At 36.5% G+C, this 72,089-nt stretch overlaps 2 long non-coding RNA genes across 2 annotated transcripts; one reads left to right on the forward strand and one right to left on the reverse strand.

Annotated features, from left to right (window-relative positions):
• The first annotated feature begins 18,938 nt into the window (after positions 1-18,938).
• LOC118176120 lies at positions 18,939-37,868 on the forward strand. Its single transcript, XR_004755276.1, has 3 exons — positions 18,939-19,079; positions 36,541-36,549; positions 37,858-37,868. It is a non-coding gene; the product is annotated as an uncharacterized LOC118176120 (long non-coding RNA).
• LOC118176113 lies at positions 27,656-40,015 on the reverse strand. Its single transcript, XR_004755275.1, has 4 exons — positions 39,437-40,015; positions 36,728-36,858; positions 34,999-35,037; positions 27,656-27,798 (listed from the first exon to the last, which is right to left on the reverse strand). It is a non-coding gene; the product is annotated as an uncharacterized LOC118176113 (long non-coding RNA).
• Between the last annotated feature and the right edge of the window lie 32,074 nt (positions 40,016-72,089).

A 72,089-nucleotide genomic window follows, 5' to 3' on the forward strand; every position in this document is an offset into this window, starting at 1 on the left:
ACTCACTATCCCCATTGAAAGTACTCCTGATGTTATTAATAAGGATGTTCTTCCATTACATAGGTAGAGGCAGGGAAAGAAATAAATTTTGCTGTTGTCCTGCAGTGGTCACCCTCCCTAGATATTGTCTGGACTGACCCTGGATACACCTCACATAACATTCCAACAAGGCATGGGAGCACATTCAGTTGCACACTGAAACAACCTCGTATATAGGAATTGTGATTATATTCATCATGTCCCTACCATCACTATTAGTTGTCCCTCACAGCGTATTCTGCAGCCCTCTCCCCACCAACACACCCCATCCCTGCTTTACCATGAGATGTGCAGAAGGCAATCTTTAAAGAAATGCACACACATCTTCCTGGAGAGCTGCACAGGCAATGGGAGGTACAGGGAAAGGAAGGAAGAACACAGCCAGAAAACCTCTGAAAATACACAAGCACTGACTGGGACTACACTTTGTACAGTAAATTTATCATGAAGGACAGGTGAATGTCCTTCCCTTTGCTTATCCCAAAACACTGTCATGCTGAGGGAAGTGGACTGTTCAGCCATTTCAGTACTGGGGCCTCACATGCACCAAAAGGGAAATTTAGATGCTGAAACCTTATCAACTAAATTCAGGACTTCAGGAGAGTTATGAAAAGTTGGTAATGCTAAGAATCCAAATTTGGAATTCAAATACATATATTCTTCCCAAATTCTACCTAAGGCACAGGAGAGAATGATGGTAGTCAAGCAAAATGTAGAACTGGTGACAGTTTTTCCTCATTTGTGTTAAGGAAGGATCTGCAATGTTTAATTTTCCTTATAAACCGTTGATTTCCCTAAGTTTAAATATCTTGTCCTCTTGGGGAGTATTCTTCCAAGTGGAAATCACTTAGAACAGATCTCTCTGAAGTCCCTCTGGCAATATGAGTCACAGCTATCTTCTGTAAATTTGGCACAATTGATCCTAGAGATAATGGCCAGAGCAGGCCAATGTTATGGAGCTTTTCTCCAAGCTCAGCTGCACTTGTGCAGTGATAACAGGAAAGAGGGGAGGGAAAAGTGAACTGAAGAATTCAGTGGGTTATTATCATGATAAACTTCTGCAGGAAAAAAAATAAAAAAAAAAAATCTCCTGCCTCTTAGGTCTTCAGGTATTTCTATCCCCAAGTTAGATGAGCTATATAATTCAAAAATATGGCAGTACATACAGTTAATTCTCAAAACTGGTGAGAATTATAAGTGTAAAGAGCACAGAACTGTAGTCATAAAATCCAAGTAAAATGAAGCGTTTCCTAGATCTAGTAACTTATCTAAATATAATTCATTCAGTATAGTTCATCAACTTTAACTATATCTACTTATTCACATTATGAAGGTCAAATACAAGAATGGATTTGAACTCCAGGCACTCATATTTCTCTCTACCAATCCCATATATCAATGCCTCATATAGTGAACAGAAATAAACACTTCACTAACTTGATAGTCTGTGAAAGAGACAGGTTGGAAAAGGTGCAGATAATTAGTGACACACCATATAGGAGAGACAAAGGAAAAGGTCAAGAAATAACACAATAAGAAAGACTCACACATCCATTTAACACAAGAGTTCTCTCTAGGTTATCATGGTTGCATTGTTTTATTAGTATTATGAAGTGGAGAAATATTATGACTTGCAAAAGCAAAGCATAGGGGTTTTCACTGTCTTTCTTTTCACTGTCTGCGATTTCATTTCAAAGGCTTAAATCTAGAAGGGGAAGGTTTTTTGTTTGTTTTTGCTTGTTTGTTTTTTATATTCTTCAAACATCAGTAATCTCAGCATAGCATCAACATACAGTGGAACAGAGGTCTGATATTTTAGGTGAGCCCTGGAGGATGATCTTCATCACTTTTTTTGTAATGGCAATTTTGGTAGAATAGTTGACAGAACAGTATTTTTAATGGTACTACAGGATTCTGAAATTATGCTCAGCAGGCTGGGTGATCCTGCAGAGGGATCCTGCAGAGAATCCTGAAAAATGTGCAATAAAGCATGTTACTTTAATTCCTGCATTAGGGACAGACAGTCTTTTCAGATAAACTAAGAACCATTTCACACTTTCTCCCAGCTAAATGTACAAGGTCATCCTAAGTTTGTTTTCTAGATTTAGAAAAATTTATCTTGCAGGCCATCAGTAAATTTAACAGACACAATTCAAGCTCTCGCATAATGTGCTTGCAGTCCAAAAAATAGCTGAGGAAAAGGCTCATTCAGTAAGTTCTAACCTTGATCTTGATGTTTTTGTATAAACTTAAGTCAGGCATATGGATAAGTGTCTGGACTACAATATCATTATTAATAAAGTTAGCAAGTATTGAAATAAAGGGTTCAGTACTACTGTTATTAGGGATGGTTATTGATTATGTTATTTTGTGCACTGTTTATTAAAACTCTTAGAAATACATTTTTTGAAATGTCAAAATAGGAAACACTGAGTTTTTCAATTTCCTGATTAAAATTTTATTGCTTTCTTATAACCATATTACTTGGCATAGCAGACCCATAAGCCCTTGGAAATAAGCATGTAAAGCCCTTGGAAATAAGCATGTAAATAAGCATAAGAGTCAGTATGTTATTTTTTTACTACTGATGTAATAATATTTATCCTTGTAAGCTATTCATAAATTGGATTTGAAATGTTTGTAAAAGAAAATAATAGGGGAGATGACTATCAATTATTAGATATTTCATCATCTAGTTCAGTTGTTTGTGAAATTAGGCTGTCCTTTTCATGATTTTGCCAAGTTAATAGATGATATTTTAATTCTGGTGGTGCTGCAATATAAAGTACATAAAAGGAAAACTTTAAATTAGCAAAATAATTTCTTTGAATTAGCAAAATAATTGATTTGTGGAAAATCTCTTTTTAGTATAGTTTACAAATATGTATGCTGGATGTTTTAGGGCCAGAAATGACACACTGCAGGGTGCTTTTGCTTTGTTTTCTTTTTTAAAGAAGAGCTGTTCCCCTCTGCATGACAATTCTAACAACTGGAATTTCTTTTTGTTCTTGCCAAGGTAAGGAAGTTGTGAAGATAGTGCTACTGCTGCCATTTTCTTTATAATCATGAATGTTTAAACCACTTAACAAATGTGCTGCATAACAAACATTGTTATGCTTGTGTCTAATTTTTGCAGAGCAGTTATACACTATTCTTCACCATAGTATCACTGAAACTAATCTCAGTAAAATATGGGAAATTCTGCACAATATACTAAGAAGATGGATTTTTTTATGCAAATGTTTTTTTTTTTCAATTTTTTTTTTTTTTAATAATAATATAGAGTAATAATGGAATGGTATCATTACAGAAGATCTTTACAGAATGCTCCTGAGGAGTACAGGAGGCGCTGTGTCACAAAGTGCACCAGAGCTAATGCTATTTATATACTCTTGTTATTTCTGCAGTCTTTTAAAAAGTGACTAATGAGCTCTGATACAGTGGGGTTTTACAATTTCCACAGCACAAAGCAGTGCACTGCACACTTTGGTGTCTCTCTTCATAGGCCTTCGAATGCATTGCCAGCACAATGGCAGCCTGTAGAAGGAAATCAGTGACTTATGCCTAACACTTGCCAGGAGCTTTCTGACAAAACTGTTTCTGTGAATGCATCTTAGGGATGATGAACTTTCACCAAGGAATAAATACAGTGCTTAATTCCTGAGTGGCAACTGAAGATTTATGGCCTCCAGTGAGTCAAGGCTGGGACAATCAATTGAAATACTTTTTATATTCTAGGTTTGCTTATGTGACTATGACTTTTTTAGAATTTGAGCTATATTCAAGATTTCAAAATCTACAGGCTTACAGTCACAAATATCAAAGCACTGCACATGGGTGAACAATTTGAAATGTCTATTTTAAGGCAACACTATTAAATATTGATGGGGATTCTGATTTGTTTTCCTGTGTCTGTAAACACCAGTGGCTGAGGAGGAATATCACCTCATTTTAAGAAGAAACATGTAATATCTGCATCTTCATTTAGACTGCCTTTATAGTCAGTGGGAGGAGAACAGTCACTGCTGTAATTCCATAAATTTCATCCTAAAACAGGTAACAAAAGACAGATGAATTGTATGCAAAATATGCCTAACTCTCTCCACTGACCATTCAAGAATCTAGGTGAACAATCCATAACGTCATTGTGAACATTTAGAGAAAGATGAATTAAATCTCCATTTTATGTGTCAAATTTTACAAGAAAAATAAATCGTCTTTTTCATGAAAAGTATGGTTGACCCATTCTCTTATGCATGAACTACATAAGCTGTATGCGCAAACCTACATTTTTTTAGTATTTATTTTTATAACTTGGGTCTAAATAAATTTTTATAACTTGGGTCTAAAACCTCTTATTTAATAGAAAGTTTTAATATTCAGTTTTTATTCTATCCAGTTCTGTACTTGTTGGAAGCTTGGAACATCTCACAAATGTCAAGAAATATGTGAATTACTTCAAAGGGAACACATTCCATGCATTCAGAGAATGCTTCATTTCTATGACAACAAAAATGAAAACCAAACAAGGGCATTCCAGATACTCATCAAATTCTACTCGCAGCTGAGTTCAGATGAGTTAAGCTAAGTTTTTAGCTTAATTTTGTGATTCTCATCAGAGATTACACTGAGACTACTTCCTGTTCCAGGAAGTTCTAATGTTGCCAGATCTCCTCCAGTCTAGCCTAGCTGGTGTACCATCTCACAGCAAAACAGTTTCAGAGCAAGCCATAACTGCAGCTGAAAAGAACAGAGAAGGCTGTCCATATAAATATGGAAGAAGTGCCTCAGCTTAGCACAGTTATGAGCATAGCCCCTTATTCATGTTGTTAGAGAGGGAAACCAACTGTCTATACTTACTAAAAGTGAATAACAAAAAACAGAGAAGCATGAGATCATTCATAGAAAAGAATTAGGATTCAGTTAAGTGCGATTAAAAATAGGGATATAACATAAAAAATGAGGTGGGATATATTAGTAAGTGATTAATAAAACAAAATAGGTCTCAGTATAAATATGTAGAATAACAAACTTCATAGTCTGCAGCTGTTAGAGAAAATAGACCAGGACAAAATGACATTACGACCAGATGAAAATTCTTGTCTCTGTAGTTACTTCCCTGCACAAATAATGTCAAAGTTTTCACTTGTAGCCTTCCATTAATTTCCTGGAAGACCTGTCTTTGAAGACTATGCTTTTGGAAATGACATAGCATGTAACTGTAGTATTTTGCTGACACCAAGATGTCAGTCTTGGAAATAACACTTTTTCAAGGTTTTGCTTCCAGAGTGAGACAGTAACAAAACACTCCTCGAGATTTCAAGAGTTAATATACGTGGGTTAAGAGAATGTTTAGCACATAGGAAGTGACATTAAATGATCTTAATACTATTCTCACTTAGTGCAGTTTTAGCAGAGTAACAACTTACAAATAAGTCTTGTACATATACATCATTAATTCAGAGTTCAAGAACTACATGAAATAAGTTTTGTGACCTCGATCCAATTGCCAGAAGCCAAGTGTCTACATCAATAAAACCATGGCCTAATTAGCACACTATCAGACAATATCAGCAGAGTTGCCAAGTACTGAATGGGCAAAGAGATGGACCTATTCTCTCTCTCTTCAGAGACATATCTCTGAACCAGGCGTATTACTAGGATAAGAAATTTTTACAGCTGTTTCTCATGCTGAACCTAGTTTTTGGACTAAGCAGAAGAATGAAGTCTTCAGGGATATATATCAAACCTTTTTTTCTGGGAAATGAGATCTTTACAAATAATTAACCATATCACTTACTGAGTCCAATTTTAAATGGGGTTATTATCACAATAAGCAAAATAGCATATTTTTGCTTCAAAATTCCCACATCACTTTCAGAAGGAAAGATCTGCTTCTTGCATATTCATTTTGTTTTTATTAATACAATTCTAAATTATCCTCTGTCTTTCAAATTTTATTCAATTTATATGTAGACTATGCCAACATAAATACAGTAGATTATGGCACTTAATGACACCTTTGGCCACACTGTTTGCTTATGAAATTATAAACATTTCCTGGTCCAAATTAGCAATAGCAGAAACTTTTTCAAGCACAAACTTAATACTGAATAATTAAAAAAAAAAGAAAAAAAAATGCATTAGGATGTAACATCTTATCCATAAATGCACTTATTATTTGCTCCTTTAGAGCACGCTGAAAAAGGGTGCTTAAAAGGAATTATCACATCTCAAGTACTCAGAATTGTTTGGACCATAGGATTCTGTGAGCAGGCAGGCATATTGTTTCTAATTTACCAAACAGTAACAGCAGAGCAATACATGAGGGCCCTCAACAGTACTAAGCATGAATAGCCTCACCTGAATCCTCCTTCCACACCAGTAAACCTAGGAACAATATTTAAGCTCAGCTCAGGGCCCTCAGTTTCTCACTGAGCAATGCTAGAGTGCAGGTGTCCAGCTCAAGTCACAGCTGTGACCAGGCCTGGTCACTGAGCTCCTTGACCTGCACACTGGCTCCCTACCTTGACCTTGGCCCTGCCTTGTTACTTTGCATCCTTCTGTCCATCACTCGACCCAGTCCTAAAACTGACCCGCAGACTGACTTACTACCTTGACCTCAGACCTGCATCATCACCATGATACTGCCTTCTTATCTGGACTTTGGCTGGATCTTGCCACCAACCCTGGGTTTGCTCAGGTACTGTGGGATTGGCCCTGGTTTGTGAAATCTTTGCTCTGTGAGCCTGGAGACCCCCCCTATTGCATCTTGAACCTATGGGACCCAGGGAGCCTTTGGCCTTTGTTATGTCCTGACATTAGGACTGAACCTGTATAATTAGATAGCTGGTGCTGAAATCCTGACAACCACTCCATGCATTGGAGAGTGGTGAGAGGTGGGGATAGGGAATCATGCTATTTCTTCTGTACAGGTGACAGTAACATGTGACTACCCAATACACACTTCCTTTAAAAATATTTACAATGTCACAGCCCCTATTTTCTACTTCTGATCCTGTACTTGGCTTGTTTTTACTTCTGTTTTTTAAACAGTGATACCAGAGACCCACTTACTACAATCTCTTTCCTTTCCTGTTTCAGTGTCAGAAATTGGGTATATGTATGCCTAATAAACAAGAATGAATGAGTGTATAGCTACTTCCCTGTGTTCATGAAAGCAATCCATGACCCAGCAAAAGTGCCGAATTGTTGAATAGAAGCAGAATATGTTCTTATTGACAGTAGCAAATTGCACTCATTTATAACTTGTTCATTAGGACTGATCTATTTTTTTACATAGTGCACAGGAGTCCCTTATGTATCCAGTTGTTCTACAGGCAATATCTCCTGCAATCCATGTACCCCAAATAATTTTATTTAAGGATATAAGAGATCATAGCAATATTCATCACCCCTTTGTAGACAACTAGAGCAATGCCTTAATTCTACCTGAAACTCTAACAACTCTCACCCACTCTGAAAAATATTTATAAAAATCAGTACATTTACTCTGTTTGATATAACAGGCAGAGAGGTACTAAAGGCTACAGATGTTGGCTGTGGCAGGGAGCAGATAAAGGAGAAGCCCAGTGGTTAAAATGTTCCCTTGCAGAGGTTATGTCTCTTGGGCAAAGATTCTGGCTTTGGCACATGACAGTATGGATGCATGGACAAGGTAGGTTGGCAAGAAAATGGTTTGATGATCAGGCTCAGAGGGGAGGGGTTAATAAGTTATTATTCTATCTAGATGCCAGTAAGAAGTCTATCCTGGAATCCATCTTGTTTTATACCTGTATCAATGATCTGGAGGAGGTGACAGTGTGAACTCTAATCAGCTTTGCAAACAACATCAAATTAAGGGGTGTCCATCAACATGCTCAAGGGCAGAACTTCTATGCAGAGAATCCATGCAGGATGGAGGAATGGGTCAACAGGAACCCCATGAAATTCACTGCAGAAAAATGGGAAGACTTGGCCCTGGAAAGGAGCACTCTTGGCAACGGTGCAGCCTAGTAACTGGCTGACTGGGGAGTAGCTATGTTAGAAAGGCTCTGGGGCTGGCAGAAAGCTGAGCATGAGGCAGCAATCCACCATGGCAGCAGAGATGGCCAGCAGCATCCTGGACCATATGAACAGAGTCAGAGATGGTAGATTGATGTATTCATCACTCATTAGCTCATATCTAGAAACTGTATCCACTTTGGACCACCCAGTATAACAAAAGCATCTATAAACTGGAACAAGTTTTTAGGGGAAGGAGTACTAAGCTAGTAAAGGCTGGAGTGCTTCCAAGGAGAGGCTCAGGAAGCAGGGTTTGTTCAGCTTGGAGAAGAAACCTGTGAGGACAGGGGAACAAAAACAACTTGTATAAATTGAAACAAGTGGCCTCAGACTGTCTAAATGAAACATTTTACACACAGGGAAGTGAAGCATGGGAGCAGGTTGCCCAGTGAGTTTATACAGGTGCCATCCTGGAGGTTTCGAAGATCTGCCTGGAGAAAGCTGCGAGCACTCTGGTCTGCCCCAGAGCTGGGCCTTGTTTGGGATGGAGGTTGGACTATAGACCTCCCAAGGGTACCTTTCAACCTGAATGGCTCTGTGATGCTATGATTCTAAGGTGGGGGTGACTGTATCATTCACTTCAGAAGTGCACTACAAGCAATCCCAAGAAAGGGAGAAGCAAACCATACAGATTAACAACTTCTTGACTTTCTACCTGCTAATCATGTCTCCTTCTAAGATGGAAAGCTTCTGGTATGAGGAAATAAAAGTGATGCAGAGACATGAGCTACTCTTAGCTGCTAATTCTGCTAAGTAAAATTATGCATTTCAGTAGTTCTGCAGGATTTCTGTTAGTTGCTCTGTTCCACCCAAAATCAAACGGAAACATCTTACGTCCACAGAGCAAAAAGTATGTTTGTAACACTGTAACACTAATAGCCCAAAGCAAAACAAAATCCATGTTAATAAAATACTAAAATTGTTATCTGAGTAAATGTTTCTATTATCTACCCCATTTTTCTGGGGTTGTGCTCATACTTCCAAGGTTCCATTTTGTCCCAAGATGTCAGTTTTCAGTCTTCTTCAAGAAGACTGAAGGTGTTTATGGTTAGTTATCAGTATTCTGAGGTCTTCACTGGAGGAGTATGGTGGTATGGTGATTCTTCCTCCCTCTGTGATGGAGTCCCCCTGGCTTTCTGTTCATGCACTTTCCCATCCCAGCCTGCTGCCCTCCCCACAGTCCCTCCTCCCTGGTGCCCTCAGGGCTGTTTGCCCCACAGGGACAGCCTGGGGGTGTCAGCCCCTTCCCCCCCGGGGCACCCACAGAGCTGAAGCTCAGCCAGGCTGGGCGATGGGCACTGGGCCATGGGGTGCCGGGGAAACTCAGCTCAGGCCCGCTTAGGCCCAGGGCAGCATGGTCACCCCTGGGTCCTGGCACAGCCTTGAACTTGCCCCCAGCAGCCGCAATACCATAGGAAATGGGTTCACATCTGCTCTATGCAGAAAACAGTATGAGGTACAGGCCTTGATATTGTATGTATCTGATAATAAATAAGGTAGCTGAAAACTACTTAAAACTTGAGTATTAAAATGAATACCTTCATGTCTACAGATGTGATTTCTTGAGTTATGTTCACCTGTCAGTCATATGAAGAACAGACTTTGGTCTAGTGCGGGTGAAAGACTGAGGAGAGAATAAATACACTGTCAGGTGAATTTGCTAATAATTGTGTGTTTTAATTATATGGAAACATAAATCAGAGATATTGTTTGAAGTATCATGGGGAATAATGAAAATGGTTAGGTCTTTATGAGTCAGATTTCAGAACCTTTTCTCTGAAGCAGAGATGAATAAGGTGGAGAATATTATTGAGAGGTTTTTGGGACATAGATTATATATGAACTGAGGTTGTGAATGTACTCACCTGAAAATTGTTCAGTCGTATGTACCAGGGAGGTGTAAAGGTGACAATATTTCTATCTGTAGACCATGGATCTTTCTTATTATATAGTGACCGCAATGCTGACCTGACGGAATTCTTTCTTCTGCTGGAGGCTATTAAAACTCCATGATAGATTAGTCATAAACTTTAAGAGAGCAGAGGTGGAGATCATGCCCATGCTGATAAATTAAGTGTGGGTTTGTGATCTAGACTGTTTCCTCAGTGGATGATTGAGCACAGAATCAAAGAAGATATTAAAGTTAGTGTTTTACCTCCGAGACACACTGCTCCTTCGTGTTTTCCCAATATTCTATTCATCAGTTGCTATTTTGCAAAATTCAGGCATGGGTGAACATTTTGAAATTTGTTGCATTAATTAAATTTCAACTTCTGAAGTATTAACTAACCAAGCACCTTTTGTGAGTCACTGATTCTTATCTGAAGGCTAATTTGATTTTCAGCATCAGATTTTTATCTAATTACAGTTCTTTGGCAATGCATAAGAAGGAAACCTGAAGAACAAAATATACAAAAAAAAAAATAATAATAAAATAAATCATTTAAAATTAATTCCTGATAGGTTTTAGTGCAACATTTTTATTTTTATTTTTAATAATGTGATAGGAATCTTGTCAAAGGCAGACCAATGAAGCATTTCCTTTCATTGCTATGGTTTATGAAAATGGCTCTATTAACAGATGAACTCTTTCCAGGAAAAGTAGCATTAAAACAACCTAATTCTGAAGAGAAATATAGTTGATATGTGTGAGCACGACACAGACTGAAATGTTTTCAGAGGAACCGCTATAATGTGTTAAATAAAGTTGATCTGAGAGTATATTCACAGTAATTTTGAATTAATTTGAATAAACAAAATTTAGACATTTTTTTCTTAAAAAAATAAATCAGGGCCACCTATATTAATTAGTATACCATTATATTTTGAGACCTTTTAAAATGTGTATCTTTGACCTATAGACAAGAATTACTTCACTATAGATAGTACCACCCTTGGGCATATATTTGAGCACATTAAATCCAAAATCATTTGTTCAAGTTTTCCCGTATATTTCCTCATGCTGGGTCCCAGCCTTCCTTCCTTCCTTCCTGTCCCCGTGGGGCAAACAGCCCTGAGGGCACCAGGGAGGAGGGACTGTGGGGAGGGCAGCAGGCTGGGATGGGAAAGTGCATGAACAGAAAGCCAGGGGGACTCCATCACAGAGGGAGGAAGAATCACCATACCACCATACTCCTCCAGTGAAGACCTCAGAAGCTTGAATCAGGACCAAGGTATCATTCATAGACCGTTGTTGCCACTAACCTTTCTTTATCAACACTTCAAGTACACTTGTGCAGCTTCAGCAGAGAAATAGCTCTTTCTGGTTCAAAACAAAGATTTGGGGGTAAGGGTTCTGTTTCAAAATTTGCCACAGTTTTCAAGCTGAATTTCAGTAGGTTACTCCTTCATTCTATTTCAATTTTCCTATATGAAAACAGGAGGAGAAAACAGATTTGCCACTTTCTGAATTCCTTTAAAATGTATAAATGCTGAATCTCTAAAAATTAGGTATTACTTACTACTGGTTTAACCCAGCAGGCAGCTAAGCACCACAGCCATTTGCTCACTCCACCCCCTCCCCACAGTGGGATGGGGGTGAGAATCAGAAAGAAAAAAAATAAAAATCTTGTGGCTTGAAATAAAGAGAGTTGGATAGAATAGAAACACAAGGGAAAATAATAAGTATACATAAAAAATATTATATAAAAAATAATATAATTTAAATAATATGTACAAAACAACAGATGCACAATTAAATTGCTCACCATCTGACAAATGATGTCCAGCCAGTCCCCACGCAACAGTACTCTTCTGACCAACCCAGCTTTTATTGTTCAGCATGACATCACATGGTATGGGACATCCCTTTGGCCCATTTGGGTCAGTTGTCCTGGCTGTGTCCCCTCCCATTCTCCTGCTTCACTCCCATTCTCCTGCTCACTGACAGGGCAACATGAGAAGCTGAGAAGTGCTTGGCTCAGTGTAAGCACTGTTCTGCAACAACTAAAACATCAATGTGTTATCAGCATTATTTTTCTCTTAAATCCAAAACATGGTACATACCAGCCACTAGGAAGAAAATTAACTCTATCTCAGCTGAAACTAGGACAGTTTGCCATTCATTTATTGCAAGGAATGTTATTTAATTTGCATATAAATCTATCTCCATAATAGCAGAATTTATTTTCACTCACCTGAGGGTTTGAAATGAGATGCAGTAGAACCAAATTAATTTAATCATTTTACCAAACGGGCTGCCTTCCTTTCTCAGGAAAAAAAAAAAAAAAAAAAAAAAAAAAAAGCATTATTAAACTTCAAATATAAAGAACACTTGAATTCTGCTTGAATAAACATCAGATATTTGAAACGTTTCCATGTATGATGAAGCTCATCAGCTAAATGTCATGGGTTTGAGCATTAAATATACATTAACAGATATACACTTAATGTGTATATATACATTTAATATAAGCCAAATCCAATTGTCTGTTCTCATAATCAAAGTTCTCTAACATAATGTAGTGCCTAAAGCCTTGGTTTTATGTGCTTAAGAAAGAATTGGAATATGATCTGAGGAGATAAGTCATGATAAGTCCATACTTGAGAGTATACAAGAAGGAGGTTCTAAAGGCAGGAAATAGGCGTATAATTAATAATTAATCAAAATGATAACATGAAGGGAAAAGAAACATACCTTGATTAATCAACTTCTCATCTCAGCCAGTTGCTAAAAATATGAGAAACAACAGACCACATGCAAAACTAATGTGATTTTGCAGTTAAAGGAAGGACTCTGACATACTTTTCACTACATACTTTGCTCACTTGTTATTTTTACTCAATGAGTAGTTTATGTGCAGTTTAACTAACTATACAAAAAAGAAATCTAACTAGCTACCTGGTTAATTATAGTATTTAGGGAGAAAGACTTATAGAAGATTATCCTCTAGCCTATAACTCCATATTACTAGTATTTAATTCCTATTTTATTTGAGTAGAAAGCTTTATAATCAAATTGAAACTGCTGAAAGAAAAATAAAAATAATATATATATATATAATATATATATATATATAATATATATATATATATAGTGGCCTCTTAGCCACAGTGAAAAAAAAAATCACTTTACATGCATGAAAAAAAGATATTGCAACTTCAATCTTTATTTTTTCCATGTGGTGTGAAATGAAAAATAAAACATTTATTATTTCAGAAACAAGCATTTACATTTTAAAGGCATCAAATTTGAACATATTAGTAATTTCAAAGATCTCTTTCATTTGAAAATTCAGTTGTAAAAGCTGTCAAAATCAACTAATCTCATAAATGCTTTGAATATTTCTGTTAAAAGATAAACACAAATAGAAACACATTTCACCATAACTACTATTATCTCTATTCTTCCTCTTCTCAAAACCCATCCTTGATGAGTGAAGTCTTCATTCAACTTTTGTATAGTTTCTGAAATTAATCTCTAATGTTTCAGTATCCATTAACAGGGCAGGCTGGAGAAGCCTGTAGTTTTGGTGATACCTGCTCCCCTCCTACTAATCTTGCTACATCTTGCTGAAATGAGTGCATTGCAGATTAAGTTCTTATTAGTTAGATACAAAAAGGGAATTAAATATTCCTTAAAGAACCTTGGTTATGTTGGGTCTTGCCTTTTTTTTTTTTTTTTTTTTTTTTTTTTTTGTACTTTTGCTTAACTATTGCTTGGAGTGATCCACACAAACAGCTTTGGTGTAGAAAATAAAAGCTTGAGATCCCCACTTCAAAGTTTAGATAAAACATTTGTTATAGAGATGCCCTGTTTTGTGATTTTTACCTGGACCTATTTATCTTTCTTATTTTACCACTCTTTCCAAAGCAGAAGTTTCAACAGGAATTACAAAAAACTTCAATTCTTTATGAAAGAAAATGTGTCCTTTCATCTGTATTAGACAAATACAATTTTGTAGATGATAAATAGCAAGTTAAGGTATTTTTACAGTGGAATACTTGCTAGTTCTGAATTAATTTAAGCTATTTTTCTTACCAAATTATTTAATTTCATTTCAAGAAGGTTGCAAAGTAATTTTCAGGAGCTGTAGCTAAGCTTCAAATTTTTTGTCAGTGAATCAATAGAGTAGTAGTTGAATAATTTTGAATGTGTTGCCTTTACTTTTCAAAGCTTGTACTACCACAGCATGTATTTCCTGCTAAAATAATAATAAAAACACTTAATTTACAATTTTCAGATAACTTAAGTTGTAAGTTGTGTTTCAAATATCAAAATGAAATATCATTCCACTCTGTAATGCAATATCTGCACGATCATCAGTCATCAAGTGGTGAGAAATTACATTGTGTATCTCTTGTTTTGTATCATCATCACCATCATCTTCATCATCATTATACCATTCCTTTTCTGTCCTATTAAACTGCATTTATCCCAACCCACAAGTTTAAATATTTATTTATTTATTTATTTATTTATTTTTCTGATTCTCCCCCACATCCCATTGAGGAGGAGTGAGCTGTGTGGTGTTTAGCTGCCTGTCAGGTTAAACCACAACATTCTCCTATATTCTCCTATGAATGAGTATATATACATGCAAAACCCTATATTTAAATAGATTTTTATGTATATAAAACAGTTTTCCACTCATTTGTCAACTCAGATTAGAGGTTATAAACCTTCTTAAAAAGATTTTTTTTTTTTTTCATAAATAAATTCACTTATGTGGTCTAAGATTAACATTTTGTATTACTTCTAGATGGTTTAATTATAAACAAAACTAAGGATATAGAAACAACATTCTCAAGGGGTTGTCATTGTAATTCCCTAATAACATTGCTCTGTAAATTTCCAACTGATAAATTACATTAATACTTCAAAAGAAGCATTGATTAGAGAAAGAGTACATCAGTTCCTTTTTGGTGATGTGATGAATCTCTCTATGTGAGCCAAAGCCATACCAGTGCAACATATTATCAACACAGTGAAATTTTCTTGCAGCAGGCCATTTGTGTTCCATATCGGTTGTAAAACAGGTTTCTAGTATCCCAGTCTTGAAGGCAAATCATACTCAGTTTTTAAATGCATTTTGAATGAGCAATCTTTTCTAAAAAAAAAAAAAAAAAAAAAAGGATAAAGTTCATACCACCATTACCACCCGTACAGTATAGCAGTAATAGCAGCATAGTTGGTTCTTAGCAGTAAAATTGTCTCGAGTCACTCAAATGGCATAAAAGCTGCCACACAAGATGATCTGTATAGTCAATAAAGTTATTTTATAAATTGTAAAACTGTAATATATAAATAGCCTTTGTCTCAATCACTGTTTTAGGTAACTCCCCTTCTGCTGCCATGCTTCTAAATACAGTGTTTATTCCTATGTATTCTTTCCTCTGAAATATAAGGGACACATAAAAGAAAAATAAGTTATGGTATCTCCAGAAAAAGGAATGGCAGATATAATGTCCTGTTCCAGTACATGGGGAGACAGCATGTGTAAAACTGTACAAAATGACTGTAGTGTGTAACAGACATTTGCAAATGTTTTCAACATACAGTTAAAGCATCTGACTAATGCTAAAGTCTGTTACAGTCTCAATATATGACACTGGCATGTGTAAGTAGAATTATTTTTTCCATTCAGTAGAAACCTATCCAACCACAAACTGTGAAAATATACAAGTTGTGTGCACACATCAGGTCATACTTTATTACATGCATAAGAGCATGTAAACGTGCTACTATTCTTTTGCAAAATCACGATACATAAGACTATTGTTCAGCCTGGAGAAGAGAAGGCTCCAGGAAGACCTTATAGTGACCTTCCAGTACACAAAGGGGGCCTGCAGGAAAGCTGGTGAGGGACTCTTTGTCAGGGAGTGCAGTGATAGGACAAGGGGTGATGGCTTTAAACTGAAAGAGGGTAAATTTAGATTAGATATACGGAAAACATTCTTTACTCTTGAGGGTGTTTAGGCACTGGGAGAGGTTGCCCTGAGACATTGGGGATGCCCCATCACCAGAGGTATTCAAGGCCAGGTTGGATGGGGCTCTGAGCAACCTGGTCTAGTGGGACCTGTCCTTTGGGTTCCAAACAGAGGAACTTTAATGTCCCTTCCAGCCCAAACCATTCTATGATTCTACAGTTTTAGCAGTTTTTCATTGATCCTTTGGGCCTATTAAAGTCATGGTTTACATCCCCAACAGCATTATTTACTTGACAATGTTTAATTACTTGGTAAGTAATGTGGCCAATTTCTGACCTGTACAAAATCAATCAAAAGAGCAAGGATACTACTGCTCCTATGGACCTAAATTGAATTAAACATATATAAATACACATTACAAATATATATATAGATTCTGTCAATTTACCCAGTGTCATGGTTTTACCGTGCTAGGCAGTTGAACACCACAACCGCTCTCTCACTCCCCCTCCTCAGATGAGGAGGGGAAGAAGTAAAGGAAAGAACAACTCACGGGTTGAGATAAGGATAATTTAATTAAAGAGGAAATATAGATATATATATTATTATTAATTAAACATTTCAACTAAAGGGAAAAAAAGGGAAAGAGGAAGAGGGAGGGGGAAAGGGAATAACAAAACAAAACAAGTAAAGGCTGTGTGGAAGTGCAGAGGAAAGAAATTACTCTCTACTTCCCACAAATGAGCGATGCTTGACCACGTCCTTGAAGCAGAGCCTCAACGCACATAGCTGGTGTTCAGGAGGAGGACAGATGTTTTCGCAACGAGAGCCCACCCCTCCCCTCTTCTTCCTTTTTCCACCTTTTATTGCTGAGTGTGACATCATATGGTATGGAATATCCCTTTGGTTGGTTTAGGTCAGCTGCCCTGGTGATGTTTCTTTCTCACTTTTTGCCCATCCCCTAGGAGGGTTAGAGAGAGTCCTGATGCTGTGCCAGCACTTCTCAGCAGCAGACACAACACCGGTGTGATACCACTACTGTTCTAGCTACAAGTGCAGAGCGCAGTACTGTATGGGGTGCTGCAGGGAAAGTTAACATCCCAGCCAGACCCAGTACACCCAGTCATATTATATTTCATTACACTATAGATGGTATGTGAATTGCTTAGGACATGAAACAGGAGACTGTAGCCTCTCGCAGTAACAATCATGCCACTCCTTGATACAGTAATAGCTGGAGAACTTCCTTTTCCCTCCAAGCTGCAGTTGCTTTCTTTGTTTATGATGTGCAGAACTCAGTGTAGCTATGATTCCTTATTCTATCAAAGGTCCTAACATAGAATATCCCGAGTTGGAAGGGAACCACAAGGTCGTCAAGTCCAACTCTCGGGTCCCCAGAGGACCACCCAAAAAGTAAAATGTATTTCTTAAAGCATTTTCCGAATGCTTCTTGAACTCTGGCAGGCTCAGCACAGTGACCACTTCCCTGGGGAACCTGTTCCAGTGCTTGACCACCCTTTTAGTGAAGAACCTTTTCCTAGCATCCAATCTGAAGCTTCCCTGTCATAACTTCATGCCACTCCTTCTGGTCCTATTTCTGGTCACTAGAAAAAAGAGATCAGCGCTTTCCCCCCCACTCCCCTTGTGAGGAAGCTGCATGACACCATGAGGCCTTCCCTTGGTCTCCTTTGCTCTGGGCTGAACAAAGCGAGGGACCTCAGCTGCTCCTCATACATCTTTCTCTCTGGAAATTTCACCATTTTCTTTCACCCTTGGACTCTTTGTATGTCCTTTTTATACAATGGTGCCCAAAACTGCACATAGTACTCAAGGTAAGGCCACACCAGTGGAGACTATAGTGTGACAATGACCTCCTTCAGCCAGGTAGCAATCTTGTACTTGATGCACTTTGGGGTATAGTTGGCCCTTCTGCCTACCAGGGCACGCTGCTGACTCTTTTTTAACTTCCTGTTGACCAAAACCCCCAGATCCCTTTCTGTGGGGCTGCTCTCCAGCTTCTTGTCCTACAGTCTCTACCTATGTACAAGCAGGGTTGCCAAATCCCAGGTGCAGAATCCAGCACTTGCTCTTGTTAAACTTCATTTTTTGGTGACTGCCCAGCTTTCTAATTTGTCTTTTATTTCCTCAAAGCACCTCTACCTTCAAGGGAATCAACAGCTCCACCCAATTTAGTATCATCTGCAACTTTACTTAATATACATTCAAGTCCAGCATCCAAGTCATTTATGAAAACACTGAAAAGAACTGGCCCTAAAATGGAGCCTTGCAGAACCTCATTTGTGATTGGTCACCAGCCTGGTGTAACCCCATTTACTATAACCTTTTGAGGCAGACCCATCAGCCAATTGTTCATCCCTCATATTATGTTTTTATCTAGCTGTATGCTGGAAATTTTGTCCAGAAGGATACTGTGAGAAACAGCATCCAAAGCTTCACTGAAATCCAAAAAGACTACAACAACTGGCTTCCATTGGTCAACTAGGTCGGTGACCTTGTCATAATAGGAAATTAAATTTGTTAAGCAGGAGCTCCCGCTTGTGAAACTGTGTTGCCTGTGACCAATGACTATATTGTAATTCAGGTGTTTTTCAATAACTCCCAGAATACTTTTTCCCCATAATTTTACCAGGTACTGAAGTGAGACTGGTTCTCCTTCTGTTGTTGGCATATTAAAAATTATATTTATTAAATATATTTAATACATTAAAACATATATATTGTCCCCCAGAGTACCGGGCAGCTTCCACTCTAATTGACCTTTGGCCATGCAAAATTTCTCCCTACAAAGGCAAACAGAATCCCTATAGTCATCCCATGCCGACCGACCTCAGCTATAGTCACCAGACACTTTCTTTTTCCACCTAAGTTCTAGAAGAAGATCCCTGCTCAACCAAGCCAACCTTCTGCCCCACCTACTTGACTTCTGGCAGTTTGGAATTGCCTGATCCTGTACTCTTAAGAGGTGGCACTTAGAAAGTGACAAACACTGATGGACCCCCAAACCTTCAAAAGCAGTTTCCCAGGAGACCTTACTAACTAGTTCCCTGGGAAGCATGAAGTCTGCTCTCCTTATATCCAGGATTGAAGTTTGGGTGACAGTTTTCCTCCTATTGCCAAACATTGGAACTTGACTACTTCATAGTGAATATGGCCAGGATGGCCACCAATTGCTGCTTTTCCCACAAGACCCTCTCTGTTCACAAGCAACAGATCTAGGAGGCACCTTTCCTCATATCTGTACCAAGTTATCATCAGTGTGGTTTAGGAATTTCCTGCACCTGTTTGTATCAACTATGTGATATTCCCAGTTCACATCTGGCAAGTTGAAGTCTCCCATAAGGACAACGGTGGCTGACCTAGAGGTATCTGTTAGTTCTTTAAATAATTACTCATTGGTGTCATTATCCTTGCCAGGTGGTCTATAGTAGACTCCCACAATGACTCCCTTCATTTGCTTTTCCCGCAAGCCTTACCCAGAGGCCCCCAACCATGTCATTGCCAACTGTAAAGCCCAGGTCCTCCATTACATACAGTGCCACTCCCCCACCTCACTTGTCCTGCCTATCCCTTCTGAAGAGCCTATGACTGTCAATCATAACAAGCCAGTCACAGGACTCCTTTCGCCAGGTTTTCCTTATGCCAGTAATGTAGCTCTGGGACTAAGCCAAGGCTTCCACCTCCTCTTGCTTTTTCCTTATGTTGTATGCAGTGGTGTAGAAACATTTCAAATGTGCTACATTGCACCAGCAATTTACGGAGCAGACTAAAGGATGTCATTAGCCCGCAGTCCCTCTCATTTTGTTATGCTGTCTCATAGCTTATCACCAGCAGGCCTGGTTTTATCCTTTTCACCCTTCAAATCTAGTTTAAAGCCCTGTAGATCAATCTGTCTAAATACTGTGCAAAAATTCTTTTCTCCAAAAAAGGTCCATCTCATCAGGAGCCAGTAGTCCTGGTGTCACATAGACCTTCCCATGACCAAGAAATCAAAAATACTGCTGGTGGCACCAGCCTCGTATTAATCAGCTGGGCCTACCTGTTCCTTTTCATATTGTTCCCTGCTACTGGAAGAATAGAGAAATATGTTACCTGTGCACCTGATCCTTTAACCAATCGTCTCAATGAAGTTCTTGGACTTCTCTGCTACTTCATCACTGCCAATATGAAAAATCATTAATGGATAATAACCAGAGGGCCACACCAGCCAAGTGTCTTTGCATGACATATCTTACCTGGTCCCCAGGGAGGCAGAAAATTTCCTTGTGGGTTGGGTCCAGACAGCATATTGGGCCCTCCGTTCCCCTCAGAAGGGAGTCTCCCTGAGAAGGGAGTCCCCTATGACAACAACTCTTGTTTTCTTGATGGAGGTGATTGTGATATGAGAGGTGAGCTGACTTAACCTAGGCATCCCCTCCAACCTGGATGGACCTTCATCCACATAATTCTTTGCCTGACCATCAAGTTCCAGAGCGTCATACCTTTTTTGTAAGGGCACCCAGGAAGGTGAGATAGGCACAGAAAGGGTTCGCCTTCCACCTCAAGCAGCAACATGCTTCCATTCCCCCTGCTTATAGGTCCCCACCTACTGCCTGTTGGAAAAGGGCATAGAGGATGCTCCATTTATTGTGTTTTGGCTGGCCAATATGTCTGCCTCAGGGATGGTGAAGTATGATTCCACCAGTCAATCTTCTCCAACTCCCTGATACTCCTCAGCCTGCCCACCTCCTCCCAAAGCTCTGCCACCAGGCTGAGCATTTCTTCAAGCTGGGTACACCTCCCACAAGTGAATTCACTGCTTCTGCCAGATGCTGACAGAAAACTCAGACATACCCTGCAACTTCAGACCTGGGTGGCCACTGCTCCCTTAGGAGCTTTATCTGTGTAGCATCATTTCCTGTGGCTGGAAAGGCTGTAAGTGACACAGAGGACATGGCTTTCTACTGGGTGGACACCATGGTGGAACTTCTCATGAGTAGGTTACAATTGCTGTTGGAAACAGCAGTGACAGCACCCTGCTGTGCCACGTCCTGGTTCCTCACACTCCCTGATGGCTGCCGTTGTACATTTGGGGGTGGAAGATGCTGCTCCTGGCCATGCCCAAGCCTCGTTGGCTGCTCTTGTGAGAGCTGCTGGTGGCAGCTCCCTCTGCTCTATAGTACTGCTTTGATACAGGTACATCCCTGCATGCTGTGATCCCCCACACTGCTGCAGAACACACTTGTCCTGGAGACAACCGCCTCCGCAGTGGTAGTGTCAGTGGGTATTTACCTTAGCTCGACAACTAAAAGAGATAAATGCCTACTTAATGTTAAGTACACAGACTCACTTTCCTCATTATGAATGAGGTAATGCAAATGTCATTTTTTTTCTTTTGTATGAGAGTTTGTAAAGTTTTTCTAATTAACAACCAGTTTATATCCAGTGGGCTTCTAATACCTATTGCTATACTATTTCTTATGCTCAGAAGTTTTTGTTTTCCTTCTTTGAAGGAAATATATGTCCTGAATATTTTATGGATAGAGTAGAAAAAAATCATTAGTAATTGAAAGTGACAGTATCAGGGTACAATAAATCCTCCTTGTCCTGATAATTACTGGTCCATAAACTATAGATATAACAAGATGAGTTGAAGGGATTAAATATTCTGACAACTGAAAAGGAAAGCAACTTAGTTGCTCTCATCTCATTATATTCTGGCAAATCATTTCCTATTTCACAGGCTCTGACAATAGTTACTGGGGCCAAAAATGTTACCACTAAGTGAGAAAAATGAGTGTAAAGTCACTCTGTCATCTTCTTTCAAGTTTTATGAATAATCTGTGAAATCTGTGAAAGCATGTCTGAATTTAAGAAGAGACTGGACTGTGCACTTAGTCACATGGTCTAAACTTTTGGATAGACCTGTGCGGTGCAAGGAGTTGGACTTGAAGATCCTTATGGGTCCCTTCCAACGCGGGATATTCTATGATTCTAAGAAGGAAAAGAAAGAAATGCCAGCAAGCATCTCAACTTGTGCACCAGATCTGTTCATGTTAACTTTGGTCTGATCCTTCATTGTAAAGCCTCTCACTGAAATAAGGATGCCAATTTCCTTGAGATTATTTCATTGACATAATTCACCCCACAGGTGCAATCTGCTTGTTTGTTTTTAATCAAATAAATATATTCAGAATAAGTAGGCATCCAGATCAGATTTTTAGATGGTGCAGATGATCACATTATAACTGCTTTAGATAGAAGCTATCATTCCTTATATAACATACAGAATCCGGTTTTAGTGATCGTTGAAGTGAAAATATCATTCTGATCTTTACTTTTTCTACTTTACATCTTCTTTCACCCCTGAGAATATGCTTTGAAAAGTGGTACCAATTTTAAATAGGAATAATGTAACAAAATGACAACCACTGGTTTATAATGGTATGTGCTGAATGATCAGGGTTACAAATAAAAGTACCACTTCAGGAAATCATAATCACCTTCCTCACCTGAGTTTTCATGCAATTGTTTAAAAAAAGTATTTCCAAAACCTATTTCTCATTTAATGATCTTAACAGACCTTATCACTGCATCTGCTATCACCTGTGTTTAGAAGTTGTCTGTTCCAAGCAGTCATCTTTAAGATTTTGTTGTTGTTAAAGATATCCAGTCCTATGTCATGTAAATGTTCTGAGGTTACAATGATTAAAAACTTACGTACTTCCATTTATACTCAGAGATGTTAGAAATCTTCCTCACTTCTTTGTCAGGGAGAAATTCTTTTACACTCTTTGCAGACAATCAATGGTTAAGATTGCATGGCCCTTTCAAGACTCTAAGGAAATTTCTGACGGTGGCAAGTGACTGAAACTGTGACTGCAGCAGTGCAGTGTAGGATAAAAGAGATAATGCCCTATCAAATCACTCTTGGTATTGGAGATTATAGGAACACCCAGGGTTGAACTTCCATTCAGCAGAAGTCATCCAAGAAAAAAGGATATAATGAGAGACTTCATCTTAGAGCACTATTCTTCTCAGCAAATAAAAGACTGAAATTTATCTAACAGACTGCTGCTTATTTCCTGGGAGATGTTTGAATTGACTTCAGAGATAAGTGACTTGTTATTACACTAGTGGAAGAGAACACAGAAAACATTGAAACCAAGCCAGAATGAGAGTTAAAGGAGAAACATGTTAAAGGAAAACAAACTTTATGTTCTCTTTATCTGTTTCAAAATAAAGCAGTTGCTCCCCCCCACCATCTTTGCATTTTATTAAAACAAACTTGATTTATTTTCCTTAAAAATTCACTAAAGTTTTAAGTGAATCAGTAAAGAGTCCAAAGCAGAAAGCAGAGAGTGGATTCTCACCTGCAACAATCTGCATCTCAAAAGTGAGTCTTCTGTAAGTCTCTTGGTCTCTATCCATTAGGATACAAGGACATGACTGCTTGGTTTGACAGCACAAGGTGCTAAACGAAGAGGTGAGTGTAAACTGAAGTAGTTTTCAAACTGCGTAAATCATCTATATGTGCATCACCTGTACATTATCATGAGAGAATATCACCAAGATAGCCACAGTAAAAATAAACCTCTTTGAAACCTGGGAAACAAGGATAGATATAGACCAAGTTGTATAATATCTATACAAACCATTCCAAAAGTAAATAATAAAAACTGCCAGTGGTCCTGTTGGCAAGGAAGTGTTTTTGTTTTTGTTTTTTCTCCCAGTTTTGGTCTAGGCCCAGTCTCTCATATTCTACCATGGTAATCCAAATGGTTACCTGACCACCATAAAGCTAACCTGTTTGCAGAGAGTGCTGATTAATTTCTCCAGGATGCTGTAGATTAGCTGACCTGTTGTAAGGAATCAAGGCCCCAGCTGCTAGTGGCAGTGTGAATTAGGAATGGGACTCATGACATGAGCTGGGATAAAAACCCCCTCACAAAAGATCGTAACAAAATTGCATGATAGCTATACTGAAGTGAACATACTACATATAGTCCCCGGACCTAGGAAACCAGGGACACAAAGTAGTTAATGTGGATTTTCTTCCAGTCTTCTCTCACAAGTTCACCACAAATGCACCATGGAGTAAATTGCAGCAAACTTACAAAACAAATACATCGGTGGCAACTGACTCCTGCTTTGTCTGCTGGGACTTCCCACAGAGTTGGGATGCCCATAGAGTCCCTTTGGTCCCCACCCAGCTGAGTTTACCCTGCCAAATCTATCTGCCTACCTTCTTCTTTAACATGACAGGGACTTCACTGTAGTGTGATGACTTAACTTGCTGGGAACAGATGCGGAGAGGGAAAAAAGTGAGCAATGGACCCTGACCATGGGATATGAAATACAGATGTCTAAACTGAGAGTTAACCGTTGAGAAGGTGTTACTATAAAGTGTGGTATAGCCACCTAAATGAACCTGAAAAAGGCTAACAGGGCAAGTAAATCAGCAGAGGACTGGACTTAATACCCCAGGAAATTTCTTCCATTCTTACTGTTCTGAAAACAAGATAACTTCACTTTGACATTTCTGCATGTAACTGCATTTTTTTTCTATGATTTTGTTACAGACTTCATTCTGTAAGGCCTTACAATCCCTCATGATTAACATTTCTTTTAGAACTACTTTTTCAATAAATTGAATGCTGTAAATAGCATTCTTAAATGCATTTGCATATCATCTGTATAAGTAAACTAAATAAATATTTCAGAGTGCCATAAAAAGAGCACATTTTCAGTTAAGGAGATAGTTAATCTATGGATTTTCTATTATTATTATGGTATTCTTGCCCTGTCCAAGAGACTGTTTAGCAAAAGTAAAAGCTCAAACAGACACATTTTTAGTCTCTGCCTGTTGCCAAGTAGAGATGTACTGAGCTATGCTGTCATAATTCATAGAAATAACTGTTCAGGAAGAATGCTGATACCTAGTTATTTCTGCTTTCATTGTTTTATTTGCTTTACACTGCTTAATAATCCTAGTCATGTTATTTTTCATTATTTATAAATGTGATAGACCAAGCAACATATTTTACTCTATGGGACCCAGCTTTCACATAGAACAGTAAACTGGGGCAGGGAAGGAATAGATCACGCACATCTACAAAACCCAAAACTAGCAAATTTGGACTGCTTATGTTTCATTCTTGTCTCTTGGTTCTATTTTTAGTTCAAGGATATGTTCATGCCATTCCATTTTCTTTCCTTGTTTCATCAGTTATTTTTTAAGATTATCTAACTTCTGTTTTTTCTTTTCTTTAAGAGTGCTGTATCAAAATAGGATGTCTAAGATAATAGTTTCTGAAAGACAACAGCAGCCCCTTGCTGTATCCACTGGTCCATTTACATGGTTCAAAGCAAAAGGACTGGAATAACCACTAAATTAAATAACGTAATGTTACATTATTACCCTATTGAGAAAATACTCATACAGCAATAGTGTGTCTGAATGCAAAGATGGTATATATTTTCAATGAGAATTCATATGAGTTTTCTTGTCTGAAAACTTGAGTAGAATGGAGTATTAAATACCTAATATATACATGTGTAGCCCAGACATTAATGTCAAATATGAAAAACTTCATAATGTGTGTACAAAAGTAGGTCACTCGTTTTGATCACCTGAATTCCTTACACAACCTAGAATTTGTAAGAGGAGTTCAGACTGAAATATATTAGTTAAAAAATCTTCTAGATAAAATTTGGTATGCTTTTGAGTATATCAAAATCTACCAATATTCTTCAGTATTAGGAGGTTGTCTGCATGTACATGTAATTGCTGTCAGATAACAGATCCTTCCGCTGTCTTATTCCCAGTACTGCTGTAGGTGAAGTACAGGACACAAATCTTGATTCCGTCAGCTTTCAGAAAAACAGAAACTTGTTAATCCCCTTCATTTGAATACATGTTTGGGAATGTGTACTTTTCTGGAGCAAGAAACACAGAAATGGAAATATTCAATGCATTTTTTAGAAGTAGGGTAGTAGAAACAATTGATAAAGTAAAACACCTATAAATGAGTATAGTTAGCTGCTGGCTGTGAGTGGTTTGCTTTGTGTGTTATTTGGTACTTTTTGTTCCACCAGTTCAAAAAGTCTCATGTAATTACTTCCAGCAAAAACAAGAGGAGGGAGTGCTGAACCCATTAGTTTGTTGAAAGGTAATAAAATCAAATCCAGAAAGAATTTATGGAATATACTGGAAAGAATAGAGGGGCTTTAGATATCAACTTCCATTAGCATGGGTTTGCATAGCAGGAACATCCACAGTACATGATACAGTGTAGTTTTGTCATTTAGACTGATGCTGTGTCTTTCCCACTCAAATATGGGAGTTAGATACATTAATAAAAAATAATCTAAATCTGTCTCACTGCATGGTTTAGCAAAAAGAATAACTAAAACCTCAGATCCTCTCTCACGTGTGTTAGACTTGCCTGAATAGCTCAGTTTTAGCAACTGAAGTGAAGAGCATTTTATATGAGAAGTAATCATGTTGCATTCAGAGCACTGCTTGCGCTGAAAGGTACCTCCAGAGATCTTGTAGTCCAAACCCTTGCTCTTGTTAAACTTCATATTTTTGGTGATTGCCCAATTCTCTAATTTGTCTTTTATCTCCTCAAGGCCTCTCTACCTTTAAGGGAATCAACAGATCCACACAATTTAGTATCATCTGCAACTTAGTATACATTCAAGTCCAGCTTCTAAGTCATTTATGAAAACTGACCTTAAATATGGTGACCTAAATAGTCACCAACCTGGTGTAACCCCATTTACTATAACCTTTTGAGGCAGACCCATCAGCCAATTGTTCATCCCTCATGTTATGTTTTTATCTAGCTGTATGCTGGAAATTTTGTCCAGAAGGATACTGTGAGAAACAGCATCCAAAGCTTCACTGAAATCCAAAAAGACTACAACAACTGGCTTCCATTGGTCAACTAGGTCGGTGACCTTGTCATAATAGGAAATTAAGTTAATTAAAGAGGACTTTTCCCTCATGAACCCATTTTTGTGTTGACCAATGACCACATTGTAATTCAGGGGTTTTTCAGTAACTTCCGGAACAATCTTCTCCATAACTTTACCAGGTACTTAAGTGATACTGACAGGCTTGTAATTACCAGGGTCTTCTTTCTTACCCGTCTTGAACACTGGGACATATGTCAGCTTCCAATCAACTGGGACCTCTCCAGATTTCCAAGACCACTGAGAAATAATTGAGAGAGGTCTTGCAATAACATCAGCCAGTTCTCTGAGTACCCTGGATGAATCCCACTGGGCCCCATAGACTTACATGCATGCAGTTGGAGCAGCAAATAACACAAATTCAGAGTTGGCTGGGAGTTATTGTTCCTGCAGTCACAGTACTCCATATCTGGGTTCCAGGGGTCCTAGGGCCTTTGTGTTGAAGACAGAGGTGAAGAAGGCATTAAATATCTCTGTTTTCTCTATATCGCTAGTTGTGTGATGACCATCCTCATGAAGTAACAGACCAATATTATCTCTGGTCCTCCATTTTGCTGCAAGCATATTTAAAAAAAAAAACACTTTATATTGTCTCCCAGAGTACTGGCCACTCCTCACCAGATTCAGCTCCATGTGAACTTCGTCTTTCCAAACCCTATGTTTGTATAGCTGCACAGTGCCTCTGTATTTCCCCTGGCTCACCCATTCTTGCTTCCACCTCTTGTATGCTTCCTTTTTATGTCTGAGTTTTCTTAGGAGCTTCTTGCTGATCCATGCAGGCCTCCTGCCACTTTTGCTTGGCTTCCTGCACATGGTGATGGACTGTTCTTGACTTTGAAGGAGGTGACCCTGGAAATCAACAGTCTATATTTATGATCATTCAGTGACTCTATGATTATTTTTAGCCCACTCTAAACATATTCCTAAATTTTTCTTTGCATTGTATGCTTTAAACAGTGAGGAAAGAGGTATTTTTTCCATCCATTGATAACAATTGGTATAATAATTCTCTATATTGTTTCCTATGTCCTATGTATTTTTCCATGAAAATTTCCACTTCTACAGGAGAAAAATCCAGTCATTTTATCAATCAATATTTAACAATAATATCAGACTTTTTAGATTTTTTTTTTTTAGTCTAAAACTTCTGGATTTTATAGGGGTTAAATAGGTCAGCTGAACCCTTTCAGTCTTATCTTTGGCCTTGCAATTTCTCTAAAAAAAAATATATATATATATATGTTTATGCTCCCTGCATATATCATTCAGTACTAAAATAAATGTACCAAACTTACTGAAATGATATTTTTTTTCAGCCATTTGCTTTCAAAAGGAAAAAAAAAAAAAAAAAAAAAAACATTTTAATACGTTTTTGTAAATAATGTTTTGAAAATATTAAAGATTAACCTATTGCATTTTTATCTTTTTGCTGTGATTATTTGTTATAATAATAATATTTGCATATGATTGCTAAAAAGACAGTTTCATTGTTTTATGACTAAAGGAATGAAACTTATGAACAAGAAGAACAGTAACTGATGAATAACAAATCTGTAGAATTGTTCATGAATGCAGAGCATTTTGCATGTAAAATTAAATATTCTACTAAAGAAGAGCAATTTCCTAAATATTCATGTTGAACAAAAATTTCTATGTATGAGTGTTTGCTAGCAATGAATATTAAGGAGCAGGAACATGATCTGGAGAAACAGCTGTGCAGAACTGAAACAAATGTTCACTTAACCCTATTTTTGTAGTAGTTGTAGAGCTCAATTTATAATGAATCTTTCACTCCTTACTTACCACTTTGTCAAGAGGTACATAGAGAGAGAGAGAGAGAGAGAGAGAGAGAGAGTGAACTCTTCCACTCCCTTTGCATAATTCTACCAGTAACTACCATACTTTTTTACTTCTTTTATCACAACAACTATCAACACCGGCAGAACACCTTCTGTTGTTACACAGGACTTAGCAAGTCAGAAGGTAGATAATTTGTTTTCATACTAGGCTGGAATGAGATTAAACATTTATACGATCTAATGACTTCACTTTGTCATTACAATCACTAAGGATAAAGATCCTCAGTACATTACTGGTGTTTTACAATATTGTCACTTTCTTTGAGTTTAAATTTTGTACTACCACAAATTTGTAAAGGTAAGTCAAACTCTTGATAGTACAGATTGAGGGATGCATGCTGATTATGCATTATTTGCAAAGAACATAACCTTGCAAAAAACAGAGAAACAAACAAACAAAAACCAGAAAACAAACAGTGAATACATCAATTGCCCATACAGTCAATTTGAAGCAAATGGAAGAAGTAGATAATTGAAAGGATAATTGTCCTTTCTTACTAGTGAAATATTTGGTGGTCTTGAACAAAACCAAGAAAAAAATCCAGAAGTATTTTTTATGATCTGTTGAGTTCTGTTAAATAAATTGAGTGTCCAAACATTTTGTAGGACTATCTGAAAGTATCTTAATGCTTCTGCCTTAGTCATCCACTACAGAATTTAAGAAAAAAAATGGGGGGGGGGGGGGGGGGGTCGGAGTAGGAGGATGGAGGGGAGACAACAGAGCATCTGCCATATCTTCTTGATTTGATACATGATTGCATATATTTTTATCAGTAGGTTTTTGGATAAAACATAATCCTGGAGATAGACAATAAAGATTTTCAGCCAGCTTAAGTGAAAAAAAATAAAAACAAAATAAACAAAAACATACTTTTAATCTGCAAGTAGCTTGATTTTCAGCAGTTTGAGTGATCACTAGAAATAACCACTTCATAGTCCGCATAAAATATGCTGGTTATGTCTTTAATTTCTAAAAAGTCAAAAGTCCCTCCTGATATTAATCTACTGCTACCATTATTGGTCAAAATAGCTAGCAGAAAACTGATAAATCAAATTATAAACATCAAACATGGTACTTACAAGCTAGAACTAAGAGATGTTGTAGAGGGAAAGTCCCTGCTGGATCTGTATTGAAGATTAATAGAGGACTGCAGTTTCCAAGGCTTCAGTTTAGCTGCTTCCTAAGCAGTCCAGTTACACGGGTGCACAAACATACACCTATTCACAGACACAAGCTTGCAAAGGTTATATAACATTTCACTGTTTTTGCACAGGTGATTACCTAGGATACTTATAGAAAGGGAAAAAAAAAAAAGGAAATATTAAAAGGACTTTATTTTTAAAAAAATAATAATAAAAAAAGGCAAATCGTCATGTGTCAGTACAATACAGGTTATTGATAATAACCTTAATATTTTTCATTGACTTCAAATATGAAAAAAGAATTTTAAAAAATATTTCGACAAAAGGAATCAATGAGTATCACTTCAGATTCTGAAGTGGTTAAAATTTGTGGGGAAAAATGATACTTATAATTTTTTTTTCATTCAGTTTTGACATTGGAACTTAAATTGTAAAGATACATTGTGGAATATGAAACATTTTTCACAAGTACTTCTTTTCATACCATTTATTTAGATAATTTGCTGAGAATGGTCAATTTTCTTGACTGTAGAATGTCTATTTCACCTTGTAAATCTAAATTTATGTACACTAACAATTTATTTCAAATAAATTAGAAAGATAGAAAGGACAAAGAGAAGTTAGAAATACACTGCCAAATGAAAGAAGAGTTTATATATATATATATATATATATGTATATATATATATATAATATCTTCCCCAAACTTTTAACACTATTCTTTCTCTACTTTTTGTTAAAATAGTATTGAATGATATAATACAATTGCTTTTCAATCACATTTCAGTGTCACTATTTCAGATTGTCCCCTGTACATAAAACTTGTAATTATTTCTTTCATATTTTTACTTTCAGCAGATTCCATTAAAATTATAATGGTCTTTTATTGTATGAAAGAACATTTGTATTTCACATTTTGAGTAGCTCTGAGAATTTTCTGCACTTTACCAAATTACTTTTTCATGGTCCTGGATGGATAATCCAGAATTTTCAAAAAACTATTTTATACTGTGTTACTGCAAAAATCCATTTAAGAAAACCAAACTTATTACAATACAATACAAGAGGATTTCCTAAGATGCTTTTAGTGTACGTTTAAAATTAGGTCTTAGAATCGAGGGTTATGTTAGTTTACTTTTCAGACTATGCAGATCAAAGCTATCTAGAAACAGTGACCCTATTAAGAATGAAACTGATGAAATCTTTGATTTACTGGTTCACTCCTAAAAATACTGAGAAGCTCTGTTAAGCTGCTACGAATACAGTTTTAATAATGTTTTTAAACAGTATCTGTCAGCCAGGAGACTGCTGCTAGTTTCTGTCAAAACAAAAATTAGACAAAAAAAATCCATAAAAATGCGTCCATGATATCCTTTAATAAAAATAAATATAATAATCATTATAGAAAATGTTAAATATATATATATATAACAGATAGGAAATACTGTGCCTTAAAGATAAATCAATATTGTTATTTAACTGGAACTCTGCTTCTCAGCACAACCTGGCAGTATTAGATTTTGAAAGGGTAAGCTTTGATCTTACAAACTCCCTGTGGTATCTGTATCTGATCTAATCTGTACTTTCCTTTAGCAATACACAGCCTCATTAAAATACTGCTAGTGAGGATTTGGGGAAAAAAGAAAAAAGAAAAAAAAAAAAAAAAAAAGGATGGAGAGGGTAGAAAACCAACTAAAACAGACAAGTTGGGTGGCTCATTTCCACGATTTTGTGTACGTGTTCTGACATTTTAAACTTATTTTTGTAATTAACTGTGAAGAGTCAACCAACAAAAAGAAAATATACTTTCTCCTTGTTTAGAAGGTGTTTGCATTAAACTATTTTAAGCACAGAATAAAAAGGTACTTTGTACCAAGCCACAAGCTCTAAACAAAGTATTTGCTGGAAAAACAAATAAATAAATAAATAAAAATAAAAAGCAGCATGAGATGAAAGAGAAGAGCTTGATATATTTAATTACGCCTATGGTGGCAAGTGACCCTACAGACTGAATGATTGTTTACAAATGGATTTTGACAGGTAATTTCACTGCACACTCCACCCACATTTTAAATGTATTGGTCCAGTCCTACTGCCAATGAAATCAACTGGCAGTTTGCAATTGATTAGCATGGGAGTGTGGTTCACATGCTTCTGAAAGAAGTGAAAGGCAGGCAGATCTGGGGTCATTTGAAGTTATCGACCATTGCAGACAAGCTGTGTGGATTACAGTCCTGGCTTTTGCTTGCTCATCTCTGGCTGATATGGAACTCACAATGGATTTGGGAACACGGCTTAATCCTGTCCATGTGAATTAGATTTCTAGACTGCAAGAAAAATGAAGAAAAAAAATAAAATAAACACAGAAAAGCCACAGGAAATCTGTCGGAGGTGCATCCATATAGCAGCTGCAATAAAAGAAATGCAGATTGCAGGACAAAATATATTAAAAATCAGAGGAATAAAACACATCCTATAGCTACCCTTTCCTGGCCTCTAGGCTGTGACATACCTGCCTGCTTGTCACCTACTTTCAAGAATGGTTTATTGGACTTTTATTCTTCCAGTCCTGTCCTGATAGAGGACAGTTATACTGAATTACACAGTGTGGTAAGAAGGAATTGGTCTCTCTGTCTGTCACAAGGGAGAGCTTGATTCTCTGTAGCAAACATGCTACTCCTCACACATCCTCCCACAACGGTAATTTAAACATTTACAGCTGTATTGCTATTACTTGCTGTTCAATTACTTGCTTCATCAATGTAAAAACTGGGCCATGGGTTTTGGTCTGAAATGCAGCTGAGCTGTTATCCAGAAAGCCTGAAAAGAAATACATACATACATGTATAAAGGCTATAACTTTATTAAAAAGGATAAAATATTCTGTATCTTTACAAAAATGTTAATATTTTCTTTTAAGTCCTCTAATTAACAATGAAACACATTCTGCACTCAGTGCCCAATCAAAATTCTATTGGACTCTATATTTAGTGGCTCTTAAATTACATCTGTAATTAAAATACATAGTAAATGTGAATAAGATTTAAAATGTCAGCATTTGCTTGAAGTGGAAGAAAATTTATTGTGCATTTAAAATTACATTCTTATTCTACTTTATTATGAAGCTGTTTGTTTTATTAAAAAATATCTTGCTGCTCTATTGAGACAGGTGTCTGATTTCCACAAGTTTGGCCCTAGACCTTGTGTTGTGGTTTAACCCCAGTGGGCAGCTGAGCCCCACACTCTCACTCATTCCCCCTCAGTGGGAATGGGGGGGAATCTGAAAGGTGAAAGTGAGAAAAATCATAGGCATGACACAGTTTAATAGGTAAAGTCAAAGTTGTGTGTGCAAGCAAAACAAAGTGAGGAAGTTTTTGACTACTTCCCATCAGCAGGCAGGTATCCAGCTATTTCCAGGAAAGCACAGTTCATCACGTGTAATGGTTACCTGGGAAGACAAGCGCCATCACACAGAGTCTCCCCCTCCTCCTCATTCCCTCAACTTTTATTGCTGAGCACAACATTACTTGGTGTGGGGCATCCTTTTGGCCAGCCTGGGCCAGTTGTCTTGGCTCTGTCCCTTTCCATCTCCTGGTGCACCTGCTGCCTACCCACTGATAGGCCAGCATGAGGAGTTTAAATGTCCTTGTCTCTGTGAGCACTGCTCAGCAACAGCTAAGCATCCACGTGTTATCAGCATTATTCTCATCCTAAATCCAAAACATGGTACCACACCAGCTACTAGAAAGAAAATTAACTCTGTCCCAGCCAAAACCAGGACAGCCTGTCTCAAGAATAAAGAGCAAATGCTTATTTACTTGTTTCTAAAGGATTTGCACTTTTCAACAACTGTAAAAGTCTGTTGTCTTCTCTATGATATGCAAATTTGTGGGGAGAATACTATGGGTTATCTACTAGGCATGTGTTGTAAGACTACTGCTCTCTATGGAATTTGACCCTCAGGTCAAATTTTTAAAAGCATAAAATAGAATACATTAATTCACCATTTCCACCTAATGGCTTTTCGTGCTGGTTTACTGATAACTACATCGACACCAATATCCCACCCAGCCACTTGATTTCACGCAGTGAAATCTTGCAATGCTCAATAACAGACAATAATGCTGTGCTCACAAATGAATAATTAAAAAATAAAATAAAATCTAGGCATAGCTGAAGGAGTTAACAGAGGAAAAACATCTTCCCACCTGTACCAGAGCATTCATTATTGTGTGATAAACTCATAACTTCGGGTATATTCTAAGTAATTTTTTTTGTTTAGTCTTCTATTTCTTTTTGTATCTTATAAATAACATAACATTAATCATTTATAATCATTAATATCATTAATCACTGAACATAATCCTATTTTTTCCGCTAAGTCAAAAACCCTGAAATCATATACAACACTCAGTGAAATTGACGGAAATTCTCTCATGAACAGATAGCAACTCAAATTGCTATCTGACAACAACTTTTCTCTAGTGCTCAACAAGTATTGTGACTTTTCCCTCTTACTCTCTAAAGCAACAGTGTGAAATAGAAATATCAATGCCTTTTAGTTCAGATAACATACTGCTCTAACTTAAGTATTTAGGGATTTTATTCGATGCAGGTGACATTTTGATATCTAATTAAATTGTTCTTTAGAGAAAGAGCATCATAAAGGCTGGCTTCAAAAGACCGTGAACCTGATTAGTTAAGTACTTGCTCTTTATAAAGTGCATATTTTATGACAAAAAAGCATTGGGAAGTACATGAATTTCTGGTATGAATTTGCCAAACTGTTCAAAAGTCTGCAAACAATAGCTCACACTCTATATCCAGTTTGTTTTCAGAGTGTCTCAGTTCAGAACAAATAGCCATCATAGCAATGTCATTTTCGTGATTAAATATATATATTTTTTTCTATGTAATGATAGTGTATAGCATCTTCACCTCATTATGTTTTCTTTTTATATTCTTTTCTGGTATATAAGAGAATACCATTAAGTCTGTTTAAATAATCTATAAAATCTAGCAGAATGTTGATTTTCCATTTTCTCACCCAGGAGAGTTCAGGTCACAGAAAAGATTTGCTCAAAATCTGTCAAAAGGGAAAGTATTGAGTTCAGAGAGGTATGAAAGATGAGGCACTAAGAGGAAGATTAAAGTACTGTCCTAATTCTTTGGCCTTCCACCTCTCAGAGTAGCTTTTGTTAAACATACAATCCAAATAAAAGATGTTATTTTTATTTTCATTATTATTTATCTTGTGATACAGATAAAACAATCATAAAATTTCTGAAAAAGTTAAGAAGTCTTATGGTTTCAGACTTATTGGGAGCTTCAGAAACAAACAGAGCTCAGTATTTACTCTCCATATCCTTTTAAATTTTTTTCCTTTCTCTTTGAAAGTCTACACATTTTTAATAGGGAATGAACCGCTTATTACATGCAGAGTTTTTTCTTTCCCTCTTCACGTGACAGAGTCTTGTGGGGCATCTGAGACACTTTGTTTCTGCTGTAGCACCCACTTGTTAATTAGGGGGGCGGGGAAATTCTCCTTTTCTTTCTTTCTCCACACTCAGTCCAACACGGTAAAATACAGGTTGATCTAATATTTTAGATCAAGATAGATTTAGATAATTTTTTTAATTTAGATTAAGATAATTTTTAAACTCCCATATAAACTGGATTTTGTTTCCATGTTTTGTATCCTGAAAGGAAGTCTGAAAAGCAAAATTTCTTTACATTCTCCCTCTCAACTTTCACTCTAAAATTTTCATTTCTGTCTTAAAGTAGAAACTGCTATAAAATTTGTAAATTTTAATTAAATGAGTTTGCTTGTTTTTATTCCTGTTAATTTTTCCTAATTTCAGCTGCATAGGAGTTACAAGGAATCTTTCATTTTACAGCATTACCATCAGCACTACAACATGTCAATTATGAATAGAAATCATGTATTCTTCAAAGGTCATCTTCTATGGATAGTTTACACTTCTATAAAACTAACACACTGAAGTCCAAATGTTTCTGAAGTCTTCACATTATCTGTAGTGACATTTGCTTTTTTTCAAAGACTATTATTTTAGGTGTCTTCTGACTTGTTTTAGATCTTTTGTTGTCTTAAAAAAATAAATAAATCAAAACAAAACAAAAAAAACATATCCATACCAATATCTTCTTCATTCTTTTTGATCTCTGAATGTTACTGTGTGATACAACATCTAGACAGCTCTTCTCTTCTACGTTTGTGTGACTAACCTATTGTTTAACCCTTCTAATTTTCTTCTGCAAGTCTGCTTATTTTTCAGGAATTCAATCAATTTCTCTAATTTAGCAAGTTTGTGCTGATTGTAGATCCTATCTTCCAAAACAACTGTGATCAGCAGATGAAAACCCCAACGTTACAAATTGAGGTTTAGGAATTTGTTAGAACCTTCAATTATTAATATAAAACGTAATAAATTACTCCTATAGAAAAAAACATTTCTGGGGAGGCGGTATACTAAAAAAGTGGACATCAAGATTCACTTTTCCTATAGATTGCATGTGTGCAATGGCACTGCTGGTGAAATATCTTACAACATACGGAAATCACAGTCAGTTTTTAATGGTGTTAATGGGGGGGGGGTTCATCTTGTTTGACTCCTTGACTCCTTAATTATATTCTGGAGGTATTCCCTCCAAGTGCCATTTCTCTTCACATTTTCTGCTGTGTCCATCTGGAGTTTGTTACTAGGATATGCTCCACTTCTCCCAGGCTTGTGATTCCTCTAAAAGGGATCACTCACATTCATTACAACACTGTATTTGCAGCATTTACCTTCCCTTATGCATTTTTCAGAAATAATAATGCAGCAGTTTTCCTCAGAATTCCTTTTAGTCTGTTCTTTCAGGTGCAAAGCATATCAGTTGCAAACCACTGTCAAAGATGGAACTCTAAGTAGATTTTGCAAAACCAATTTCCATTCATTCATTTTCAAATATTTTTATTGACATCTAAAATGCACACACATATACAAATTTATTTTCAACCGTTACCCTGACTTACTGTTTGAATTACATCTATGTAACATTTCTACATTAAGAGCAAGTTTTTCCATGCCCAGAGCTTAAAACGAGATTTTTTTTTCTTTTTGCTGGTTGCTTCTACTGTCTTGTTGGAAAAACAAACAAAAACGGTCTCACAGCTGTCTAGACAATTTCAAACTACAGCAGAAACTGATGAGAAAAACATTCTAAGATCCTCTTGTTAATTCTTTTTATCTTATTCATCTGCTGAGTTATTGTGGAGGTTACAGCTGTTAATTCTAACTGTAGAACTTTTCTCTATTTTTCCATTACTTTCCATTTTCCATTGCTTTCAGATTCTAAAGATATCATGCCTGTGCTCCCTCACCCTGTCCATATGAGTATTTGACAGAGTGTGAGAGAGGAAAAAACAGCAAACACTCTACCTTTTAAACTATACCTTTAAAAACCTAAAACGTCTGATCTCCTAATATGCAGGAATGGATTACACAGTTGTAAGAAGAAAACTGGCATAGGAGTTGATAGAGTAGCAGATCTTTGCCAACATTAACCAGATTATTTAGCATCACTATCTGATCTCACATACCCCCATAGACACAAGCCATTTTATTTACACAGGAATGTGTAATGGAGAAAGGAAGAGCAGTTTTCATGAGTTCTTCATTTCTGTTTTTATTGAAATACATTGTTCTATCCTAAGATCACATTTGGTCATTTTCATTTTTTTTGGTACTTTTTATACAGCATCAGTAAATAATTATCATAAAATTGTACATGTCATTTTTAGCTGCAAGTCTAACTGACAGTAAAAGCAAATGTGTCATTGTGTTAGCATCTTACCATGTAACCATCCACTATGAATTACAAATACATGCGTTCATCACATCAGTAAAAACATGCTTCAACTCAAGATATACATCAGTTCCCACAACCTCCTGAACTTTGAGTACTTGCAAAGCCCTACAATTTAAAGGGGTATTAGATTTCTTCCTTGAGGTAAAATTTTAAAATAAATGAATAAACATTATCCTGCTCTATGATGTGTCAGTAGTCAGAACATGGCTCTATGATCAGGAAACAATGCTGGGTTCTTTGCTGAAAAGTATGTCTGTCTGCTGGGGCTTGCAGTCATTATATGGGACACCTGACTGTGGTAATTAAAAAGTCCTATGGGCAGTTTTCAAAGAAATTCTACAACTACATACGAATTGGCCAATTATATACTTTCCTCATAGATTTCCCACCCTCATTTCCCACCAGGTAAGTCACAGTTCACACTGCCTACAGACTTCTTGAGAGAAAACCTATTACTTATGACTACAAAGCTCCAATGTAAAACAGTGCATTTTGTCAATATGCATTTTTTTTCTATACATCAAAAGCATAAATTTACAGATTATGTGCACTACAGATTATGTTTCATGACTGAAAGAGAATTGCTCTTGACTGGGGACTACAGAGTTAGAATCACACAAAGTCAAGGACATTCCATTGGAAGTGTCTTGACACTAATGATGTTTATCCTTTAATTCAGAGAGGCTTTCTATATTTTAAGTAAGGAAATAAATACTCCAGGGACACAGATGTGCCATATCACATCAGAATGAAAGAATTTTTATTCTGTCAGGCCAAAAATCCATCTTTAGAGTAATGAGTGCTCTCTGGAAGGTGCTACAAAATGGCCTTCAGCAAAGCAGAGTTACTTAGTAAATGATAGATCAAGCTCCATGGTACCTGAACATAAAATGAAGGAATATTGCCTACAAAATTAGAATGTAAGGAATATCCTGCTGTCTCAGAAGCATGGGCTATCTATTTCATCCCTTCAACTGGCATTAGCAGATGACATTTAGGAATACACAGAGCATGGAAAACTGGTCAGCTTCTGCTGTCTATCCTCCTCATACTTCTCTGGCAGACATAATTGCATTAGGGTTGTTAGAGACTATGTTGCTGTCTAGCACTATTAGCATTCATTCTGGACCTGCTGTCCAGGAAGTTGCCTAATTCCTTGACCTGCTGACGCTGTCACCCCACAAAAAATTCCTGTGACAGCAAGTCCCACAAGTTTACTGTCTACTATGAAAACTACTTTATCTGTCTCAAGTCAATTTCACTAGTTTTATTAAGTGCTTCCTAATTCTAGTGTTGTGGGCATTGAAAGTAAAATTCAATGTTCAGTTTATATGCTGCCTCGTGACTTTGCAAACTCATTTCCACAGCAACTCTGTTTCTTCACCAATGTTTTGTATGGAAAATTTTCAATGTTGTTTTATTTTGCAAAGTCAGCTGCATTATGTCTACTGGATTCCCTTTGCCTACATGTTTATTGACTGTGGTCTGCCCCAACTTTAGCAGGCTCAGTCAGTTTTTATCTTTACTGGAATCATAATGTCCTTTTCCCAACAGACCTTGTTTCTGCATGTTCCCAGTTTTCTTAATTCATATGATAGACTGTGACATCTTACCTATAAAGAAGGCATGCTCCCTGGTCTGTAGTTCCCAGGAACTTCTCTAAAGCTCAGGAGTCATGAAATATGCACTCACACAGCCTCTTTAGCCTAGAGTGGGGAACGAGTATTACATTGATTGCCAACAAGTAGAGCTGAGACAAGTATCAGCTGAAGAGCCTCCACAAGTGTTAATAATCTGAGTGATGTTGAAGACTCTGAGAACCTGGCATCACAACTATTAGTTTACAAAGACTGCTTAACAGGAGAAATGGTTGGACACATGTTAACTGTTATCTAGAACATGAAAACAGAGAACAAACATCTGTAAAATATTAGCTGGCCTCCTCTATTCTGTGTATGGTACATATAAAGACACAACTGACTGCTTTTGAAGCCTTCAGTGGGACATATACACACTGATCAGAGGCTTTTGGTGTGTACTGATGCATCTCATTAATTCTTAATACATTTAACAATTATTTCAAAAAGTATTGCAAGAAACAATGCTGGTCCAACCAAGCTTGGAAATCTGATTTGAAAAAGCTTCCCTAAGAACCAGACTGAAATTTTGTGCATTGTCTGTTAAGTTGCATTCCGTCAACAATGCAGTCTATCAGCAATGGGTACCTGAGAACCAAACACCAAATTAAGTAAATATAGGAACTTTAAAAAACTTTTCAAACTAAGCTTAGTACCATCAGAAAAAGTTAGCATTTTAATCCACAGCTCCTGCCTGATCTACTACTAATGAAAGATTCACTAAATTATCTTCATAAAGGTCAAAATGCTAATTAGGAGATTCTCCTCAGTGATAAATCAGAGATGTGGAACGAATGATTAGATCAGCTTTTCCTAGAGTTCAATTACCCTTCCCTTCATTTTTAAAACATAAGAGAATTCAAAATAAGAAATGAATTTTGTAACATTAAATATTTCCGTCTTTTTAATTGCATAGAAAATACTCTTGGAAGGTTTGAGTTTACATAAATTATCTTTTAGTTGAATTTATATACATTTTTATATGTGACAATAGTATTTACTTACTAGCGATAAAGCAATTAATGGCTCTAAAATAATTTATTAAATATCCTTCAAGTTAGTAAGTGCACTAATAAACTAAACTATATACTTGTAAATAAAATGCATCTTTCTAAATTACATGGAATTAAAATATTGCTATACATAAAGAGCAATCAAAATATACATATACATATATTTTAGTTTAATCAGAAAAGAAGGATCTACAAGAATTTACAGATATAATGGTCAATCTGTTTTCCCGAAATAAACAGTAATTGAGGAAATACTGGTACTAGTTCAGCAAACTGAAAGACTATCTTTTATCGTTCTTATTTCCAAAAATACTGTAAGTATAAGGCTTGTAATATATCTTGAGTATCTGTACTATTGGAAAAAAATACTCCTCTTGAATTCCAGAACCGCAGAACAGTCATACTGAACATGGTAAACAACTTTGGCATAATTAAAACACCATTTAATGCAAACAGCAATTTCAGTAAAATGGCAGGGAAGTAGAAGCAAATTCTTACACCAATAGTCCACAACTCAGCTTAGGGATCAACATTGATTTATGGCCACTGGAAAACCTTGTCAAGCAGTAAGGATGTTGTAACCTTAGGTAATGTCATTCTGATGGAGAGACTGTTGTGAAATAGTCTACATTTCCCAAGAAGTTTCTATACATGGTATAAAATTGGATGTTCCAGTCTGTTCCTAAAACAAAGACAAATTCCCAAATCTTGAAGTCAATCAATGAGAATTTACACAAGTACTCATTTTCCAGCTCTCCCAGGTGCGGTGAGGTGATACAGAATCAAAACACATATTTGTACAGACTTCATAGTTTGGGTCTTTTATGTAGATATAAACATGCAAATTTTTGCAACAATTTTATTGAACAGATATATGCTCTTACTGACACCTGAGATAAATGACACATTTAGAACTTTATTGACAGTTCCTTGACATTTTTTTCTTAATGCAGTTGCATTGGTTAATCTCACTTTTGGACTATCTGAATGAAATGTGAGTACTTGTCAAATATATTGCTGGTTTTGGAGCAACCTATGAAATGATACCTGATCATTACACAAAAGACCAGAATTTTTGTAAAGAACATGTTAACTTTTGAAAGAATATGATATAAAGAGACAAAATATGAGAAAACAAATTAGATGTAACTGATGCCATTCAGAGAAGGGAATCTGCCTGAGACGTGGAGAAAAGCCTAGCCTTAGCATACGGGGTGATGACTGCAAGGATTGACTCTCAGTTAGGCTACAATTAGCTGCATTAACTATAGAATCCTGTAAACAAAGATTTCCACCTTTGAAAACACACTTTCCCCAGTGATTTATAATCACATCTTAATTGAGATATTACCACTAAAGAGATAATGACCCTTATGAAGAAAAGGTAATGTTAATGGCTCAGGAGCAGTCTGTCCCCACATGCCCAAAGACGAGCCGGCGCAGAAGAAGACCGGCCTGGCTGAACAGAGAGCTGTGGCTCAAGCTTAGGAGAAAAAAGAGGGTTTATAATCTTTGGAAAAGAGGGCGGGCCACTCAGCGGGACTATAAGGATGTTGTGAGGCAGTGCAGTGACAAAATTAGAAAGGCCAAAGCTCATCTGGAGCTCAATCTGGCTACTGCTGTTAAAGACAACAAAAAATGTTTTTATAAATATATCAGTACAAAAAGGAGGACTAAGGAGAATCTTCACCCTTTACTGGATGTGGGGGGAAACTTAGTTACCAGAGATGAGGAAAAAGCTGAGGTGCTTAATGCCTTCTTTGCCTCAGTCTATAGCAGCAAAACCAGTTGTTCTCTGGACACCCAGTACCCTTAGCTGGTGGAAGGGGATGAGAAGCAGAATGTGGCCCCCAGAATCCACGAGGAAATGGTTGGTGACCTGCTACAGCATTTGGAGGTATGCAAGTCGATGGGGCCGGATGGGATCCACCCGAGGGTACTGAGAGAAATGGCGGAAGAGCTGGCCAAGCCACTTTCCATCATTTATCGGCAGTCCTGGCTATCAGGAGAGGTCCCACTCGACTGGCGGCTAGCAAGCGTGGCGCCCATCTATAAGAAGGGCCAGAGGGTAGACCTGTGGAACTATAGGCCTGTTAGTTTGACCTCAGTGCAAGGGTAGCTCATGGAGCAGATTATCTTGAGCGTCATCATGTGGCACTTGCAGGGCAAGCAGGCGATCAGGCCTAGTCAGCATGGGTTTATGAAGGGCAGGTCCTGCTTGACAAACTTGATCTTCTTCTATGACAAGGTGACGTGCTTGGTGGATGAGGGAAAGGCTGTGGACGTGGTCTACCTTGACTTCAGTAAGGCATTTGACACCGTTCCCCACAGCATTCTCCTCAGGAAACTGGCTGCTCATGGCTTGGACTGGCGTACACTTCGTTGGGTTAAGGGCTGGCTGGATGGCTGGGCCCAGAGAGTTGTGGTGAATGGAGTCAAATCCAGTTGGAGGCCAATCAATAGCGGAGTCCCCCAGGGCTTGGTACTGGGGCCAGTCCTCTTTAACATCTTCATCAATGATCTGGATGAAGGGATCGAGTGCAGCCTCAGCAAGTTTGCAGACAACACCAAGTTAGGTGCGTGTGTCGATCTGCTCGAGGGTAGGAAGGCTCTGCAGGAAGATCTGGATAGGCTGAACTTTGTATGAAGTTCAACAAGGCCAAGTGCCCGGTCCTGCACCTGGGGCACAACAACCCCAAACAGAGCTACAGGCTGGGAGATGGGTGGTTAGAAAGCTGCCTGGCAGAGACAAACCTGGGAGTATTGGTTGATAGTCGACTGAATATGAGCCAGCAGTGTGCTCAGGCAGCCAAGAAGGCCAACAGCATCCTGGCTTGTATAAGAAACAGAGTGGCCAGCAGGTCCAGGGAAGTGATTGTCCCCCTGTACTCGGCTCTGGTGAGGCCGCACCTTGAGTACTGTGTTCAGTTCTAGGCCCCTCGCTACAAGAAGGACATGGAGGTGCTTGAGCGAGTCCAGAGAAGGGCTACAAAGCTGGTGAAGCGTCTGGAGAACAAGTCTTATGAGGAGCAGCTGAGGGAGCTGGGGCTGTTTAGCCTGGAAAAGAGGCTCAGGGGCAACCTTATTGCACTCTACAGGTACCTTAAAGGAGGCTGTAGCGAGGTGGCGGTTGGTCTATTCTCCCACGTGCCTGGAGACAGGATGAGGGGGAATGGGCTAAAGTTGCACCAGGGGAGGTTTAGGTTGAATATTAAGAAAAACATTTTTACTGAACAGGTTGTTAGTCACTGGAATAGGCTGCCCAGGGAAGTGGTTGAGTCACCATCCCTGGAGGTCTTTAAAAGATGTTTAGATGTAGAGCTTAGGGATATGGTTTAGTGGAGGACTTGTTAGCGTTAGGTCAGAGGTTGGACTCGGTGATCTTGGAGGTCTCTTCCAACCTAGACTATTCTGTGATTCTGTGATTCTGTGAATGTTCCAAAAGCCCAGTCACAGAGGAAAATGGCTATGCTCAGCACTTGACATTTAATATGGTGAGAGCATGTCTGGGTTTACTGTATTTTAGTACATAAGATGTAGTTTATATAAGCTGTGCATAGGTTGCAGCACTGACTCAGACAGCTTTTTCTTACAGCTATACCCAGATAGAAGTGACCTGTTTACCCCATTCCCAGGGTGAAGACAGTCCATAGCCCAGCTGCTCCTGAGCCAATATCCAGCTTTGTGAAGCATTGCTGTGTGATTTTGCCTCAGCTGATTGAAATTAAATTAAATTAAATTAAATTAAATTAAATTAAAATAAAATAAAATAAAATAAAATAAAATAAAATAAAATAAAATAAAATAATGTTGTCAAGCTGTGAGGAAGTATATAAGCTAAGATAGGGGTCTGTAACAGCCGAGGACTCTAGGAAGAAGTGTGGCTGTAAAAATAAAATAATAATAATAATTAAAAAATAAATAAATCCCAATGAAGGAACAGGAAACTGGAAGACAGCAATTCAGATCAGCCAGTACCAAATGCAACAGAGTTTACCTTTTCCACCTGGCTGCCACTACCTGCATGCATCAACTCATCAAGTGCCTGCATTAGGGGTGGCATAGCGCAGTCAACTTACTATACATATCATCCTATAAATAATTGCTGTGTAAACATAAATTTTCTATAATCCTGCTTCTATGCAGCAAAAGGTTCCCTAAAAAAGATAGGCAACAAAGTAATTCTATGGAACTGCTGCCAATGGCAATGAGTAAGAGCACTTGAAGAGGTTGTGTGTTAAACTGGCATTTAACCTTATCTGAATCTGTGTAGATAGACAAAATATGATCAAACTCAACTATTTTCAAAAGTTTAATAGAATATCTATGTACATTAAAATGTGTAGAAGTCCTTCAATGGATGTTCTGTGCTTAAAACATAAAACCGATAGCGAGACATAAACTGCCAGGTATTATATCACCAGCCCTGTACAGAAGCAGTTTTATGAAGTGAACATAGAGCAGAAGCATGTCACAGGTGTGCCAAATAAATGATCTCTGAGAAGATTTACAAATGCTGGAGTAGAAATGCTAAACATAAAAACAGACAGGCAAACACTCTTGATGAGACAGGTTGCACTAACTCCTCATATTTGCCACAGCTACTCATGTATTTTCTAAGCTTAATGTGAAGTGCCTCCAGTCTAATAGAACTTTTCTCAATAACTCACACTTCTATAACTTAAATCAATTCTCCCCCACATTCTGTCAAAATGAATGTCTTGAGGCCTAGAAATTCAGTCTTTAATGACTAGTGCTGTCATGCACTGATAGCACATATCTGCTAGGTAGATGGAAAACATCAATATGATTTCCATTCGAACCAATCAAGAAAAGAACAGACTTTGGTTTTAATGGACCTGAAGCTTCCTAGTCATCTGCTGAAAAAGAAAACAGAGACCAAATCTATGCATTGATTGATCAACAGGTGTATGACAAGGTATCCTCTTCTACCTTCTAATTCATATGTCCAAGGTTTCCTTCCCTTGGATATGAAGATATCATGGAAGACACTGTGTACAGAGTCAAGATGCAAATACAGTTCTCAGAAAGGGCTCTATCACCAGTAGTACTCTCAGGCCCCGCAGGTGAGACAGTCAGAGAAACTAGCTGCTTCAGGCTAATTACGACATGTACCATTAGGTCTGCTCAACTCAGCACTGATTCCCAAAATCCTGTTAAACATAGATGCCTTCAATAGTCTAAATATTACATGTACCACCAGACACCTCCCTGTTAAATTTTTGGAAGCTGAGATAATATTAAAAAATATAAAAAAATATTATATAAATATAAATATAATAAATATATAAATAATATATATAATAAATATATAAATAATAAATATATAATATAAAATATAAAAAAATATTAATAATATCTTACTGGATCAGATAAAGAGTCTATCCATTGCCATGTGTTTTCCCAGTAATAGCTAACAGAGGAAGCCAAGGAAAGACTAAGAGAAGGTAGGGATACTCAACATTTCCAATGAAATGTTCTTCACCTCCAAATATTTAAGTAACCTTAACCAAACCAGGAGTGGTCTTGGTCATTTAGCAAGTCTCTGTGGATTAATATTTGATGTACTTACCTGTCTTTGTTTGCAATCTTTATTACTTTAAGCATCTATGTCATGCCGCTGCAATGAGTTACACAGACATATTCTCTGATATGTGACAAACCAGCTTTTGTGTATTTTAAACCAGCTCTATCCAGTTTCTTTTGATTCTCACTACTTGCATGGGAAGGGAACGTGAAAAACTGATACCTATTTCCAAATGCCACTAATGATTTCGAAGAACTTTATCTTATTCTTTCTAATATTATATCCACCCTAAGTCATCTCTTTTCCAGACTGAAAAGAGATGGCCTATTCATTTTTGTTTATACAGAAGACATTCTTTACCTGTGATATGTATCTTTGTTAGCTTTCTCTGGACATTTTCCAGTTCAACTATTACCTTTCTGAGATGTAAGAATCAGCATATGGGACATACCCATACCTTGTTAATCTTAATATGGGTAAACTAGGTATTCTGTGGTGTAATGATGGTGTTCTCTGTATTGTTCTTTACACAGCCTAAGTGATAATATTTGATTTTCTTTTTTTGACTGCTACTGTGCATTCCAATGATATTTTGATAGAATTTTGTTCCATCAAGATCTTACTTCTGAGTGGTAACTGTCAGCTTAGAGATTTACAAATCATTTCTATGTAAAATTAGGATTGCTTTTCCACATGGATATCAGTTTACACTTACCCACACTGAATTTAGTCTGCCATGTTGTAGTGGTTTTTTCCCAGCTGGGCAACTGAGCTCCTCCACAGCAACTTTTTCACCCCTTTTCCCCCTCCTTAAAGGGAAAGGGGGGAGAAAATAAGATGAAAAAGGCTCAGGGGTTGAGATAAGGACAGGGAGATCACTCAACAATGATTGTCACGGGCAAAACAGACTCAGATTAATAGATTAATAGATTAATACAATCTATTACCTATTACTAACAAGCTAGAGCAGTGAGTAACTAAAAGCAAACTAAAAACACCTTCCTCCATCCACCCTCTTCTCCATCCTCCCCCAGAATGGCACAGGGGAGTCAGGAAGGGGAGTGCGGTCAGTCCTTGATGCTTTGTCTCAGCTGCTCCTTCACAGTCACTCCCTGCCCCTGCTCCACGTGGGGTCCCTCCCACAGGATGCCGTCCTTCCTGAACTGAGCCTGCAGGGGCTGCCCACAGGCAATCAAGAACAGCTCCCACATGGCTCTGTACCACGGGGTCCATCCCCCAGGAGCAAACTGTTCCAGCATGGGTCCCCCATGAGCGGCAGCTGCCCCCAGACCCCCTACTCCTGCATGGGCTCCTCTCCACGAGCTGCAGCTCTGGCCCCGGGCCTCCTCCTGTGGGGGATATCCATGGGCCACAGCCTCCTCCAGGACATATCCACCTGCTCCACCAGGGGCTCCTCAACGGGCTGCAGTGTGGAGATCTGCTCCGTGTGGGACCCATGGGCTTCAGGGGAACAGCCTGCTCCTCCAGGGGCCTCTCCACAGGCTGCAGGGGAACTGCTACTGCGTGCCTGGAGCACATCCTGCCCTCCTGCTTCGCTGACACTGGGGTCTGCAGGGCTAGTTCTCACCCCTCTCTCCCAGTTGCTGTTGTACAGCAGTTTATTTTTCCCCCCCTTTCTTAAATCTGCTCTCACAAAGGCACAACTAACATCGGTTACTGGCTTGGCTCTTTCCAGCAGTGGGTCCCTTTGGAGCCAGCTGAAACCTGCCCTTATCTAACATGGGGCATCTGCTGGCTTCTTCTCCCAGAGGCCACCCCTGCAGCCCCTCCCGCTACCAAAACCCAGCCATGTAAACCGTACTGCCCACAAACTGTACACACGTACTGCCCAGCTACTGTTGACAATTTTTCATAGTCAGCATGTACTCTATCACATATCTATCCACTAGTGATATGCCTCAAATATGAGACACACCCCGTCCCTTACTCCTGCTCCTTTCACCAGTACTTTATATTTAACCTATCAAGTGAAGAGGAAGAACAGCAGAATAATAATATATTTGGAAAGAAACAGTTAAGGAAACCTAAAGAACTGGAGTTATGATTACATGGGAAGCATTATACTTATGTTTCTATGGGTGTGACTGAGGATACTGAAAAGATTTCTTTACAGTAATGAGCTCCTAGTGCTAGAAAGACTTCTGAAATACATGTCAACAAAGAAACATTTTGCTGTTTCTGTAGTACTAGAAACATCAAAAATCTCTAGTGTAGATAAGGCCTAAGAAAAATGATCTGTTTCAGTTGAGTGCTGTGAAAGTACAAGGCCTTTTATTATATGAAACCTGATATCTCTATTATACAGATGGATATAGAAAATTTGTAACTCTTCTATCTACATAATCTTAATGCATCATAAACAAAAGCCCCAAAGCAAAAGTAAATTAGTAGCTACTGAGGTTGCTATAAAAAGAGATGCTTACAATTGATTACATTAAATTAACTGTTTAATTGTACTAATTTGCCTGGTTGAGTACAAAAAAAATTGTGTCTTTTTTTTTTTTTTTTCCTAATTATTTTACTTCCTGCTTTTGGTTGACTGCCTTTTCTTGGGCATACTGTGTCTGATAGTAATGATTAATTTTTTTGTTCATGAATTTTTGATATTAAACAGATGATTTGACTTTTACTTTTCTTCCATGATAATAGAGACATAAAATAGGTCTACTTCTTTACTTTCAATCTTTGTGTTAGAACTATCATATTAAAATTGGCATTGACAACCTGCAGTACCCATGATTGTAAGAATGGTAAGGAAATGCCTACACTGTTTATAGATGAATAATTTTCATTCATTTTGAAGAGCTCAAAAGACTCACTCTTAGCAATCAGAGGGAAAAAAATTCTCGTCCTACAGAAGATCATTAAAATTTCATATATATATATATATATATATATATATTTTCCTGTTTCCATTGGGATGAAATCGAGTGCTCTTAAAAAATTCTCCAAAAATGGGATACGGAGGAACTTTGGACAACTTGTTCTTTTCATTCTGTCAGAATCCTGATGAAACAGACTGGAATTCAAATCTTTTGTCTTCAAACCAGGAACTGAACTTAATCTTCTTCCCATATCTCAAGTATGAGAAATCTTTGGGTAGTTGACTAGTCTGGAGAGTGAAAATAATAATAATAATAATTATTATTATTATTATACCACTTGGAAAATTTAATTAGTGAGACGATATATTTAATTAAGTGCATATTAATTACAACAAATAAATCCATAGTCCAGAGAAGTTAATAGCTACATCAGAGGTATGATAACAAAGTCCATTTCTGTCTTCTATGCTTATATAATGAGTGTACAAAGAGGCAGATTTGTTTGTTACATTAGAAAGCTCCCTACTGTTGCCACCTTTGAAGAGACTAGCTGCCATTTCTCTCTCTCTTACCTCTCTGAAGTTTTGTTTGTAAAAGTTCCATAAATGACGCTGAAAAAAAGAAAAAAAAAAAAAAAAAAAAGCTTTCATAAGCTATCATATTTCATGAAAATCATTTCTAGTGAGAAAATTTCAGACCAGCTCTTTTTTTCTTTCTACTCATGCTAAGTATTAGGGTTGTCATTCACAACAACCTCACATGCACTGTGGAAAAAAAATAATATCCTTTTAGAAAGCATCTGCCACCATATCATTTTGTGGTGATTTTTACCTTGCTGGGCAGCAGAACTCCACCACAACACCTTTCTCACTCCCCTTCCTTAGAAGAAGAGGGGAAGAAAGTATGCTGGGAAAAAAATAAACATCAACAAAAGAACTCACAGGTTGAGATAAGGATAATTTAATTAAAGGGAAAAGGAAGAGGAAAAAGAAACAAGCAAAGGCTGTTTGGAAGCACAGAGAGAGAGAAAAGAAATTACTCTCAACTTCCCATCAATGAGGGATGTTTGGCCACATGCTAGGAAGCAATGCCTCAAAATGCATACTGCTTGTTTGGGAGGACAGACATTTTCATAATGAGAGCTACCCCCCTCCACCTTTTCCCTTCCCCACCTTTTATTGCCGAGTGTGACACCACAAGGTATGGAATATCCCTTTGGTGGGTTTAGGTCAGCTGCACTTGTGATATCCCCTCCCCACCTCTTGCCCACCCCCAGCCTGCTGGCTCTTGGGGGGTTTGGAGAGTCCTGACGCGATGCCAGAATTACTCAGCAGGAGACACAACTCTGGTGCTGTTCTAGCAACAAGTGCAGAGCACAGCTCTGTATGGCTGCTGCAGGGAAAGTTAACTCCATCCCAGCCAGACACAGTACATTTCCCCACAAAAGTGAACTGAAAGCTACTTTGTGCCATTAGGTAAATCCTGTTTCTGAATAAAAAAACAGTTGAGCCAGTCAATACTCAGACTGCAAGTGTAGATACAATTTTCAAAGACACGTAGTTTGGTCTACATAGTTCATATTTACTAATATACGATATACTTGCTTGTGTTTCACTTTCTGTTGCAGAAAATTGAATGTTTTAATATAAATGTCAATATATGTTGCTCTGTTGCTAAACCACAATCTCTGTAATATTCTTTCTACTCCCTACTGATTATGTTATCTCCCACATTGGTGATGGAATTGATATATGTTCATTATACTGAGATTTTTCTGGCATATAATGTTCTAAATAAATAAACAAAGTCAATAACTCATGCCACTGCTTCAAATGTACTATGGAAAGAGAGCCAGTTCCCTAACTTAAGCTGCAATACAGAACAAATGAAAAATGAAAATTGTGCAATACAGAACAAATGAAAAATGAAAAATGTGCAATACAGAACAAATGAAAAATGATTAAAATTATGCCCAGGGCAATGTCTATTACTCGTTCACCATGTGACAATGAAATCCTCTTTACAATTTGAGCTCTTTAATGAAATGCATTAGTAATTCATCTGTAAGCTCTTCTCTGCATTATTTCTGCTGTTCTCCTTTGCCTTTTTGACACCAGTTCAAGACGTGACACAGAAATATATGGGTTTCACTTAGTGATAAGACAGGTTTTCTTGGTAAATAATACCTTTTTGTTATTTCCTTATTATTTGCTTATTGAAATTCAGAATTCTGAGCATGAAAACCAGCAGGTATTTCTGATCCCAAGCAAAACCAAAAGGAAAAAAACAAACAAAACCAGACAAAAACAACAGCAACAACAACAACAACAAAATGCAAGTACGACTACTTCCTCTTATGTTCCTAGTTTACCAGACTACCCACATCTCAGCTCTTCTCCAGCTGATGGCACAGAAAACTAATCTTTTTCCTTTTTCTCACATAGTTTTCTTACTTGGTTTTCAGATTCCCCAAACTTCCCACTGAATTATCTATATATGATTTTTTTTTTCTTTTTTTTCCTTTTCAATCTAGTAACATGGGGACATGGCTTACTTTTTAAAAATGTCACAGGGGCAATGCAGCATTCTGTTTTAATTTAGGTTTAGGTAACGTGTATATTCTGAAAAACAGGTATTTAGGAGTCTTGTAATATGCATAAAAAGACTAAGATGAGTATAAGTTACTGAATAGGTCTAAAGGTCTTTTCTAGTCAAATAATAAAACTGCTCAGTTTAAAAGAAGAGACAGTAAGATCATTCAAGCACCTGTAATGAGTGCAATATACATTCAAACATTTTTATTTCATTTTTTATTAATTTTTCTTTCACTTCTTTCAAATGCATAACAAATTGTATTTTTCTATATATGGTTCTTCCAGGTATCAGAATGCCATGAAGCTTCTGTATTTCTACTCCATACAAAAAGCAAAGATGCAGTAAGTCTATGCAAAAAGATTACAGAAAGTAATATTAGAATATGTACATATATATATGTACACACACATATAAATTGTCATATTTCCTGAGTCCACATTTCTGACTCAATTTCTCTTTTCTTCCTCATATGTAAGAAGAAGCTCAATTATAGGAGGTGAATATTGTACTCTTATCATTGAATTTTTGATGAGGAAGTCAGTGGTAGCCTTCAAAAAACACAGAAGTTGTTTCTCTTAAAAAAAAAAAAAAAAAAAAAAAAAAAAAGTTTTGTTTCCTAGAGTTTTTTTATTCCCCTTCTTTTCTTTATCTCTGGATGCAAGAAACCCAACTAAAACCCTCTTTTTTGCTTGTTCCTCATCTTCATTACCAGCACCAGAATTTTTCTGCTCCAGTGATACCACCTCAGCTGGAAGCTGTCAGCACAATGAATACAACTATCTTGTTTGAGATGGATTTTATGTTCTGTTTAAAGTATCTGCAATTTTACATTGTTGGCTCCAATCAGGATGAGATAACATGTCTGTGGGTCACAGAAGTTCCAGTGACCCACAGAATAGCATAAAAAATATTAGCCGCTTCAAAGCCCAGAGTAACTGCTAATAAAGTTGAGCTACTGAAATCCTTTAGCAAGTAGCTCATTCTGTATACCTTTCTGTCCATGCCAGCAATTCTGAACAAAAGTATAGATCCTCTGGCTCTGTAGGGAAAGCAATACATTTTCTCAGTTACATCTTCCCCGTGTTTTAGACAAGGGACCATAATTTCACTGTGTAGTTTTTTTCCATTTTACCACTTTTTACTGGATATTGTTCAAAGTATCAACTTCTGTACCTTGTTTCTGATAGCCCATACTTTTGTATCTTACATTGATAATAATGATACTAACATGATTGATATCTCTGGAATGTCTCTTGAAAACTTTTGTTTGTTTGTTTTCAATTTGGGCTGGTGATCTTCAAGCTCTGAGATTTTCTATAGATAAATCAAGTAAGTAAAATTGCATTGATTCATCTCTGTTTAGAATCATTGAACGGTTAGGCTGGAGGATTTGCAGCAGCTGAGCTATCTTTTGTTTGTTCTTCATTGGATGATTCTAATTTTGTTGGGAAGAAATGAATGCAAAATAAAGGAAGATTTCACGTCCCTCCAAGCAGTGTAGTAAAATGTACTGAATTACAGATATTCTATCTTCAAATACAGATTTATAATCTTTATAACCATCATAACACTGCCTTTTATTTTTTTTCATTTTTTTTTTTTTTTAAAAAGGCAGGATAATAGTGAAGAGGAACTATGTAAAACTTATGTAGCCTCCTTTGATCCTTCTTCAAGGACTTCATGGATGTCACATCATCTTTATTTCACTTTCATTCCCAATCCAAGTCATAACACTTATAGCTGTACCAGAACTTAATCTCTTGCTAAGGTGATAAATGCTGAAGCCTTAAAAGCAACATTTGTTTATCATATGGCTCTGCAAATTTATCATATAACGTCACCACATACATATACATATAAGCCACATGGACAACTGGATAATCAGTTGTATAACTGGACAATATAAGTTGCATATCTATCTATCATGAATTCATGCAACATCAGAAAGGGAAATATGATTTTTCTTTCTCCAACTGGTGAAGGGGAGAGAAAGAAAGTTAAGGTTTTTCTTCAGGTAAGGATTTTTGGATTTCTTTTTTAATAAATAATGTGAATACCCAGAAATATGAATTTTAGAAAAAATATCTTATAAAAGTCATATGATTGCAATATTTGAAATACATTTTTTTGGTTTAGTTATTAATGTCATCTATTTGCAGTATATTTATACATATTTGATCTTGGACATCAGTTCTTATCATCTGAGTTTTTTAAAATAGTCTTTTTTAATAATGAAAACTTTGTTGACTTTGTTAATGTTGTACATTTTTTCCTACTGTAGCTGCCCAAAAGCTAGAGTCAGCTTTGCAGACTCTTACATCAGTTGTCCTTAGAGTACAGAAAGGCTGACCATAATTCTAACAATATGCAGGCATGCAATCTATAGAAAATTGTGTAATACTTAAAATGTTCTGGCAGATGGCATATCATTATATATATATAATTTTATTTTCATCTTCTACCTGAGCACTCTATGAGAATGTCACAGTTTTACTGAAGCGTAATTATCCCAGGTAAAATTTTCTCAAATAATAAAGTGTGTTTACTGCACTAATTTAAAAAAAAAAAAAAAAAAAAAAAAAAAAAAAGGCACAAATACCACCACTTTGTAAACAACCAACCAGCTGCTAGCAGCAACAAAACATCAGATGTATGCGAGTACATATCCAAGCTATGTACTACCAAATCACATATAAAGTAATACTTAATCCTTAATCAATGAGCCGTAAAATTGCTCGGCTGCCTTCAAAGTTATCTTAGTTTGCAGTTGTCTTACTACCTTTCCTTCCTCTCCTTTAGCCTTTGCAGACACATATATCTCTGATTCACTCATAAGTTTCTTAGTTTTTTGCATTAATTTTTGCATTCCTCTGCTCATCATGAACATCACGTTTTGCTCTTTCAGACTTCACTTTCACTATAACTAGTTCACAAATAGAAAATTTCTCTAGATGTTTTCTAGATGTAGTTTCTTCAAAACACATGGAAGTTCTCTTCACACATATGCAGGCTTCCATGCTCAAAAACTCTGTCCACTCCCTATCTGTAATCTTTTCCAATTCAAACTCACCTACAAAAAAAGAGTGTAAAGAAATACTGCCCCTAAGAATTTCTAAGAAATTTTATAAACATTCTTTCTTTCTAACAGACAAAAGGATCTGCACTTTACTTTTAAAGTTCTTTTTCCTAGCCACTTGTTTTCAAAAAGCCTCAGCTCCTTGAGAAATTGAACTATAAAAATGTATGCAAAGTCTTATGGCAACCTCTCTTATGACTTGTGAAATCAACAAACAGATAAGAAAGAGAAGTAAGAAGTATCTTTAGGACAGGACAGGACAGGACAGGACAGGACAGGATAGGACAGGACAGGACAGGATAGGACAGCTCATTTGGAAGGAACCTTCAAAGCTCATTTGGAAAGGATCTCCAACTGCCTAACCACTTCAGGCCTAACCAAAATTACGTTACTGAGGGCATTGTCCAAATACCTATTGAACTTTGACAGGGTGCTAACCACCTCACTAGGAAGCTTTTTCCACTGTTTGACCACCATCATGGTAAATACATTTTTCATAATGTCCAGTCTGAACCTCTCCAGGCCCAGCTTTGTGCCATTCTCTTTCATCCTGTCACTGGTGACCAGGGAGATGATCTGAAATTTACTGGATTTGAAATTTACTCACAGGTTGCAAATTCTCACTTCCTTTTTCTATTACCAATTAGTAGAGTCAAACATGGAAACAAAGGCTACATGGTTTTGTTTGTTTTTGTTTGTTTGTTTTTCTATTCTGTAGCAGAGCAGAAAACAGAGAAAGAATAATTTATACTAAATCAGCATATTTTTAGAAATGTTGGTAAAGGAAAAAAGTAATTCTAGATTTAGCTCAAAACAACATTGCAAGTTCTTTTTTTATTATTTCTCCTTTTTTTCTACATTTTTAATACAAGTCACATTTGTTGTAGCTTAAAGAAAGATTCTTTCAAAAGGAAAATTAAAATGTTTAATTTCCAGATGTCTAAATATTTTAGCACATACTAAATACATGCTACTGTGAAAATATCAAAATAGAGTATTTCAGAACAGAACAATTCAAAATAATCAAGTTCCTCCTATTTATTCCAGCCAAAATAATGCATTGTATTTTATCCAGTTTTGAAACTACAATTGTTATAAACATCCTGCATCTCAGTTTCAAAATATTTTGTTAATTACTGGAAGATAAAAGACCCTGAAACACACATACCCTACCTCAACCAAAAAAAGAAAAGAAAAAAACAACCCTCCTCCAACTCTTTAGATAACTTTTTAATGTAAATCTGCAGTAAGACAAGTTATAAAGAATCCTCAGATTGGCTCTCAGGACAGAGGTGAGTGGTACACTTCTGCTTTTCTTGTCTACCATTCACTCTGGTAATAGCAACTGAGCTCTGCAAAAAGCTTGTCAGATTTGTCAAATTTATAGAGCTATTGTTTGGCTTCAGAATTCTACTAGACTTTAAAGCAGAGGACACTAGAATGCCTTCAGAAGTGAGAGTTGCAGGGGTTGGTTTTACCATATGCAGATGTACCAAAAATACCAAAGATGGTATAAATAAAGAATTTTTGAAGCAGAAATTTTAACACTTGAAACAGACATCTATGTGTCATTCTCTCTCAAACAAACAAACAAAAAACAGCTATCTGCAAAGCAGTCCACAGCAGGCAGTTTCTGCCTATTTCCAGAACACATTACACCTTCAGTTTAGCGTGCCATCCTTCCCATTCCCCCCCTATTTCAAGTAAACCTTATGATCATTTCCATATTGTTGGTCTGATTAGAGCAGTACTATGGATACAAGACAGATAACTTTTATAATATGGTATAGTGTCTTTCATTCAGACCAGTTGGAAGAAAAGCAACCAAGTTTCTTGAGCACAAAGGCCTTTGTTTAGGTTTTTGGGTGTTCTGAATAGAATTTTTTTCCTACAAGCATTTTCTTAATATATTTAGTGTTTTTACTGAAGTCTCTGCGTCTTTTATATCAGACAGGGATAACAGTGTCAGACATTGGCTTTCAGACCATTGTATGCTTTATGATATAAAAAATGAGCTTACTATCTTCAATAAATAGTTTGATGTTTTCATTAGAATTTCTCTATGAAGTTCCCATTTCCTTGTTGGAACCATCCTCCTGAGACTTTGATATTTCAGACTAAAATAAAGATACTGTAAAAAATATGAGATCAATAGAAAGCTTTCTACAACACTCCTCCTAAGTTGTTCAGAGTTAGAAGCCTTTGGCTCAGCCACTCTTCAGGGTGAAATATATCCTTAGGTTTTCAAATTAAAAGAGAGGCTGTATTATTGCATGTGTAAAATCTCTATTACATAATTATGAGTATCTAATTGTCCAAAGTGACCCCAGTGCCTGCCCTGATTCTATTGGGAAAAAAAAAAAAAAAAAAAAAAAAAAAGGCAGCCTTTTCCTGTAATTTATCTTAATAATATAAATATATTGTAATCTTAATTATAGATGGTTATCAATGGGTATAATGGTATCACTTCTCAAAATACATAAGTTGAGAATGGGTTGACAGATTACTGACAATTAGGATTTTACAACCAATTCACATTACTCAGGAAAAGGCTTCAGTTTGTGGCTTACCCTGTAAAAAGAAATCTGTCACATAACAATAGATTAATATCTTAATATTAATTATCATGCTGTTTTATATCTACTGATATATTAAATCACAGTGCACAATGCTGAAATAGAGGTTCATTGAACTTCTCTTTAGGTTTTTGTTGTTAGTTAAAGTATTAAGATATTTAATAAAACATCAAAAAATTAGCTATGTCTTGTTCCATTTCTAAAAAAAAGATGTATAGCAGTGATGCATTACTAAGAAAATGAAATTTAATGAACATTTGTTATAAGTAAAGCAGGATTTAAGGTCATCATCTGTGGATTAAAACTGAAGCCATGGTGACAACTGTCTGCTGGTCAAGACACTGGATTGTAGATACATACAATTTTTAGACGAGAGAGAAGATTCACAATTTGCTTCTGCAATGGTATTTTCTGCTGCATTCTTCTGTTACTTTTCTTTCTGTTTTTGTTGTTGTTGTTGTTTGTTTGTTTGTTTGTTTACTTTTGTTTTGTGCAAGATTAGCAAGTAAAACTATGAGTTGCTTGTGACAGCGTAATCTCAGATTCCTCTGAATTTTCCTACTATATTCTTAATTATACCAGCTGCAAACACAGACACTCCACCTAGAAATGTTTTTCATGTATCTCTCAAGGAAGGTTCATGAAAAATTAGTAATGTATATTCAGGGCCATTATTAGGTGGTCAGGAGGATTGTAGCTGGGATTCTGCCAAGGTAGCAACATTCCTATTAGGAAGGATTATTTATTTATTTATTTATTTTCTGATAGACACCTGGCTTCCAGTGCTTTAGGATTGGTCTGAGAAACAGCCAGACAGTTTAATGGGTTTACTCTGCTCTTCTGAGAACCCTGCAAACTAGCTGAATGTACTGGAGGAAGGAAGTCAGAATTAAAATACTCCAAGGTAGCTAAATACATTCATACACTGCTATTAACTACAGAATTTTTCCTTAGGGAGGTCAGCAGAGAAAGAACACATGAGACACAGGAACCCACAGGATCATGCACAAAATGCTAAGCCTGTCATGTTCACTCATATGATCATAATACCTCTGGTATGATAGAGACACATAAATTTTATTATTTTAAAGTCCACCTCTCTCTAGTTGTTGTTTCTTCCTACTCTTAAATAAAATATATTGTCAAGATATCTGTCATTCACTCTGCCACCAGTCACAGTTAACTCAAGGGATGAGATACAGATTCCTAAAATATTCACATCCTCAGGGAAGTAAACATTGGTTCAGAATGGGCAGGACTTCATGAATTCCAGAATGAAAGAAAGAACTGCAAGATTTTACTCTAGACAAAGAACAAAAGTATGGTGAAGACTGTAAGAGAGACAATAAAATTCTGGAATGAAAACTAAAAAACACAATCAGATTTCATTAGTGTCCCAGCAGTATGCACCACCTGATGAGCATTTACCTTCTTTTACCTGTGCCATGTATTGCTTGGAAAGTTAAGCAAGAAAACGAGAAAATGCAGTGCTAACATTCATTATTGACACAGCTTTTGAAGTACATATATATAAATGCTGCCCAGTAAATACAATCTGTTCTATATTGCCCTTTCTTACCCAGAAGATTTAGAGTTTGTACAACAAAGCACAGAAACCTGGCATATGTTAACAATTAACTAGAAGAGTTGTGTGTGTGCATGTGAGAGTTACTGTTTCTCTAAGAAAGTTTGTCCAGTGATGATCAGAAAAATGCCCTTGGCAAATAAAGAACACATCACATAATAGGCTTATTCAGGTGTTATTTTGCCTTCAAAATATCTCCTATAAAACACTTATTTTTGAATGAGAAATATAATGCTAGATAATTAACTGACTACAGAAAAAGATATGTGAACACTGAAAAGTGTAACTGGACACAAAACTGTTTCAGGAAATAAAAATGAAAAGAGAAAAGCAGAAATCCTTGATCAATTAGTGAAATAAATAATTTTGATGCATAGATCAAAAATATATTTAAGCTTGTTTAAAATTTAGTAGTACATTGTAGTAGTACATATCATTAAAGCAATGATACTGAAAACTCAGAACACATTTTAGTTGCGCTGGCAATCTGATACCCAGAAGGTTTGCTATAGTTAGGTCTCTCTCTCTCTCTTTCTCTCTTTTCAATAGTTGTCTGTAAAGTCCTTTAATCAGAAATTGAGCAGTCGAGAGACATGTTTAGAGGGCCAAAAGCTCCCTCTTTCAGGAATAGCTGGTGTACAAGCAAGCTATAGGAATGGAAGAAAAGATCAATTTTCATGTACTTTACCATGCCCTAATCCAGAAACATTTAATATTTGGTCTGTCTAGCTCCTGTGTGGCTATAATAATTACTACAGGAAACTCAAAGCAAACTCAAGGAATCACTTGAAGACTATTAGTTTCTATCCCTTGTGTAATCTGAAATAACAAAGGAGTAAAAAATATGCATTTTTTTCTTTCCTGATTTTTGGGAATAGGAAGGGACTAGTTTTGCAGTTTGGGAGCTAAGGCTGGTAGGATGCAAGTATCCTAAAGAAGCTCTGCAAATATCTCATCCACTGCTGTAATATGGCATCTTTCTAAAGAGGGCAATATTTTAGAGGCAGGATGTCAGCTTTAAGAAGCGATAGAAAAGAAGCAGTTTCTCAACCATAAAAAATAGCTTAGATAAAAAACATCAAAGTTGTTTCAAAAATATTTATTTAGAAGCAGAAGAATGATATGTCTCTCTACTGTTTTAAAGGGACTAGATGTCTGCAAAGAGTCAAAGGATGTATATACACAAAATGTTTAAAGACAAGCTCTGCCACCTTTTGACCATAGCCCAAGTATTTTCATGGCAGCAGCTTCAACTTCAAAACCAAGCAGATATGTAACTGTGCACAGTGATGATACTTGTACTATCTGCTGAGTCTTGTGCTCACACAGCAATATTGTTATCAGGTAAGAGCTGTCTGACTTCTAGACAGCTTAAACACTAGGTAAGTGTATCATGGATCCTTCTGCACCCTTCAGACCATCATTCTGCCTTTGTGGAGTATAAAATATTCAAGCATTCAGAACGGTCTGGAAATTATGTTACAATTGCAAAAGAAAAGGAAGAAAATAATAACAAATAAAAGGAAAGAAAAAATGAAAATGAATTTTGAAATGGTACAAAAGGATAACAAATACCTTTTAAAAATGTTTCTTTTTTTTTTTATCACAAATTACTTGAAAACAAAAATATGGCAATAAAGCCACTCTGTTGACCAATCTTCCTTTATTTTCAGGCATACCAGCTCTCCAGTGATGCAACATACACAGTAACTTGTGTGTCATATTACCTTCTTTTCTGTTTTCATTTGTTATAAATCTTCTGATGAGCTGTAGAGCATCTCACTGAATGTATAGTCATTCTCATTTTGAGCTGACAATTGTGAATTGCTAAACTCCAGAAATATTATAGAATACCTGAGTTAGAAGGCACCCACAAGGATCATCAAGTCCAATGCGCAGGTCCCCAGAGGACCACACAAAACCTAAATATATATATATATATATATTTTAAATCCGATCATGTGTCTGAGAGTGTGGTCCAAACACTTCCTGAACTCCAGAAGGCTTGGTGCCATAACCACTTCCCTGGGGAGCCTGTTCCAGTGCCCAAGCACCCTCTTGGTGAAAAACCTTTTACTGATATCCAGTCTGAATAACCCATACAAGTGTGAGTGAAAGGACCATCCCCACCCCTGGCACATCTGTCTCAGAAAATTTTAATTTAATCATTCTGACTTTATCATTTTTTCCTGTTGTCTAAAATTACCAAACTCATTTTTCTGCTTTCACATGGAATATGCAACTGACCAATTCTTGAAATAATTAGTGATAGAGAAACAGATTTCAGGCTGATGAAGAACAAAGATGGATTTCTTTTCAAGGGGGACAACATCTGGAAGATCAGTAAATAAGGATATCTGCAGCAACAAAACAACAACAACAACAATAACAAAAAACAACTACTTAGCATTTGATTTTTTAGATATGGAATCTCATGAAATTGAGCATAACAGATTTTGACACACTTTCCATCCATCTATAAAATTCTCTACATGGAGATTTATATCTGGTCAATGTATTCCCTTGACCAGCTTAGATCTTTTTCATTGAAAGTCTTCTATGTGACTTTTATAAACAGGTAATCAGATTCAGCTTTATATTGTTCAGAAAAACATTCCTGTCTTCCACCATCAATAAAACATACTGCAGTGAAATAGTGTCTTTGAGATCCCAAAATAGTCATAATTTATTTTGTTTACCTCTAGACAGACAGCCCTTATACACCACTGGTGTTATTCTCACATTACAGGATCCATCTATTCTCTTCTGAATAAGTCTTACATAAATAGATTATCCTTTTCTGTCAATGATCTCTTCTTCTGGTAATACTGTATGCTTTACATTCTGCTCCCTGACATGTTTAACGCTTCCTAGTTCAAGGATGAATATGGTTTTGCAATGTTTCTTCATTTGATGCAATATATATTTTGCCATCTTATATGCCACATATTTCACGAGTTAAACAGGGTGCTGAAAAATAGGTACTTCTGTACTCTGCACTTCAGTCAATAAATCCTTCTTGCTCAAACTTTATTTTGTTCAGTTTTCGACTGCATCTGCCTTTGAGATGACAAGTTTGTTGGGACATAGAGCTGGACAGATTACACAGTCCTGCCTTTTGCTGTCAGAGCACTTTATTACACAATGCTTCAATTATACTTCACTGGCTTTAACACCATCTAATGAGAATGACAATTATTTGTGACACTTCTGTGATAAAGTGGTGGTATTATCAACCTGAGGTCTTTCTGATCACATTCTGCCTTGGCTGAAACTGGTATTGTACATCATCAGTTGCTATATGGATATTCAAAATATCCAAAACCATCCTTTGGTTTTGGCATGGAACATTTCACTTGCTGAATTTGTGTTGCCTTAGAAAAGCAGTGAGTTAAAGGTTTACACAATTCCAGATCTAATCTGACTTGTCAATTTTTGTCTTTTTTGTCTTTTGTCTTTAGGGAACAGTAAAATTACTAATACCTGAAAATGAGGTATAGAATCTGCTTGAAATATAGTACTGCTGTCTCAGAATATCCTTTTGATGATATCCTAGGGTTCAGACAAAAAGCCTGCATTATTCACTCAAGTCAAATCACAATGAGATGGCTCAATGAGCCATCTCCCATTGTTGTTATTCCCAAACAGTTGACATGGAATAGGCATCATAGCTTCAGAGATAACCCTTTCTCTGTTCTTGATGTACATATTAAAGTCCAGCAAATAATATATAATGACCTGATGGAGCCATACTCAGGATTCCTCTTGAAATTCTGTTTAACCTTGATAACATCTGGACAGTGTTTATCTTGCTACTATACATCACAGAATTCATGTTTGCCATGAACAGACTGCTGTAAATCTTAGCTGAGCAAGACAGGTAGTTGTGAACTATGGAATTACAAGAAGTTAGAGGAAGTTTTTTAAACAAAAGGTGCAGAAAGTGAAAACACAATCTGTGTATGATCTAAGTCTGAAGAGTTTGGAATGGAGAGGAAAGAATGTTATGAAGAACTGGAATTCAGACACAGTTTTTGATAAATTTTGGCTATTAAACAAAGCACACATTGGAGCTTTCTGAGGTTAAAATATAATCTAGGTATAATTAGCAATCATATCTCCTGAGAAAAATCTTAGGGGTCTTATTGTTCTGGAAAGGTAAATGCTACAGCTAAATAGGAATTATAAAGAGGGAGTAGAATGAGTTACTGAGTAAATTCTTTGTCTGAGATTATTCAAAACAGACAAGTAAACTAAGATGAAATGGTTAAGAACCAAATGAAGATCTAATAAAAGCACTATTATCATTGGTAAAAAGTTTTGACTGTCCTCAAAGAAACTAAACATAGTAAAGAAAGGTCATCAGAGAAACTAAGCATTACCTTTGTTAGATACTTTCACATACACATATGTTCAAATGAGCAGGAATAATATCCTGAGTGCAAATTTCACTGCCTTGAGGGTGATTAATCACCATAACAAACTAAAAGGAAGATAACCATACTCACCTTTGATGTCTCAAATACACAAGAGACAAACTACAACTCCCAGAATGCTAATCAAACACTGCTCACCTTTAATCTGTCAGATAAACTAAATTAGACAAAATATAACTGTCTGTGATTTGGCTTGAGTGAAGAATAGAATTTCCTGTCACAATATAAATAGATTTCCTCTCTCCTACACAACTTCCTCCTCAGAAATGTAGATCTGGGACAATCCAAAGCATGTAATTCAAGCCAATACAAAGTACTTTGCTTGTTGTAAACCCATCAGCTTTTTCCTTCTGTTCTTACTTTAATTCAGTGTTTTTAAAATTTCATATTGTCTTAATAGCTTATTATAAAAATATATGAATGAACATTTTATAATTTAAAAAAGATAAAACATTTTTATACCTGTAGCTATTTCCTGCTTTTGAAAATGTATTTGGCCTCTTCAAATTTTATTTTTCAGCAAAAATTATCATTCAAGGAATAGGATCACAGTTCAGAAAATATAATCTAACAATCTATCTGGGCTCATAAATGCCCTAAATTCTAGAATTGAGTAGGAAACCTCTTTATAAACACAGAGACCAAACTGTTATGCAGACTATCAAATTTGACCTTCCCTAGTTGATGAAAATACCTGTATATTAACAACATCAAATTTATTTTGACTAGTACTTGTGACACTTTGATAAGAGCATGACAGTTTCTGATGAAAATAAGAAATTAGAGAAGGACTACCTCAACTGAGACAGATGATCCATGTAGTCTTAATTAATGCTGATAAATATAACAAGTTGCACTGATGGACTGATAACTTTTTTGGAATGCAGAGTTGGAAAAATAAAACAATCAAGTGATTGAAGCAAGGAACACAAAGTTAAAGGAGGTCAATAAATAACATATTAGATGTCTTTCACTCAGACATTCCTCCCCTGAATTATCTTACAGTACTTGAATCTGATAAAAATAAGATGTAAAGGTTAAACTGTCTATAGCTAGCTAGTTGTTAAAGTAAATGGAGAGAGAGAAATACTAAAAATTTTATTGCAAGAATACCATAGGTAGATTGTAAACTTAGTTTTTATATTTTGAAATTTTGTGCCAAATCTGGCTCTTAGAGACAAATGTCTTGCCATGAATGTACATACTTTAAGATTGTTTTATTCTTAGCAAAGATGAGCGATATCATAGATAGTATTTTCATATCTAAAAAAACTGTTCAAAATTCTGCAATGTTTTATGACTGTACAGCCACTGTGAGCTAAGTAATATCCATTCAAGGTTTGAAATGGTTGTAACTAATTTTTTATTTAATTATCATCAAGCAGAAACCTTTCCCATGTTTATTAGCGTATCATCAAAATGTTATGTACTGAATTGCAAGACTCTTGGTGGTAAATTAGAGAAGTGTCTGGGGCTACACCATGAAGGATCCCAAACTTTTCACCCTTATTGCAAAGTTCTAGATCTTTCAAGTAGTTCACTTCAATAAATAACTACATTCCAGTCAAACACCTCTTTAATGGGAGTGTTCCTGAGCTGAATGTCCTAATTTACTCAAGCAAGGAAAAATCGTTGCCTTACTAAGTCTTCTATATAAGTTACGCAAATATTGTCAGAGATTATGGAATTTTATACTCTGCCTTAAGAAAGATAGGGTATTTAGGGTGCTTAAGAAAATAAAAAAATCCTACCTTTAGTGTTGGTTTACACTTCTATCTCTGCCCTCTTGTCAAATTTCAGATGTAAGGCTGTAAAGTCATATATTTTTTCTCTTATATATTTTACTTCATATAACAGATCTAGATGACAGATTGGATTTTACAGCCAGTTACTATTTTATTTATTAAGCTCCACTTTCTTGATATTTCTTGATATTTCTCAGATATGTTTGTTATTAAAATAAGGAAGTCAGTGTAGGGCATCACTGATAGGAAAGAAAACTACCCACCGCAGGAGTACAAATAAAATTTCTTGGGCCATTTCATCAAAATACTGTCAATGGAATTTAAAAACCTGTACTAAAAGAACCCTCCACACTATGTCTATTTTGTGTAGAGAGCATGAAAAGTGAATGGTCATTAAACACCAATTGAACAAAATTACTAAAGGAAGGAAACTGACAGTACAATTTGAATAAAATAATTAACTTTTGTTGTTTCCTTTTTTTCTTCATCTTTGTAATTCTATCTCATTACCTCTTTACATTCTTACATTTTACCTGTTACTTTTGACTTATTAACTCCTTAAATTTCAAATAGTAGAACTAAAGACCCAGAAGCATATACTGTAAGCTTTCCAGGAATTGTCCTTGTCCTACCACAATGCCAGAATGAATATATTATCATTCATCCCTCAAGACCGCATTTCTCCTTGCTTCTGTATATCATAAATGAGACATTTGGGCTTCTGATCATTGAAATGTCCCAAGCTGACAGCACGAAGACACTTAACAGAAAATAAGTGGCTCTCTAAGTCTGCTAACCATGCCAGGTTTTGATTATGATTGTAATTCCAGAGATACCCATCACAGACAAATTTTTGGTATTTAGTAATATGGGATAAGCATTCATGCTTCCATTAAGTTTTACTCTAATTATTTGTGATGCAATACTAAACACGAAAATGTTTGTTTTTCTGAGGTACAGCAGGTTTTGGTTTGGTTTGGTTTTGTTAGCTTCCTGCATTGCTATGCATTTGCACCCATATTCAATATTTTTTAGAAGGGTTAAAATTGCTTTCTTGAGTTGCACTAGTTAAACAGTTTAAAGAGGACAGATTTCAGCTGTCATGTAAAGAATAAGAGAAAGTAGAGAAGAGACGCTAGGGAACAGCTGACAGTGTTATAAGTCTTTCACTACACAGTCACTTGCATTTCCTATAAGCAAGTAGGAGGAAGAAATTTGTGGAGCAAGTGAGAAGAAAAAAAAAAAAAAAAAAAAAAAAAAAAGGAATAACAATACAAATAAAGCCAAAGGATGCAGCACTCAGTTTCTGTCTAGTGTTTGTTCTATTTTTGCAAGAGCTACAATCAAAAATCAAAGCTGACTTTTCTGTTTGTTCAGGTGTTTGAAAATGAAAGTTCCCTTCATTTGGGGGATTAAAATCAAAAACAAACAAAACAAAACAAAAAACACTTGGAATTCTGACAGGGCTATATCCTTTAAGGCATAAGGACCTTAGAGAAAGTCTCATACCCCTTTGAAGAATTTACACATTTTTATGCCATACATCAGCCATTTTCCCTAGCTTCTTAGCTATCATCATCACTGTTCCTTGCCCTCTGTTCCTGAGAGCTTCATAGGAATACATGATATATTTCCTCCTGTTCTCTTGCACTTTAGGTCTTATTATCTCTTGCTGTCATTGCTGCGGTACTTAATATACATTTTCAAATTCAAATTAAATTAAGAAAATAATATCTGTCAAGTATGACTTCCTTTCTCCTGTTCCAACCCAGAAAGTCACATATTTATATGTTTTTTTTTTTTGTTTTTTTTTTTTTTCTTAATGGCTAATGCTAAGGTTTGATGAGAAAACAAAGCTGACTACATTAACATTAACTTACAACCTGATAGCTCAGCCCTCACAGAATTTAAGAAAAAGGATTGATTCTGAAGGCTTGCTCTAACCTGAAAGTGTTGCCTTTTTTATGTAGAAATCCAGATCCTCTGATATACTCACTGAGAGCTTACTCCAAAAGAGCAGCTGAAAAATGACAATTAACAGGACGCAGCCTCTTTATTGTCATTAGAATGAGTGGATCATCACCTCTTGAATAGAAAGAGTGGTCCTCTCAAAGGACTTGAAGATTAGAAAGAAATATTAATAAATACAAAATTATGCACACTATAATTCTGCATTATATAATGCAAACCATTTAATTACATGTGCTGTCAGAGAACAGCAAAAGCAGTGTGTTCCCTAAGGGAAAGCAAGCTCAGAGCCAGGGACAACCATGAGACTAGACAATGTCCCACTGACAGGGCACAGTCCCACAGTACCAATGGTAAGTGAGCAGAGCAGAGTGGTGACTGCAAAGGGGCCTATCAACATCCAGCAAGCTTGATACCAAGGCAAAGTAACAAGACAAGCCCAAGGTCAATTCAGGAAATCCAGAAAATTCAGGAATAGGGCAAGGGTAGTGCCACCTACAATGCATATGGTGAGTAAGATGAATAAGTGAATAGGGAGGGAGTGATTAGTTCTCAGAGACAGGCACTGAAATTGCTTGGCATCATTTTAACACAAAGGACCTTCTTATTCAGTGTGTAATTCAACCGTAGAAAATATTATCAACAGATTTAATGGAGGTCAAAGGAATATGTATGTTCAGAGAAGATTTAGGTGATTTTAAGTACACCCGTAGCTATTATATATGTGACAATTGGATCACCTGGTCATTTACTCCCAGACTTTTGATTGCTGAATTGCAATACTAGAGAAAAGATCAGTCTACCTACTCTTTATCAAAATATTTATTAGTTGTCACTGTTAGGAGCATGTTGACTTGGTTTGATCCCTCATTTTCTTACAGAAGCCTTTGCATTCTTTCAACAGAAAGGATTTATGTCATAATCATGATGTCAAGGACATGAAAGACCTCACTGCAAAATCAAGAAATAGAGGAGGAATATAAGCAATAAAGTCAAACAAGCTGAAGGTGTAGTCCAAAAGATGTTTTTTAAAACTGTCTAGCTACCAAATATTCAAAAATTTTTAAGCAACCAGATAACTAACCTTTGCATGAGAGGATTAAACAGGACTTAGGCTAAAAATTGAGGGCAATAAACTAAAAAGACAGAAAGAGCACTGAATAGAAGAAAACATAAGTTAAACATAAGTACTTACAGAAAAGCCTCCAAATTAGCTATGACTTTCCACCAAATAGGAAACAATTGAAGCTAGTAAAAAAAAAAAAAAAAAAAAAAAAAAAGCTGCATGGCAAAAGCAAAATCTGACTGAAGAATCTGAAAAGAATGACCACAGACCTGCAATAATGCATGCAATACAAAAACATATTGACCTTAAGTGTCACAGTGCCACAGAAGGAAGATGAGCAAAAATGTAATAAACAGCTCCACAGAATGTTACTGTCACTTCCAGGAAATGTTCACAGCAGATTGATGTTAAAGCAGAGAAAAACTAAGAGGAAAAGATGATAAGGAAAAGAAGCTATAGGTCTCAGAGAGGGGATAATACATGCTGAATAAATACAATGTTTGGAAGGGTCCACGAAGATAAAACATTGTCCTTACTGCTCCAAACACTGCAATGGTAAACCACTAGTACTATAATGGAATCAGAAATCAGAAGATGGTTGAGGCTGGAAAAGACATCTGGAGGCCATCTGGTTCAACACTCCTTTAGAGCAGGGCCACCTAAGGAAGGTGGTGCAGGACCATATCTACATGGCTTTTGAATATCTCCAAGGATAATGACCTCAAAGCCTCTCTGGGAGACCTGAGAAACAGATAGAAGGAAAGATAGTGTGTCAAGGATCAGACAGAAAGATAGACAGGAACATTTGAAGGATGATTAAAAAATAAATAAATAAATAAATAAGGTATATTTCCCTTTCATTTTGAATTGTTTCAGAATTTGAGAATAACAAAATTTAGATTAATGATATTGAGGTTATTAAGTAGTTAAAATAGTGATACCATGATATCATTAAAATGTTTCAATGTTTAAGTATATACAGATAAGAAAAATTCTTGAATTTAGCTATTACCTAACAAGCTACAACTAAGAAACATGATAGAATTTGGCTGACTGTAAGACACTTTTACATATTAAAATAAAATAAAATAAAATAAAAAATCTATTAAAAATATAATGATTTATGAAGATCAGGTATATTTTTAGATAAAATATAAGATGAGACACAATTACAGACTTCAAAGTTGGTCTTTTTCATCTTTTATTTTAAAGCATTGTCACTTCCTGAATTGAAAGAAGATTATAATTAGAAGGTAGATTTATAACTATAGGGGGAAATTTTGCACATATCTGTTGATATAAAAGTGAACATGATGCCAATAGCAATGTACAAACGTGTTTTCCTAAAACAGTCGAGCTTCTTCAGTCTCTTTGTCTCCTGGAAACACACATTCTAGTTAACCTACAGTGTCAGATGAATATTACTCTAGTTTTATGACATGTGGGTGGTACTATGGAAGGCAAATACAGGTGCTCAGAGGAATTTATGGGTGATTTATAGTATCAAGCATGACATATTACATGCTATATATTACACAATAAAGTTCCTGTTGCAGAGCTGTGAACACTTACGCAGATATTTATATTTTATACCCCATGCAATGCCTTTTAATTACATTAGAAATTCCTCTCTGCTTAGAATTTTCTGGGAACTTATACCTGTTACATATCCCAGAAAAGAATAAACACAAGGACATCTACAGAAGTGAGAGACCACTTAAATTACAATGACATGCATTTAGATTTTTTCTGGCTTTACATTAAGTGATCACTATTTTTGCTTAACCAAATAACTGGCTCCTTCATGCTTCATTAACTCTGAGTTTTCTTTACTAAGTCATAGCTTTCCAGTAAAGAATATTGTAGTTTTAGTAGGAAGGTATTGATGTCTTCCAAATTTATTAGAAACACTTTAAAGTCTCAATGGATTAAACTATACTATATGTAGAAAAAAGGCAATCATTCTTTCCATTAGCTTCAAATCAACACTTCAGATTTGTATTCCAAAAAGAGGATGAGAAACTTGCAAAGATTGCAGAAATGTGAAAAACCTTAAATCTCTAAGGAGACTGGAGCTCCTTAGAGAGTAAAAATGGAGTTGAATGAAAGTAAATGGATTCCTTCCCATGGAAGAAATTACATTAAATGCTTGTTGGCACACATGATTTGTGAAATCCTGTTCTTTAGATGTACTTGCATGCACAAAAAGAAGCCATCAACTAGTTCGGTACCATGAGTGATCAAATGGCCTCCTGGTGCCAAGAGTAGCCCAGAAAGCAGATCCTTCCCACAATGTAGAATAAAAGAGTATGTTGCCTGGAGATAAAAGCATACATAGATGACAGGTATGAAAGCTGATACTAAATATAACCTGCAAATGGCTTCTTTATTTTTATAGAAGGAGCAGTGAACAGTATTTGGAAGTGTAAGTTCCTGTCTGAGTGAGTGTAAGACCTGGCCTAGACAGAGTTCAGGAGAACAACAGGAAAGTAAAGTTACAAATATGAATTTGGCTGTGCTATTGGCAAAAGACACATAGGGCAAATGAGAAAATGCTTAAGAACAAATCAAGATCTTACACCTGAGTCTTGCCTGGTACCCTGTATCATGTAAGGTTGAAGAGGACTTCTAGAGTCGTCTGGTCCAAACTCTTTCTCAAAGCAGGCGCAGCTTAAAGCAGCAGCAACTAGATCACCAACTAATGAAAATGATTTCAATGGTATTGGCACAGTGCAGCAACAGATGCCATTTCCTTGTGATTTTGTTTATAATACTGTTATTTCTTTCTGTAAGAACATTTATCTTTTAATAATTTCTGTAAAATTAAAGGGATAGTGTAAGAAAATGTATAGAAAAATACCTGAAAAATATTACCAATAGTCCATCCCTATTACATACCTATCATGTCAGAGTGCTTAGAAAGCAGTGGACATCAACATAAATCATCTAGACCCACTGAGAATAAAGTGTGAGGTGAGTCTATCTTGGACAAATTAAAAGAATGCCCCCTTCTGCCCAGTACCTACAAACGAAAAAAATAATAATAATAATAATAAAGAGGGATTAAAACTGAGAAATAGTGAAAAAGAAAAAAGAGAAAGTAATCTTTTTAAAAAGACCAGTGACCACTCTAGACTAAACAATTTTCTGACTTTAATAGTGTTGATAAACTTCTTATTTAAATGCATGTATACTCCATTGATATATTTTAAATCTCATGCCTCCCTCAAAACTTTTGTTTGTTCTTCATAGAACATGTTTATTGATGTCTATCAAACATGTCAAAAACAAGGAGCTTGATTTTAAACACTGAGCCACAGCAACTTTTTTTCTGATTGACAAAGCATGTCAGCCTAACAACCCTAACTCAGTATTCAAGTGAGTTGAAGCAAATAGAAGCTAATGGCACTGAAAATAGAGACAAAAATATGCTTGCCATTCTTTGCAAAGGAAGATTTGCTTGAAATTCAGACTGGTGAAACTCTAAGAAAACCATTACAGAGAAAGACTCTATGTAAAAATTGTCTTCCTGCTCTTTTTGAAAACATCATGAAAAAATAAAACTCTAGAAACCACAGCCTGCACTCCTTGCAGTAGATATAATTACTTTTTTTTTTTTTCCTAATCTCCACAGCACTTCCTACAGCATCATAATCTTGGAAAATATAAAAACTCCTGCAAGAACTCGAAGGTTCAGAATGCCAGGGATTGCAGATTATGCAATACCAGTAGTGTAGTGCATAACTAATTCTCTTGCACAACCCCCCCCCCCCCCCCCAAATCTACTAATTTCAGTCTGACCTCTATTATAGAGGAATTCTGTTTTCTTGGCCAAAACAACTGCTTTTGCTCAAGAGGAACAGATCTATCTGCTGTATGCGTTATGAAGATAGATTTTTTTTTTTTCAGCTATATTCACATGTTACATGAAAACCTTTTCAGAAATTAGAATTGCTTCAACTCCTCCCATCTCCCATCATCAAATCAAAATTTAAGACAAATGTTCCTGTCTTGAATTTCCAAACATAGTAAGAGGTACAAAGTGCTGAAAGCCGTAGGTAATTGAGAATAACAAAAATTAGAGATAAACCTCCAACAAAATGTCTTCTTCTGGTCCTGCAGGTGCACACAGATGAGTAAGGAATGAAAGAGGTTTGACTTCTTCATTGTTATTA

Source organism: Oxyura jamaicensis, chromosome 1 (genome assembly GCF_011077185.1).
Source record: "Oxyura jamaicensis isolate SHBP4307 breed ruddy duck chromosome 1, BPBGC_Ojam_1.0, whole genome shotgun sequence".
Classification (NCBI taxonomy): Eukaryota; Metazoa; Chordata; class Aves; order Anseriformes; family Anatidae; genus Oxyura; species Oxyura jamaicensis.